Below are 53,634 nucleotides of genomic sequence, written 5' to 3'. Positions count from 1 at the left end.
TATATATATATATATGGGTATCATAATTTGTGTGAGGCGCTGGTTATACTCTCTGGTTTGCGCAAGAGGTGAGAAGCGTGGACATTTGGGAACTGCAGCTGCGTCGACGTCGTCTGTCGAGGTTTATTCTCGTCTCTGTGCCGAGGCATGTGCTTGTGGGCAAAGAGGTAAAGGATCCTTGGTTTGAAAGTGTCTTCATCCGGTTTGGAGCCTCATCCTCTGTCTATGTCGCGAGAAGCCGGAAAAAACTTGGAAGCCGAGGAAGATACATATTTTACGACGGCTGTTTTCTGCATGCAGTGTGCCAAGCTCAGATCCGACTCGCCGCCTGCGTCTCTCTTCATATCTCAGCAGTTTAGAAGAGGCATGTGAAAAGGGGTTGCGTGGTGGGGAAGCGGTCCTCTTCTTTGCTAAAAGGCCGAAAGAGGTGCCTGTTCTTCGTTCTGCATGGCACGTGGACAGAAGAGAACCTGCCTCCGTGCCGAAAAGGCCAGAGTGTCTGATGTACGAGCTGACGGAAATGCTCGCACCAAGATCCGTACCTCTAGTCTAGTTATCGAAAGTTGTAGGTGTTTACTTTTTGCCTGGAGAGACACCATTCAGTTAGGTTCAAATGTTACACGCCGCCGCGCTTCTCTTCTCGGAGACGCACGCCCTGGAAAAAAAGAGCTGTCTCATGCCCAGGAAAAATGTGACGTACAGCAAACAGCCAGCACGAGCATACATGTATGCACGCGTAGATCAGTACACAACACAACAGAAAGCAAGCATGTTCCTTTATCGTCACCTACGTTTGCATATATGCATATATATACGTATATATGCTGACCGCATTTGATGGGAACTGATGATGTTTTTGGGCCACCACGGCATGTGAAGGCGTTATGGAGAAGGTAACTCTCCTCTGGATTTCGCGCTGGCTCTGACCCTCCTTACTCAACATTCACACGCTTTTATGCCTGGATTCGACCTTCCCCTTTTCTTTTTTCCTTTTGTTTCCTCGACGAGACTACCAGAGTCGCCCCCTCCCCTAACGAGTGATAGGTGTGAGCACACGAAAACATATGTATGCCTATACACGCGCATATCAACATAATCATAAAAAAATATATAAAAGTACATCCCTCTACACGAATGCAAATACAGCCAGGTATATACATATATAAATATTGATATCCAAATACATATCTTTCTGTATCTCCCTTATCCGTTGAATGTGGCGAAGGCTGTGTTTCTTTTCTTGACAGTGGATCACTCGCGTCCTTCCTCAGCAGTAACTTGTTCGTGTGAGACGGTGACGGAGCACCTGGTGACGATTGTTGGAGTGCCTTCCGAAGAAGCGTTGCGAGTCAAGTCTTTGATGAGCTCTTCTTCGGATCCCAGCGCTCTGGCTCGTGTTTGCCACGGCGTGTTGATCATCGCCTTCAGTTTCGGACCAAGAGTATAGTCTTTGTCGAACACGAGGATATCGTACACGTGCTGACCACTCGGAGGATGGCACATCGCGTACTCGCCTTCTTCCCCGCCGAAGGGGCCTTTGTAGCCCGCATGCAGATTTTTTTGGAATCCGTGAATCCATCCATTGGCTTCAGGACTTCTGTCGCGTAAAATGGCCAGAAACGGACCGGCCGGTGAAGATGACGAGAGAGAGAGGGTCGGCGGCTGCCTGATCGGTCCCTCAAACGCGACCGTACATTGAAGGTCAGAAGGAAGGGACGAAGCGGAATCTTCGGAAGAGGCGGAATCTTCGGAAGAAGCGGAATCTTCGGACGATTTGTGCTCTGATGCTTCTTCCGCGAAGGAGAGAGATGCCGACTGAGTGGAGATCGGCGAGGGAAGCAGAGAAGGGGCCTCGTGCGTTTCCGGTTTGTCCACGACAGGCGGCGATCCTGAGGTGGGCATCTGCGGAACGAGCATCAAAACGGGAGGCGCGAGCTGGCCAAAGCCCAAGGCCGGAAAGACGGGAGGCTCTGGAGCCGAAGAGGAAGAAGGTGAAGCAGACGCAGGCTGAGAAGACGGCAAGGAGTTGGTTTGTGGAGCGGCGCCGGCCGGCGCCGCAGCCGGCGGACGGAGGGCGTGCCCGCGGGTGTCTGTGCGGGCTGCAACCCTGAGGCTGAGAGTTGCTGAGGGGCGTATACCCGCGTGCAGAAGAGCAACCAGAGAAAAAAGAACGAGACGCCTCCGCAAAGGCAGGCTACAACCCGCGGGGCCGCTTGCCATTGTGCGTTTCTCCAAAACCGTTGTCTTGGCCAGAGCACCAGAACAGGCAGACGACCAGCTAGCGAGGGCGCGCGTCCAGAAGCTGGCGGCCGAATCAGCGAGGCGCGAGACAGGAAAAAGACTGAAGACCTCCTAATCGAAAGAAGGACGGAAAGAGGATAGGCGATTTTCTAACGGCACTGACGCGGGAACTGCCCGCAAGGCGAGGAAAAAAAGAGATGCTAATGAGGTCCGGTTGACTGTGTGTCTGAGGACCTCCGGGTGCACACAGTGGGTCGCGCTGTACGTACGCCGGACCTGCACGTTTTCCTGTTTTCTGTGCGTTTCCCAACCGGAAGAAACCGCCGATCTTGACACATTCCGCGTCTCGTGCCGAGGCCTGCGACTGGACGCCGAGAAATCCTGCCAGTTCCGGTCGCGCAAACAGCAGCCTTCCAGCGAAGCAGCGCCCCGTCACCCTACACCGTTCCGGTGGTCACGCATGCGCAGTTGTTCGGACTGGGCATAACGGCAGCCGACAGTTGCGTCGACGCAGGGATGAGCGCCTAGCACGCTTCGACGCACGCCTTCGAGAATCTCTGTGGGTCTGCGTGGAATTTTGCCATATATTGCTGAAATTCTCTCCTTCCGCCAACGTATGTCTCCTGCTTTCTCCGGGTGACTGTCTGTGTCCATCACTGACAGGGAAGGTACAGGCGCTCTCCGCGGGGAACCGTCTCGCGTGTGCTGGCTAGGAGGAAAAGCATGACTGCGTACCCCGCTATACACATGTGATCATTGATTCCGCTCCGCGTTTCTCCGGCAATTCCGAGACGTTCGCTCCGGATCGAGACACAGCTTCGGGATGGCATCCATTTAGCCGTGCACATCGAAACAGGAAAACAAGGGAAAATTGCGCCGGCGCTTCCGAAGAGGAAACATCTCCCCATTGCAAGCGAGAAGGTAGAGCGAGTGAACGAGCGAGAATGGAAAATCGACAGACGCACGTGGAACAGCTACGTGGCTTCGTTTGCAGGGGTTTTGTGTCTCGGGGACAAAGGCAGAAGTTTGGATCTCTGGTCTGTGTCGAAGTCTACTTTCCCGCGAGGTGCCGCACCGAAAACCGTGGCTTTCTGGCTGAAGGGTTCTTTTGAAAGAGAGGCACGGAAGCCCGTCAGGTTTCTTCACTGGTTACACCCCGACAACACGAGAAACGGCCGGATTCTCCGGCAGTCGCTAACAATCTCTGATCTCACTCACATTGCCAGCTATAGCACAACCCCTGGTCAGTGCCGCCTGTTCGGAACGGAACGAGACAGTTCGAGACATTTCATTTGTTGAGCACACGGATCGTGGGGAGAAGCACGTCCACACCGTCGCTCTTGGCGCTGCAACTGCTCTCCACCGCGACGGATTGCTGGCTCGGCGTCTTTGTCACTTCCTCGACGAGCTGCGAACAGGACAGAGACCGACGCGTGGCATGTCAACGACAAAAAATGACATTCTGGCGGCGACGCAGAGACCCCCCCCCCCCCCCGGAAACACCAAACACCGGAAACACGGCTTCGCAGTCCCCTTTGGGACGGCGCTGTCTCGCGCAACTGACTGCCCGAGTCATGGAAAGCCCTTCCATTTCTTGGCGCCGAGATGCCTGCCTATCTTGCTGCACATGCAGATGACACATAAAGGTGTACACACATCTATTTACACATGCATATATCTAGATGGAGAAGAGTGTGCGCGACATACCTGCACAATCGACTTTTTGTAGCGTTGTTGCTTGTGGACGGGGAGGAAACTGTTGTAGAGACAAAAGTTTCCTACGGACAGGATGTTGACTTCGACGTCAAACTTCTCCTCCAGGAACTCGCACAGCTGCTGCACGGTGCATCCCGCTGAAAAACGCAACACACATCGACTGCCCCACTTTCGACTCTGCAACGCCGTCTGTTCGACAAAATGCATGCACCGTTCTCCGCGACGCGCCCTCCACCTCGCTCACATCCCTGCGATCTCCCTCCGCTGGTCTGCTCAAAAAAAGGAAATGCGTGTCCGCGCGCATGCAGATACATCTGTTGTCACCGACTGAGACACCCCAAAAAGCCGAGAGCCGCCCTCCCGGAGCCTCTCCTGCCCGTTTTCGGGTTCGCTCCCTCTGAGTCTGGCAGCTTCACAAAGTTTTTGTCTCTTCGCCCTCGTCACTTCTCTGCGTTTCCTTCGCTCTCTCCTCGTGTTTTGCTCTCTTCTTTCTTTCCGGCTTCCACTCTCCCGTCGACAGGAAACCTACGAATGTCCACTTGAATTTTGTCCCAGCAGGAGAAGCCTTTGGGCATCGCACGGATGGGACCGCATGCAACGGGATCAAAGTCCTGAGAAGAGCAAATGCACCAAGCGAGCGCGTCGTGTGGAAACGGGACTCGACGGCCCCTGTCTTTGCGAAAAAAACCCAGTCGCGCTATCCTGCGCAGAACCGCCGGGCGTCCAGCTGCTTGGGGGTAGAAGCAGCTCGCAGTTTCCGTTCGCCTCGCGCCACGAACTCAAGATCCCCACGCCCAGTACTCCGCTCCTGATGATACTGGCATCTGAGTAGTCTTTCTCTCTCGCTCAGTCCCTCTGTCTCTTTGCCAGCGAGGCAGACAGCGAAGAAAGGCGTCCGTTGAGACGGCGAAACCCGAGGACGCTTGGCCTCGTTTCGTGAATTGAAAGACTCGAGGCGGCAGCTCGTGGAGCAAGCAAAAAGGACGGAAAAGCGTACAAAAACTTTAAACGATATTCTGTTCACCGTTTGACCACTCCCGCATATCAACCTGGATCTATCTTCATATATGTATATAGATAGATAGATAGATAGATAGATAGATAGATAGATAGATAGATAGATAGATAGATAGATAGATAGAGATACACCGGTGTGTTTGTTTTTACATGTATGCCTATCTCAATAGTCATGTGTTTATGGGTACGTGCATATAGAACAGGCAGATGCGGGGTTTGGGGTCGGTAGGCGAGAGTGTAGACAGCGTACACACATCGATGGAGACGTGGGAATACGAGAAAGATGTGTCCGAATCCTGGAGAGAAATCTTTGACGGTTTGCATGCAGTCGACGCACCTTGTCCACGACTCGGTTCGGAGGCATGGGTTCGCTGAAGAGCCAGAGAGGCAGGGCGAGGTTGACGAAGGCGTTCTTGAAATCCTCCAACTTCCTTTGTTTGTAGGTGACAGTCTTGAGCAGCTCCAGCGAGACCAGGCCGGTAATCATCGCCGTCGTGGTGGCAATCGCAGGAATGATACGACCCGCAATGATCTTTGTCTTGTATCTGTCGCAGCAAGGAATCTTGTAGTTCAGCGCTCGAAGCGTCGACGCTGCATGCACCAGATCGATGTGGAAGTTCGTGTCGTCGTCCTTCTCGAACTCCACCGGGACGAAAACCATCTTCTGCAAGTCCGCTGAAAGGCGAAAGCAGCTAAAAACGACTGGCGTAATGGACGCGAGAAGGAAGAGACGTGGACAGAAAGAAGAGAAAAGACGCGAACGAGGAAAACGCGCAGAGAGAAAGGGAGAGCAAACACATAGTAAGGGCGCGCGACGACGCTTTTGTCTCTCTCTTCTTGATACACGTGACAGACTGGCAATGTGAGGGCAAAAAAGTGTAATGTGAAAGTTCCTGGCGGCGACTGCTGCACTCTCCTTCCAGGGTTTTCCTAGCTGCTCAGCCACAGCTGCGGAGACACGGGCTGCTCTGTCCGTTTCCCGAAAAGAGTCAAGGCCACCGGCCGTCCCTGCGCAGCGTGAAGACAACGACCGGCAGCTGCTTCCCTTTCGGTTCCAGTTGCCGGTTCACTCACTCGTGGCGAGGAGATCCTTTTCCAGGCGCGCGACAGTTTCTTCCTCCGCTTCGGTGCTCAGAGAGAGACTCAGTCGGGCGGGCGCAGGGACGGAGGCTCCAGCCTGAGCGCCATTCCCGTTCGGCTTTTGCTCCGTTTCGTCCGTGTTGATCTGCAGCCTCTTGGGTGTGAACTGAGGAATCGCCACTTGCGCCGCAATCGCCTGGATCTTCGCCCTGTCCCTAACTGCGGACAGGCCCTAAGAAAAGAATGCGAGAGACAGACACAAGAGAAAACCGCGAACACTGAGAAACTGTAAGAGGACGGGCGAGCGGGAGCGGAAGAACAGGGAGAAAGGGAGAGCGAAAAACAATAGAGATGCGTAGGCAGAAAGACATGCACAACAAAGAGAGACAAGAGGAAGAATGCTGGCGCGACGCAGGGGGAGGGAGAGAGACAGGGAGTGGGAGGGAGAGAGAGGGTCTGCGCCCAGAAAGGCGAAGGCGAGAGTATCGGGCGAAGCTGGAGGAGCCGACTGTTCCGACGGGCCAGGCTCCTTCGTCCCGTCTCCGCGGACGTGTCTTCTGCCTCGATCTTCGCGTGTGTAACTTACAAAGTTGAATGCAAAGAGGTTGGAGGCAGCCACAACAAAGTCGAGCGCAGCCGGGTCGTTTGCGTCGAAGGAAATCGGCGTGGGTGGCCTCTTGGGCGGAGCCCAGAAGAGAGTCCCCTCAGAGGTGCGGTGGTCGAGGGGGAAGGAGTAGAGAAGCTGCGAAATCTGGTTAAAGAACAAGTCTTGGAAGAGAAGAACGGCCTTCTCGACGCATCGCTCGAAGGAGGGCGGAGAGAAGGCTTTTGTGTCCTTGTCTTGCCACTGAGAGATCAGATCACGAATCTTCTCCAGTCTATCCTTCTGGACCGAGAGAATGCCCTCTGCAGACGCCAGAGCCGTCGACGCAGCGAGACAGTGAAAAACGAGGAAAGGAGGCACAGGAGAAAAAACAAAGGCACCACACTTGTTCCGAACCGTCCCGAAGGCAGCCAAGCCCCAAAGAAAAACTCCACGCAGTTTCGCATCCCGAGATCCAAATACTTAAAACCGGTACTTATACATGTGTATATATACGGAATGCGCCCCACCTCCTTGATCCGAGAACTCGGGGTCCCACACTGAATACCCGCACATGTACTATGTATATATATATACATGTATGTATATGTATATATGTATATGTATATACGTTTACTTGCATTCTATAATTGTTATATATGTGTAAACAGAGAGGTCTCTGGAGGTGTATGTGTGGCTGTTTGCGGAAGAGGTTGTTCTGAAAGATTGCCCGTGTGAGCTCTGACCTCCTCTGAGGCGTTCGAGGTACTTTTCGGGGTTTTCTCTGAATTTGTTCGGCTCGCCGACAGCGTCGCAAAAGACGCCTTGGAAGCAGTCGCGGGCCCACTCGATGGTGTGCTCGATTGCATGCGGGAAGTGGCGCAACGTGCAGAGGGGAATCGAGTCCTCAGGCGGATCGGCGCTGTCGGAGTAGCACTGCGTCAACGAGGGCAACACGACCTGGAGACAGAGCGGGGGACAGCACAAAAAAACGAGGCCACGGCAGCAGAGAGATGTGCAGAGAAAGGCCGGAAAGCACCGACGCGGAGAGACGCGCACCTTACAACGTCAAAGCGATCGAGAGAACGGTCCTTAAAGCATGAAAAGGATACACAGAGAAGAGCCGCGCAACAGGTAAGAAAAAGAGAGAGAAACACTGGCGACGGACGCGCTGCAAAGTGAGGATGCGAGGAAAGCTTTCAGAGGCAGGAAAAGACGCGAGAGAGCGTACCTGGACGTTGCCCTTTGTTCCGAGCGTGCCGCTCTCCAGGAGCGGCAAGCCGAACCACACGCACCGGCCGTCCACATACTGTCGAGTCTGCAAAGTTCCGCACAAACGAAACAGAGAGTCGCCAGTTTTCACGCGTTTCCTCTTTCCGCAGCCAGTTGAAAGGGAAAGAGAGACGCGGCGCTCGCTGTACTGGTTTCGAGACACGCGAGCCCTGTGCCCGAGTGTCTCGAAACCCAAAAAAGACGCTGGACAGCGGAGGAAAGTGGACGAGAAATCCGGCGCAGTTCTCACCTGGATGTTGTCGAGAGCATTGATGATGATTTGCTGGCCTTGCCAGAAATCGTCTGTGAAGACTGTCGCCTCCGTCTCGACGCCCATGCGATCCTCCAGAGCGACAATCTGCAGGCAAAGGAACAGACACAGAACGGGGAGCAGCTTTGCAAAGCTGTCATGGGCACGCAACTGAGGAGTCAAGTACGTACAAACCGTACAGGGATTATAATTACGTCCACCTGCGCATCTACGTTGCTACTCGGTTATCTGTTTTAGCCACTAACGTCCCGGCTAAAAACATCCCTTCTCTTTGACACACGCCTCCTTCTCGCCCCGCCCCCTGCACGGGGACGACCCGCAAAAGGAACTCAAACTTTCGATCTGCTGAAACCGCTCCATCACCCACAGAACCCACCTTTGTTCTCCCTTGAGGCTACATCCATCTACTCTGGTGCGTCCGTTTACCTCAATCTCTGTGCATCCATTCATTCCCCTCAATCTCTCTCTCAATCTCGCCACATAAGGATATATACACGCACACATATCTGCCGATGTATACATACATATATGTATCTATCTATCTATATGAAAAACGAGGGTGACCGTTTGGCTGCGCGTTTGTGTGTGTGTGACGGCAAGCTTCAAGTGCCTCCGCGCGAGAGCCTCGCGACTTTTTGAACGAGAACTGGATGCCTGGCGGGCTCTGCGTCCAAAAAGATTTGCGTCTGCACGCGCCCTTCCACTCGAGTTCAACATACGATTTTGCACTGTGAAATTCAACATACGACTTCCTTGCAACGACGCAACTTGTCCACATCAGAGCTGCATGGATATACGTATATATATATATATATATATATATACATATATATATACATATATATATATATGTATATTTATGTTTGCAGTGTATAGGGAGGTGGAAACCCCGAGGGGAGCGCCGCTTTTTGACGTAGGGACGGCGACTCTCTCACCTGTAGATCCGGATTCATAGCTCGCGCTGAGGCGGCTGCAGTCACGCTCTTCGCTTTTCCGACGTGTTCTCTGCGGAAGAGGAACTGGCGATTGAGGTTTGAGACCTCGATTCGGTCCATGTCGGTGACGGTGATTTTCCCCTCCTTCTCTGGGCCGCATCCGCAGCCCATGAGGGCCAGGCTTTTCAAGAGTTCGCATCCGAGAGCGCCTGCGCCGACGACGAATGCGTGCATGCGGCCGAGGTGGTTTTGGAACTCCGGGCCGAAGAGGGCGACTTGGTCTGCGTAGCGGCTCTGGAGCGAGAAGCTCGCAACGTTCTTCGTGTCCTGGACAATCGCCGCCTTCGCCTCGGGCGGGAGGAACGTCTCGAAGGCGTCCATGTACAGGAAACCGCGGAGAGGGGTGTACTTTCCAGTGAACTTGACGACTTCTTGTGCAACGACGCCGCCGACAAAGGCAGCCATCGGCGAGATCTCGCACTGCGCGAAGGCTGCGACGTTTGACACGATTTTCTCGTCGACCTCATCGACGAAAACAATGCCCTTCTCGCCGTGGTCCCCTTTCTTCCCTTCCTCTTCTGCGCGAAGCCGCGCCTCCTCGTTCAGGCGCTTCGCCTCCGCGACGCACGCCGCCACAGCTTGCCGGTGGAGACCCGCGCGCGCGGCGTCGAGCGGATGGGGAAGCGCGTCGTTTCCGCTCTGATCCCGGAAGTTCAGCACTGCCTGGAAGGCCAGATGCAGCTGCTCCGACCTCCCGAACTTTCCCAAGTCGGGGACAATCAGCATCGCCTCGCCATCTGCAACCGGCGCGCGGCACGCCGCCTCGTAGGACTTGAAAGGGATCGTCTTGGGCATCTTCACTTGACGAGCAATCCCTCCAGAGGCGTACGGCGAGAAGGCTGAGGTGTCGCCGATCTGGAAGCTGTGTTTCCCCGTCACGCGAATCGGCATCGGCGGCAGATCGTTGATTTCCTCCATGCCTTGCACTTCGCGAAACACAACAAAGTCGCCTTCCTGGAAAGGCAGCAACTTGTCCGTGTGTGTGTGGACTGTCGCCGCGCGCTCGTGAGTAATGCCCGCGACAATCACCTCCTTCGGCTCTTCCCCGTCGCTGTCTAGACACACGAACCGCTCGCCAAAATCCACAAAGATCGACGCCGCCAGGCCAAACACATTCGTCGCCACAAAACCGACCGGCCGAGGCGCCGCGCGACAGAACCTGTTGTAGAGCTTCAGCTCCTCGTTCCCGGCCTCCGTCACAATCACCACGTCGAAGCGCGCCACGATTTCCTGAAAAACACGCAGTCTTCGAACGCAAGCTGCAAGCGGAACGGACGCGGTTTCTAACGATGCACGGCAACGCCCTCCGTCTCTGCCTATCTAGGAGGAGATGCTTCAGGCAGTTCTGTGCGCCGGAAGGGGACACCGCCACATCCACGGAGAAGCAAAAGTGGAGATGCCAGAAAAAGAGACACATCTGTTCACGTCGAAATGAAGATGTTTATAAACATGTAGACGAATGTCTACGCACACCGCTGTGTATACCGCTCCACATGTGCGTTTATGAACGAAAAAGCCGTTCGGAGTGTCTGCGTCCATGTTGAAATCCTCGACGCGCATGCAGCTCGGACGTCTCCCCCCGATGGGCCTTTTTTGCGTCTCTCTCTCTCCCGCTTTCGACGGCCTGTGCCGCTTGAAAAAGCGCATCGTTCGGTTTTCTGTGTCGAAGGATCCTTTGAACAGAGATCGTCCGCCTCTCGCGCAGGCGTGTGTCCGGTACCTCTGTGAGTTTGGCGTCAGGCAGAACCTCGACAGTGACATATTGGTTGAGTTCGGCCAAGTCGTTTTTGCAGGCTTCTGCTCGACTCAGCCTCTTTTGCACGTGCGCCTCGGTGAGGCAAAAGTTGCTCCCCAGATCTCGCATTTCGCACGGCGCAGGGTCGTGAAGGACCACGGTGTTGGGCCCCGCCAAGATCAAGTTCTTCGCTGAAAAAAACAGAACAACGCCAAGGCTCACCCCAAATATACACACGTATACATATATACATATATATACATATATATATATATATAGAGAGAGAGAGAGAGATAGAAGCGTGTACACGAACATGTAGAGACGTCTGTACAGTGAGAGTTACATAGAGAAGCATGTCAGAAGTATAGAGAAGTCTGAGGAGTAAATGTACATGAGTATGTGCATGTGTTTGTGTATAGATCAGTGCCCATGTGTAGAGAATGCATTTCCACAAGATAACGCACTGCATGCGTGTCGACAGAGGAGACGCCCGACTATCGGGGAATGCATGCGAGAGTTTGAAAAGTGGCGACCGAGGGCCTTTCAAGGAGATGCACGGCTCCTGGTTTCCCAAGCGACGAAAAGGCTCGAGTCAGGGACGCCTTCCGCACTGGGCCCCACCTCCTCTCGCCTCTACAAAAAAGCCATGCATGCATGCATATTCATGGATGCATATGCGCATGTATATACGTGTAAACTTACACGTATATACATGCGCATATACGTGTTTATAGGTATCCAAGCTTCTACATAGACATATATATATATATATATGGTCACCCCTTCAACATATATACATACGTATATATATATACATATACCTATATTATATATATATATATATATATAGATATAGATATAGATATTCCAAATTAGTTACACATATATGCACCCTTGCACATTCTCATGCGAGGGTAGAGTTCAGCGTTGCGTTGCACACGATACACATCAGATGTGCAGACTCCTACACAAATACAGACACAATGACATTCATATATATAGATAGATATAGATGTGGGCATAGCGGGGTAGTCCTGAGTTCGCTTTGTCGATGAACAGCTGTATAGACAAATATGTAGGAGAGTGCGATTTCTTACCGCATTCAGCGCCAGCGCCTCGCAGTCCCGAGATGAGGACGCGTAGAGTGATGAGTTTTCCCATCGTTTCGAGGCCGAAAGCGCCGATTTGTCGGCTGTACAAGTCTGTGTCTATACGCGCGGCGGCGCTGGAACTGTCCTGCGTTGTCGCCATGGTGACTTGAGCATCAATTGCGGGGAAGAAAGTGTCTCACTTTTCTTTTCCCTCAGTGGCAAGGGGGGAGAACAGGGAATTCGGGAAACACAGTCACGCAAGGAGAGACAGCGAGGCAATAAGAGGGCCAAGGAGAGAGAGGCAGTGAGATGGAAAATACCGGAGTTGGTAGCAGAGAGACAAAGGACAGCAAGGGACAAGAGGCGTGCTTTTCAGGACCGCACTGTGGACAAGACGGCGAGAAAAAAGAGAAGTGCTCCAGTGGAGGAGTCCCTTTTGTTTCTTCCCTTTTGTTTTGGTGTCTCGCGTTGGTCTTTTCGCGAAGAAAGCGAAGAACGCGCGCGACCGTGCGTTTTCACGAGGACGAAGCAGTCTTCATACACCCTAAAAAGTCGACAAGGTGACACACATGCTTCTTTCCGCGATCTTTCGCGACTCGCACGGAATCAGGAAAAAACAGAAGTTCTATTTTTAAACACCCATGGCTGTCGCCAGTCTCTGCGGCTTCTTCTGCGATTTCTCGCCTCAAAAAAGACAACACTCCGCACGGGGCAAGAGCCCACGAAAAGAGAGAACCAGGGGAAAAGGAGCGAGAAGCAAGAGGAAAGAGAAACTTTGGCGCACTGCTCTCCCGGATTCTGGGCGGTTTCTGGTTTTCGCGGTTCTGTGTCCACGTTTTCAAAGTTGCGCTGAGGAGACGAGAGAAAAGACGGAAGAAGCTGAGAGCGCGGTGCGAAGAAACGCGAGGGGTAGGCTGCGACGAAACGACGCGCGAGACACGCGGCGAAGAGATGAGCGCAAAAAAGAAAAACCAAAGCGCAGGCGACTTCTGGACGGTTAAAGCAGCCAAGGTGAAGAGCACAGAGAAGAGAAAAACCGAGAAAAGGCTCTGTTCGCCACGTGGACATGTCTGTCTGTGCATGGCCTCGCAAACGCGCTCCGCGACACACGCGACAAACAGCACAAAGGTTCCAGCTCGAGCGAGGAACCCGCGAGTGGCGGAAAGAAAGCGTCGCCGGAAAGAGAAGAAACGCACCTCTTCTCGAGAGAAAGAACATCCAGAAAAAGGCGCCCCGCACAAGAAAAGTGGTAGCGCAAGAGAGCAGGAGTCAAGACAAGCATTAGAAAACGGGGCGTCAACAGGTGCCTATACATATATATATATATATATATATATATATATACAAACATACATACATACATACAAACATACATACATACCTGTCTCTACTTTCCTGTGCCTACTTTTCTGTCTCCTTCTCTCCCTAAGTCTGTATCTATCTCTCACTTTCGTGTATATATATGTATGTATATATTCGTATCGCCGTCACTCTATATCAGTGTCTCGGTCTCTCTCTCTCGCTATATATATATATATATATGCGTACCTGCGTGTATCTCTAACGACTTCTCTACCTGTGTCCTTATGTATAGACATACCCTGCCGGTGTGTTTGTGTCCCTCTTCCCCCTCAGTCCCTGGTCGTTTTCTTCGCGCTCCCTTCCCTTCAACCCCCGTCCGTGGTCTCAAATTCCTTTGCCCCCTATTCGCGTTTCTTTCTCAACGGACGTGGAGTGGAAGGAACCATCTGTCGAACGCAGACCGCACTTTCCCCTGCCAACGTATCTCATGTCCACACAAACGTCTATTTATATCCATATCAGTATACATCTATAGTTTTATATCTGTGTCTAGAGAGTGATGCAGCTCTCCACATGCGCGTCTTTCTTTTGGTGCATATATGTGTATATATTTTACCTGATCCTTTTCTGTTGAGAGCCTGAGCAGGCTGGTCAATCGCTGTGTACGCGCTCGTTTCCCGGGTCTTCCGAGAAGGGGAGTGTTGTGTCAGTGCGTGGTAGAGCCTCGCGTCGCTGGCGACTTGCTCACTAATAAAGAGAGCAGAGAGGACTCAGACGGAGAGAGCAAAGAGAAGGAAAGTCTCCCCTCAACTCCGATGACCGTCACGTTACAAGGAGTGTCCCCTCGAGAGAGATAGAAAGCCCGAAAGAGCCGTGTCCAGTTCCACAGATTTTTCGATCTGAGGCTCACCACAGGTCAAGCTTTCTCTACAAGTTTCCAATTGTCTCCTCTCCTTTGGGGGGTGGAAGCGCATAGCGAGGGCATCTGCAGGAGGCGCGACTTTAGATTGTGTGTGAACGTTTTCCCTCGAATCTGGAGGCACTTTAGAGACAGCCATGTTGTCCCTCATCACACCTCTCACCCGAGGAGCCCTCACTCCGTTTTCCGCGTGTCTGGACGTCTCAGAAGCACGCGAAAAAAGAGGGAGAAGAAGCGCGATCTGCCAGAGGGCGGAACACTTCTCTGTCTCGATGTGGCGTCCTTCAAAACCTAAAGGCAACTATACACTTCAAGAAAAACGAACCTAGAGGAGACCTGTGTCGAGCCCGGGCGAAGCAGGGAAGAGCTGCGCGCGCTCTGAGCGGTCGAGAGAGAGACTTGCGATGCGCTTCACACATCTCGACAAACTTGCCGCGTAACACGCCGCCTGCCGGCTGGGAAAACAGATATAGCCAAATACGGAGAAAAGATGTAAACTTTAGCACTGCACACACGTGTGTACCAATGGGTACGTCTGTTTTCGTCTATGTACATACACATGTGTGACGTACAGTGTTAGATCGAGAGATTCTCCTACAGAGTTCTTGAACTTTCCGGCGTGCAGAGATTACCTACATCTGTGTACCGATGGATTTCTCTCTATAGACTTATAAATGTAGTTTTACAGAGCGGTAGACAGCTTTGCAAGCTCCAGCATACATAAATATAGGGCAATTGTCTCCTGAAGGTCGCGTAACCCAAAAAGACTGGCGAATGAGAGCTTTTGAGACGTTCAACAGATGTGGAGAACAGCATCGAAAAACCCCGCCCGTCTTTTTCAGAGACTCAAGTAAAAAACTCGCCCTTTGCGTTCCGCCTCCTCGTTTCCCTTTTTCAGAGGAAACGCACAAGTTTTCCACGCTATTTGCCGAAGAGTTTTCAGTCGAGGCCATCTTTTTCGACAAACACATCCGCGACGGGTCGCGTGTTGAGCCCTGAACTGTCTCCTCCCGCCCCCGACGCTGCGGCGGCGCCTCTCGGCACCGCTCTCTTGACTGTCTTCTAGCGGTCGGAGAAGAAAGCGCATGCTTGTTGCCTCGCTTCCTTGTTCTCCTTCTGCGCATTTTTTTGAGAACTGACCGCCTTTGTTGAATCTGGAAGTCTCTTTTGCAAAAGCTTCTTTGGGAACCGCTCTCTCTTTTTACATGCGTTCTTCGTCCTTCTCTCACCCTGCCTGTGTCTGATCCGCGCAGTTCCGGTCTTCGGCCTCTCTCTCTCTGCAGTGTTTCTTTCCGCCGCACTTTCTCCCGGAAGCGTCCAGAGTTCTTCATTTTTTTCTCTTTCACGTTCTCCCTCTCTGTTCCTCGCGCGTCCTCACGGTCTCGTTCGTGTCTCGCGTGCCTGCGAAGATTAAACTCTCCTCCTTTCCTCCGGATAAGAGGCTGTCGGCAACACCCGGTGGGTGTCCTGAGTTCGAGGACTTCTGCCAGACGGCACGACGCGCTCTGTGATTGACAAAACTCTCCTCTTCTTCACTCTCGCCGGCTCTCCTTCCTCTCGCAACCATGCAGGCGCCGCCTTACCGAGCAGAGCCGCCGCCGGCGGGAAAACGCGTTCCTCCGCCGCGCATCGTCTACGACCTCCCTCCCCCCGCTTCCTCTTCCTCCGCTTCCTCTTCCTCCCCTTCCTCTTCCTCCCCTTCCTCTTCTTCCTCTTCTTCTTCCTCTTCTTCTGCGCCCACGCTTCTCCCCGTCCGTCTCGATGCGGCGGATGGCCATTTGGACTTGCAAGTGGACGCCGCGACGGGTTTGACCGCCTCGTGCATGCACACGAACGGCTGTCAGTACACCTGGAAGGGCATTCGAACCACCTACGGGGTGCGGGGAACGGGTCAGTTTTATTTCGAGACAAAGGTGACGCATGCAGCCGAGGTCGTCATGCCTGAAACCCCTGCGCACACCCGCAACGTCTGCAGAGTCGGCGTCAGCCTCCCCCTCACCAGCCTTTTTCTCGGTAGGAAAAAAACTTCGCAGAGTCCCTCCGATGTGCCTTTCATGCAGCTGCCGCATACACTGGACGCAATACACGCATCGGCCAAGTCGACGTAAATGGACTCACAAACAAATCGCAATGCATACTCCACGCATGCACAACTGCATACATCAGGATATACACACGTAATCTATACACATTAAAACATACATACATACATACATACATACATACATACATACATACATACGTATCTGCATAGATGTCGGTAACCCCTTATAAATGTACAGGTGAGAAAGTCGAGAAATGCAGCGAGTGTAACGATATAAGAAGGCCTTGCGTTGGATCGTGGATCTTAGAAAGGGGCGAAAAGTGCTCCTTTGACCGTGGTGACTGCGTGCGACAAAAACGGTAGGACTCTCCGCGGAGGTTGAGAGACGCGCACAAGGCACATCTTGTTTTTGCGGCGCCCCCACCATGCCTCTCCGTCCTTTCTTGACTCTGCCTGCAAAGCGCGTCTGCCTGTCTTCTGTCGTCGCATAGCCTTCTTTTCCTCGTGGACGTTTTCCTTCTTGCTCGATTCCTTTGTTTCAGGGGAGTCGAGCGACTCGTGGGGGTACGGCGGCACTGCGAAGAAGTCGTTTTCTCGCAAGTTCGAGAACTACGGCGAGCCGTACGGCGTCGGCGACGTGATTGGTACTATCATCGATCTGGACAACTTAAAACTGTCCTTCACGAAGAACGGGAAATTCCTCGGCGCCGCCTACAGCCTCCCGGCACGCGTGCGCGACTCGGGACTCTTCCCTCACTTTTGCCTGAAAAATGTCGACATCGAAGTTAACTTCTCTGCCGCCTCCGCCTGGTTTGCGCCTCCAAACTCCAAGATCCAGTTCCTGGGAGATGTCCCCGAAAAGGTACACGTGCAGATGCCGGGGGAGAGAGACGGGAAGGGACCAGATCTGCAGACGCAGTTTTTGGGAGACGAAAACCTGTGCCTTTTTCCCGTGCACAGGAAGGCGTGCGCCTCTCCCAAGCGCCTTTCTCGGTCGGTCTCTTTCTCCCTCTGTCTCCGTCTCTCCGCGCGTCTCTTTGTGTCCCCTCTGTCTCGTCTCCCTCTGTCTCTGTGTACGTTTGTGTGCTTTCTCTGTGCGTCTTGCGGTGGGTGCGGGCGTCCAGGATTTGTTGGCGAACATGGTGGAGCATCCTCAGAGTCCGAAGGACTGCGAATTTATCATGATGGTGGGGCTCCCCGGGTGCGGAAAGACGTTTTGGGCCGAGCAGCACAGCCGCGCGAATCCGCGAAAGAGTTTTGTCGTGCTGGGGACGAACGCAGTGATCGACCAGATGCGCGTGATGGGCGTGCGGCGGCAAAGCAACTACGCAGAACGGTGGGAAGAACTGATGTCTACTGCGACTTCCGTCTTCAACGCGCTGATCGACCGCGCAAGCTCGGCAGGGGTGCCCAGAAACGTCATCATTGACCAAACGAATGTTTTCAAAAATGCACGCAGGCGCAAGGTGCACTTTTTCCGAGGTACGCCAGCGGGAAAACGGAAACGCAACGCGGTCCTGCGCGTCTCGGTCGATGCAAGTCTTTCTAAAACATATGCAAATGTGCAGTGATTTGCATCTGCGTGTATCGACATGTATTTATACTCATATCTGTATCTCTACACGTGCTGCGCGTTCTGGATACAAGCGGGTGACTGTACGGCGTCTGGGAACAGGAAGTGCAGTTCCCGAACAGTCCTGTATTCTCCTCAGGAAGTGGGGGTCACTTGATGCTTTTTGTCTCCATTTCTTTTCCCAGAATGGGGAGTGCGACGAGCTGTGACCATCGTGACTGACGAACCGACTCTCCAGCAGCGCACAGCGAAGCGCGAACGCGAGGAAGGAAAGTTCGTGCCCGTGTCGGCCGTCATGGATATGAAGGTAAAACACGGACGCTGCGTTTCGCTTGAAATCGCCGAGCATCTGCACGCTTTCAGCCCGATCGCGGGCCATCCACGGAGAAGCGCCAACCTTGAGGCGAAGGCAGCTGAGCGGTCTCCGTGCTTCACTCTGCCTCTCGAGTCTCTCCTCCTCTGCAGCAGAGAAACGCTTGTCTTTCGCTGGGGGATTTAACCCAACTTCCGATGTCGACTGCGTCGTATTTACATATATATATATATATATGTATATGTATATATATATATATATATATGTATATATATATATATATACATATGTATATATATTTGTGGTATTGAGGTGCTTGTCTTGGAATCTGAGTGAAGACGTTGATACCTGTTTCAGCGGTTCTTGGAAACTCTCAGCGTATGTTCGTCTTTTCCGGCGTCTGCGGCAGGTGCGCCTGTCTGTTTTTATCTGTTTCCATTCTGCGTTGCTCTGTGTTTCGCGCACTCTCTGTTGGCCGCTTCGCCCCGCGGCCTACATTCCCCACGAGTCGTGCTTCGCGCGCTTCGCGTTTCTTCAGGCAGCCTTTTCGCTTCCTGCTTACGATGACGGGTTCACCCAGATCGAGTACCCCGAAATGCCCGAGCAAGACAGTCGCCACGAAGTGCGGCGAATGAACGACGAAGGACGACGCTTCAAACGCGAAAATCCACACGCGGTAACCTACTACACATCCCCAACGCGCATGCAGAGACAAAGACCTTGTGTTGAGGCTCCACAGCGACCGGCGGATTCACATCTACATATATATATATAGAGAGAGAGAGAGCGAGAAAGGGTGAAATATGTATATTTGTACGCACCTATATATATATATATATATATATATATGCACAGGTCTACATTGATGGATGTACTTACATGTGAACAGGCAGTTGGTACGTGCGTTTTGTTTCAAGTGGTACTCACATCGGTATCTTTGTATGCAAGAGTCGATTCGGTTCTTTGTGCGCGCGTCACTGCCGAGGTTTGTCCTTGGCGATGTCCTTTTTCCTGCGTTCGCAGGCTTGGTTCCATCTCACTCCTCACAGACATCCTGTCTCGTACACCACACACACAGACACAGACACACACACACACACATGTCTCGGTACATCACTGCACAGATAAGGATAGAGGCATATGGGTGACATGGTTTTTTGGTGATTTTTGTCCTGTCGAGTTTTGTGTTTGGCCGGGTCTGTGAATGGTGCGTGTGTGTGTGCAGAGCGGCAATCAGCCAAAACCCCACATGGAGAGCCGGCAGGCCGCGGAGTTTGCATGCGAGAAGGATTTTCGGAACGCGAAACGCCCCCGAGACTTCCCAGAAGCGCGGGGCGACGGCTACCCCGGCCACAACCAGACCCGCCATCAAGGATCCGGTGGAGCCTGGAACGACGGACGCGAGTCGTGGGGCGGAGGTCCGCAATTCCCTCCAGCTTGGGGAGACAGATCCCAGGGCGGCCACGGCGAAAGACGTGTGGAGTACGCTCCTGGCGGTTTCCCAGGTGGAGGCAAGCGCGCACGCCACGAGTACGACCAGAGCTATCCTCGTCGGGACTGGGAAGGCCATCCGGCGTATCGCCAAGGCGAGAGCTGGCGAGGTCCCAACGCTCCTTACGCGAGTTACGGAAACGAATTTCAACGAGGACCCGGATGTGAGTGGCAGGCAAACGCTCAAGATCGCGCGTGGGGGCCGAGGGAGCGTGCGCCCCAAAACTTTCCAAATGCCTACGGAGGCTACGGCTTCGGAGGTAGAGGCAGGGGGAGCGGACCTGGGTACATGGGCGGCGGCCCGCCACGCTACTGAAAAGGGGAGACAGAGGAGACAGCAGATCTGTGGGGAAGACGCGCGGTGCGACAGTGCCCCGACAGTCTTTTGCCAAGAAGGCTGTCGTCGGATCTGCATGCAAAACACGGCAGATCGAAACTCGTCCTTGTGTCGTTTTAGTCGTCCAGGCCTTCGTTTACTGATCCAAGACGGAACGGGAAACGCAAGGAAAGAGACGGGACCGACGGCGTCGCCGAGCGGGATTTCCGACTCTTTCTTTCCCACCATGCACTCTGTGCGTCGCCTTCTCTTCCGGAATTTCAACGAGGCCGAGACGAAAGCTGCAGATTCTTAAAACTGTGATGGGAAGAGGCGGCCCGCCATCTGTTTGGGGGGGGGGAGGGGGGGGGGGGAGAGAGAGAATGCGTTTTACAGCGGCCAGCTGGTGCGTAGAAGCAACAGGAATGTGTGTTCGCTCTCGATGCTTTCCTCGTTTCGGCCGATGCATGCACTTTCGGAAAGCATCTGCTGAAATAGGTAGATCTGTGTGTGTTTTTAGTGAACGCAGGGGTGAGGCAATTGCGTATTTGCTCATGTGTACACACACTTTGTCACTTGGAGCGCAGCTTCAATCTGAGAGCGCTGCCGCATGCTCGTACCCGTGCATCTATATATATATATATATATATATATATATATACAGAGAGAGAGAGAAATATAGATATGTTCTTGCATGCAGTGGGGTTTGGGCGGAGGCGCGGTTGGCTTTGCCGGCCGATGTGATCCATTTGCGAGACCCGAGCCGCTGAGCTCCTCAGGTATTTTGATTTCCTATCTGCAGCGCGACTGTATATATGAGACAGCAACTGGTACTTGTAATCGAAAGGATTTCTTGCGCGCGAAGACTGCCTCGCACTGTTCCCGTGAAAGGAAACGGCACGGAGCGCTCCTGGAAACAGACCTGTAGGGTACAGCGCCTCTTGGAGGAAGCAGAGCAGGGAGACCGGACACCGCGGCGTGATCGCCTGTGCCAGGACGGAAGAGGATGTGACTCGATCATCGTAGAATCCGCACACACAGATGTATTCATAAGCGTGTATTTAAATTTTCATATTCTTATCTATGCATGTAAATGCATACATTCTACATACGTCTAGTTACCTACACAGTGTAACTGTGGAGACGCCAACGAGTACAGCCATGAATGTGGCCGATGCGTTAAAACCTGGGAGAGAAGTGTGTGTCCCAACGGCTCGGCTATCCAACAAATTGGCTGACACAGTCTGCAAGCAAATATCGGCACACAAATGCGAAGTCTCTTCGACGGGGCGTTGCAGGCGAGGCAGCCCCGTGGGGGTCAGGGCCCGAACCTGGAAGGAAAAATCGGGGATTATAGCGACCTATCGGTTCCGGTTTCTTGAAACACGGACGTGCGCAGAGACAGCGGGAAAACACTAGAGGCCACGCACACGCCGAGTTTCGCAGGTAAGGAACTGCGAATTTTTATTTACAAAGCACAAGATAGCGGTGTCCGTCTTTGACCTCCGTGTACATCCATAGCGACACGTAGACATGGACACACAGATATCTCTTCAGAAATACAACAATTCAGTTCATATCTGTTCCGATCCATCCGGACGGCCAGGCAGGCGACTATGCAGCGAGGAGTGGAAACGTCCAGACACGCATACACTGATGGGTCGGCATCAAGAACGAGAGAGGGAGAGACGATCGAAACTCTCCGCACAGATGGCGCACACAGAGAAAGGTCTACGAAAATGCTCGCGTCGATGCATGGCCACTTTAGTATATATATATATATATATTTAGAGATAGACAGATATGTTATTTCCACGTACGCCATCGATGTGGCGTTTCGGCCGCAACGGAGAAAAGGCCTGAGGCGTTCCACGTACGAAAAGCGAAGTTCGAGCGCGCGTCGCGAGACCACACAGCGTTTTAAGTCCCTTCACAGACTCTCGGGGGAAAAAAGACGTTTCTCGATCTGCGAGATTCCCTAGTTCGCCGCGTTCTTGTCTCTTTCCTTTGTCTTGCAGTAAGTGCATGTGGTTCCTGGCGAGAAGCAAAAACCCCCTTCCGGTTCCCTGTTCGTCCTTCTCCGTTCCTCTTTTCCCTTTTGGCAGACACTGCGTGTTTGCCTGCCGTTCCGCGCTGTGCCCGTGTCGTATTTCCCGCATCAAGTCTCGTGCTTCCCGTTTTCTCGCACGCGTCAATTTCCTTCTTCCATAGCTGTAGCCTGGATTCCGTGTTCCGTAGCCACCTCGTGGTCCGCCGGGTTTGCGTTCGCTTCGTACACCTGGCAAAAAAAGGCCGAAATTGGAAAAGAGCAGGCGACACAGGAATCGACACGCCGAGCGCGAGGACAGCCGACGCGTCTGCTTCGTTCGGGGGCTCGAAAAAAAGCTGAGCTACTCCTGTGCGCGTCTATACAACCGGCAAGTACGTGCATTTGTTATATGTATATATATGTATATAGCGTTTTTCGCTTACGGTTACGACTGCTCTTCGTTGGTAGTTGGAGCCTTCCCCTCGAAGTCCTGCGGAAATGCGGAGAAACGAAGCAAAACATGGAGCGCGATAGACGCAGGAGGACGCACTCCACGTCCGTGGTGGCGGAAGGAAAAACGAGGGGGGAAGCAACGCTGCAGACGCGCAAAGTGTCGCTGCTGTGCACTTCAAGAGGGCGAACTGAAGCTGCTTTACACAGGAGAGAAAAGTGGTCTGCGTGCAGCTTGCCGACCAGGTGCAAAGACCAAAGAGATCTACACGTCGGTTTGTCTCCACAAGAGAAGAAACGTCGGACGCTAGGCGCCTATGGATGCATGTGAGCATTTTCCTTTGGTATTCAAAGCGGGACGATTTTCACTCACCGATGTAGAAGAGCTCCAGACAGTCGCCCCCCATATTTTGGGGGAAGAAGAGAGTGAGACACGTCACATTCTGGAGTTTCGTCACCTGCAGACGAAGACGAAGACGGCAAACCGACGGCCGGCTTTTCGGGCGAACGCGTTTCAGCCACGCAACGCAAACGCGTAATCCACGAACAAATACATAAATGTATATACACATATATAGGTAGATCGATAGGCAGATAGATACATGTAGGACGCTGGCAACAGAGACAACTCAAGGCAGCCGATACCGGGTCTCTGGCTAGAGCTTCGGATTTTGCGTGAGCGAAAAGTGTTGGGAATTTAGGTATTCAAGGAAATACGCTTTTCGAATGGAGCCTGGGCTCAACTCAAGTGGCAAAATGGGCAAACTATCCTCGCACCTTTAGAGGGTACTCGACAGCGCCGTGAAAGTCGGTAACGAGCTCCACTTCCTGAACGCATGGGGTGTCGTGGACTCTGAGGAGAAACGAGGGCGAACAAAAACACGCGATGAAGTGCATGACGCGACCCTCAGAAGAAAAGCAACAATGGAGACACGCGGAGAACACGAACCAACGTCCGTTTCGGGACGCCTCGCAGTTTGGGCATATTCTACGCAGTCACTGTCAAAGGCTGAAGTGGGACAGGCGACTGAAACCCAAATTGCAAACACAGGGGGAAGAAAAAGAGAAACTCAAGTTGTCTTGAAGAAACACTGGAGGAAGAGAGTGTGGAAGACCTACGTGCTGAAATCCAGAGTTTCTTGGTCCGCATAAATCTTGACAGAGGCAGGGGAGCGACCATTATCGCCACCAATGAGATGAAGACTGGCTATCTGTACACAGGAAAGGACAATTGCAACGCAGGAACAGTGCAAGGGTTCTCAACCGTCTTTTGAGCACCTGCATGCTTCGTGTCCTGGACGAAATCGCACGTCTGGTTGACTAATAAAAAATTTTGTCTGGCAATGAGATGGAAGTCTACAAGTGTTATAACCGAACTAAGGGAGTCTTTTTTGACAATACGAATCAAATGCAGTGCTAAGCATCACCCTGAACCAAAGTATTAGGACAGTGGCCGGGTCACACACAGGGTTCAACAGCAAAGAAGCGGGACGAAGTGGCGATCACCAACTCTCACCTTACAAGGGGATTTAAAAGGGATGTGGATCATCTGCAAAAACCGGGCAGACATAGAAAGCAGCAACGCGACTGGAATGCGCAGTTCGTTTCTTTCGAAGATACGCGTGTCTATTTAGAACAAACAGAGAGTGGACGGATGCGAGGGTATGGGTCTTTCGACGCATTCTCCGATCGGATCCGAAATGAAGGGACAGCTCATACCAGCTCAGGGTCGTCCTCTTCACTGCGGCAGAATTTCGTCTCATCCAGTCGGTCCTCGTATGACTTGAAAATTGTTCTTGCCGAATTCGGAACCTGCGAAGTGAACACACGATGAATACAGCCTGGTGCGATTTAATGGATATCGAGACTGTAAAGAGCGGAAGACGAAACGGTGGAAAGGTACGCGGCACATTCTGCTGTAGAGTTGAAGAAAGTATTCCTTTCTGTGCGGCACGCGAAAGACTGCTTGAGATTTTTTCAGTGCTGCGCTGTGGCTCGTAGGACTTAAGGACGTCGTACCTGCTCGTTAAGTCCCCGAACACCCTCGAGGTTGATATACGGCAAGAGGAATTGAGCACCTTTCAGTTCGGTCTCGTGTCTGCAGCCACATTGTGGCCCATGAACACCTGGCATTTTCGGTGAGTGCGGCGGAACTGAGTTGTGTTTCAATAGTAAGCCCTCCGTTCAGCCACAAACCCGCCAAGCGCCGAGAACACGCCAAGAATAAGTTCTGGAGATAAGCCGCACATGAGAGCAGACTTCTCCAGCGGTTGATGCTTGGAGAAACGGACAACTACGTTTCTCAGAAGGAACTGTGTAGTGAAAGATGCACCCGTTGTTGACTGGAAAATTGGAAAAAACTAGAGGCTCGCTTCGCTTTTCACTCACTCGGCAACAACCCGTCCGTGTGCATGCGACAGTATCCGTACATTCAGAACATCGCGCAAGCCACGCAAAGTCGAACACTTCGGTCTGGTCGTCCACATTTTGGTACTCCGGTCAAAAGCAATCTGCCCTCATGACACTTCGTGCAAAGGCTCAATTGATGCATGCAATAACGACTTCTAGTTTCTACCTCGTTGTTCCATTTGCTGGCCAAAGTCAGCCACATTGCGCCGGCTGGCTGCAGGCCGGACTGCAAGGGGCTCCCGAAGCTGAGGCCCAGCGGGTGACGTTCCGTCACCCCCGGCTAATTGACCAAAAGGAAAGAAGCAACCCTGTGATGAGTCACTTGCACTACTAGCCCGTTAATTCATGGGACCGGAAAACATATAGTTTCGCGCTGCCCGCCTCAGCTGCTGGCAACACGACCTACAGCATCGAACTGACACACGTGCGCTTAATTTTGACCTTCAGCACGTCCGACCGCCTCCGGTCTTCGAGTGTATGTACAGGTCGCCAGCCTGCTCCCTCATGCAACATGAGAGAGTACTATTAATTCCAGTTGTCTTCAAGGCAGCTGCTAACAAGACTCTCGTACGGTTGTCGGCCTCCTTCGGCACTAGACACATCTTGTAGTTACGACACTGGAGTGAGGATGAAGCTAATGCGCGTTCCCATTACAGCTGCTCTGGTCGCCGGATTTGCCGGGGTAGCCAAAGCATTAACATGCACGCCCGAGGTGAGGATTTTCGTATGATGAGCTCATGCTACGAACTGGCGTCACATTTCTGCCCAGGTGTGCCAGCGGTGCTGTGCGCCTGTAGCGACAGGTATTTCCATCAGATTTGCCCTCATAGATCGTGTACCTTCATCTGCACATGTTTCGTTGCTACAAATACAGGATGCGCGCCTGGTAAGAGAACAGCGTCTTTCCCCTTTCCAGTGTAATGGATTAACACACACCCTCGCCAGCCTTCCGCCAGACCGAACAGGGTTTCCTCGTGACCGGTATGCGGTGTTCGTGGCGCAAAATGGCGGGAAATGTGGCACGACCGTTTTTATTTTTAATCAGACTACACATTTTGTCAGGAGTGCGAATGCGACGACCCTGGAAACGGTACGCCACCATAGGACTGAGTGGCAACGCTTGTAATTAACGGTGACTCGACCAGGTTGCGGCTGGTACTTCATACCTCTTCTAACACTGTTTTTATCTGCAACACCTGTCCACCTCCCAGGTTAGCATACGGACCAGGGCGTATGCAGTGCAGTTCGTGTGATTTCCTGCGACCCGTCGCACGTGAGTTCAGTACGGTATTGCCACAACGACATGACACTGACAACAGATTGCAGAAAGGTAGCTGGTGTCCTCATAGGGCGTTAAGCCACCGATTGCAACGTTAGCCTCTCGATACAGACTTCCTGGCGCGGAGATCTCCGGATGTGGCACAATCGCTCTCAATGGGCAAGTCGTTTATAACGACATGCCAGGTACCTAGTGATCTCGATCCAAAGAAACCCGCAACGCTGCATTGAAAAGTACTTTTCAGATACAACTCAAGCCCGTAGGCAGCACCGCAAGAAAAATTGAAAACAAACAGAAAATAGCACTACCAAACTATCCAGGACGCGGGTTTACCGTCTAGTGCAACGCGCGAAGCCACGCTCCACTCCGACGGCGATTTCAGACAAACTACTATGTGAGATAGCGCGAGCACGGTCTCAGCACATGACCTGTTTCTTACCATTACGTACACGTATGGCGTAGAACCGCTTGTTGGTCGTACACTTTTTAGCATTCAGTTCTGGACTGAGGGTGCGTTCCCAACGTGGGGCGCGTCACTGCTCGATGGGACGCGGGTGATGGTTCGAGGACTGGAGTCTGCGAGCCAGCGCCTAATAAAAGGACCAAGATTTTGAACTGCCTTCCACGCGAAGGTCGCTATCTCGCAGAGAGCAGAAAGAAGTGATCTTGCCAAAACGCTCACATGCTGTGGCTCGGCTCTAAGACCTGAGGGCACCAGAGCGCGCACAATCATTTCAGTACGTGTTGCTTGCAATCGCACAATTGCCGTCAGACAACAGGATATGCTTAGACTAGACTTAAAATGTCCACATGCGACATTAGGAGGCACGCTCGGTGCGTCGGTTTTTCGTGTGGCGTCACAGTCGAGGAATGGGTGACCCAAATGCTTACCCGTCTGGTCGAGCTCTGTCCACGGGAGAAGAGTCTCAAAGAAGATGATAATCGGGCTAGAGTTAATGGAGACGTACTGCACTCGTCTGTTTCGGTGCCCTGCTCCAGCCTCAGTCACCGCGTGATGGGCATCCATCAAAAATGCCGGAGGGGTTGGGATCCGATCGAATTCCGACACCCGGACGTCCTTGTACCGGCTCACATCGAACAGGAAAGAGGAACGCGACCACCGCCGTGCGAATTCCTTTATCTCTGAATAGAAAAGGCAAGATGCACGAGAGATGCATCTGCTTACGTCATAGTTTCTCTATGCGAGAGGACGCTACACGCGTTGCAATTATGCTTACGTGGAGAAGAGTTGTATAAATGCCGGAGATGCGCTGTGCATCCATGCAGCCAACGCTGCACGGCATCCGCCCGCCACACGTCGTGAGCCTTTTGGACGTAGCAATTGAGGAGAAGGGCCAAGACATCAGAGTACCTGGTATCAGATTACAATTTGGAGAACGGGACCCAAAGAAAAGGTATGTCCGAGCGGTAGCTAAATCAACTTCCAACGTTCATTCAAAAAGTCCTGTTCAGTTTCAGGAACTGGGCTGTGCTCGCGCGTGAGTGCCAGCGTGGCCTATGGCAGCGCGCCCTCTCGTTTGCACACAAGTTATATCTCCTGCGTGGTTGAAGAGCGTGAACCGTTACAACTTAACCCTCTATCTGCATCCGAAGGTCGTGTCAGTGATAGCCCTAACGGTCAGCGCGAGACTTTGTTGACGAACCTGTGATGCGCGAAGTTGGAACTGTCCCATAGTGGAACAGAAAAAAGGAGAGCTTCCCAGCTTAGACAAGGGTAGGGGGATCCTGAGCCACACATTGACAGTCCGCATACGCCACGCATCGGGTAAGATTGGTAAGGCAGAGGCGAAGACTGCATGATGGGCTGCAGCTTACCTGCTACCTTCTGAGATCCATTAACACCAATCTTCTGCAGCAGCTTCCGGACGAAGGCAGGGAAGAGGAGTATGGCACGCATCAACAGGAGGTGGTGCAATTGGCTCTCGTTTCCAGTTTGTCTCTCCCTGGTGGACGGCATGCAGACAGCAAGGAGTTCGTCGGCCGTAATCGTCTTGATGTCTTCCGAGCACTCTCCTGCAAACGGCGGCAGAGAAACGCAAGGCCTACAACGGGAAAATGCTTGCCCTATCACCTTGCAGACTGGCAAGCCTATTCGTCACTACTTGTGTTCTTGGACCTACGTTGGGTAGCGTGGAGTGCGATAGAAAGTGCCGTTGAGAACGCGAAATTTGGTAGCATGAACGCCAGGTCCACGAGTTTCAAATCTTCGTCCTTTCGAGACACCAGTGTCTCCCGAGAGTCTTGATGGCCCCGCTCTGAGGGTGGGTCGAGGGGAATCACGTATGCCAGATGCTGCTCCACAAAGGTCTGGGAAAAATGCTGAAGGAATTGCCATTGCCGCGACCGGAGGGCAAGGTAATCGAGATGCAGCATGGCGTGGAAGGCATCCCTGGGCAGATCCATAGCCACCAAGAGTTTGGTCACTTCGAGTGCGGTTCGGTAACAGCCCTGGTCGGCCAGCGCTGCTCCATACAGACCGATGCACTTGACGAGGTTCTTGTTGAACGGATTTAGCGTGTCGACGGCAACCTGCATACAGACAAACCCACTGCGCGCGGTGGCGCATGTACAGGCGACCGGTAGTTCTCTTCACCTGTCTACGGCTCCTGCCCCAAAAATCCACAGCAGCGCTCCACCCCTCCGCATGCTTGCTCCTCTCCAGACTTGCCTGTGGCAACCCTTCCGCGGTGTACGTGAATGGCGAAAACGCAGGGTGAAAGCTCCTTTGAATCACACAGAGAGCCTTCTTTGACAGCTCAGTCGCAGTCTCATTCTCGCCCCGCATGCGGTAGACCTCAGACATCTGCAGCAAGGCATCAATGTGTCTCGGGTGACGCAGGAGAAACTGCTGAAGGTTTTGCGGATCGTGGGAGTGTAGAATTGCATGGAAGGCGTCCTGAAGCTGCTCGTAATACGGCGTGTACTGCAGAGCGAACTCGACCGTGCCCGCAGCTTCGTCGTCTTCCTTCACCATCCGCACGTACTCGTGGGTTGCCGGGCCCTCTTCTGCATCGGGAATCAACCAAAATCGCCTGCTCGTAGGTCCCGCTCGCCGAGTGCCTGCGTTGCCCCCACACACGCACACAATCCTATTTCACGCAAACAAAATACCACACATAACATACCTCTCGTACACCTCCACATAGATATGTATCTCTACACATACACACATATATATGTACATATACTTGCATGTATGTATACATATATAAAGATATATACATAATGCATGTGTGGAAATGTGTGTCGGTGCGTGGGCATTCGCGTCAACTCTCTACCTGAATGGTTGTATGCGCATGGATGTGCGCATAAGCTGCTATCGACATGTGTCCGTGATATGCTCATTGATCGCAGTCCCTGCCTCTCTGTTCCGTGTGAACCTCCCACGTGTCGCTTATTTGAATCGGCGGAAAAACCGTGCATTTGTCCCAGAATCGTGGAAACCGAGACTGACTGTGTCGAGCGTTCCCGGCGAGGTTCCGAGCGACTTCGCGTCCGAAGATGCGCTTCAGCTCCACTTCTGTGTCGAACATGGCGCGTTCCATGGCCAGGCAGTACGTCCCTGCCGGCTTGTGGGGTGTGCTGGAGTCTCGGTTCCCGAGCTCGTCGGCGGCATTTGCCCTGGAGTTGAAATCCCTCGTTTTCTCTTTTTCTTGCCAGCCCTGAGGGCCCGTCAGTGAGGTTTCAGCGCCTTCCCTTGCAGGAGAGAGCTGCGTCTTTTTCTTTCTTTTCCTCTTTCCAGCGGAACTCGCTTTCTGTCTCCTGGGGGGCGAGGTCTCGCCGACTGCCGCCTCACGACTTGCGATCTCGTCTCCATCAGTCTCTGCTTCCTGGCCTCTCCCTGAAGCATCGCCTCCCGCTGTCTTTCCCTTCTCGTCTGCCTCGCGCCTCCCCGCCGCCGTCTCCTCGCCGGTCGCCGGCCTCGGGGCCTCACTCCCTTTGTCTTCTTCGCTGTCCTCTTCGCTGTCTCCTGCGGCGGCTAAAAACGCAGACCTCGGTCGGCTCTGCGGGAAGGGAAAACTTCCACGCAGTGACTCTTCACCTGAAGACTCGCTGGAGCGCGCGGAATGCGGATTTTCCTGCAGAGGGTCTGCCGGAGTCCCCTGACGGGATGCCCGGAGCTTGCGGATCTGCCGGAGAGACATGTTTTGAGAGTCGCGACTCAGAAACAACACAGAGGAGGACGAGGCGAAAGAGAGTCACATTTCTCTCTATAAGAAAAAAAAAGGGACGGCAGTGAACGCGCTGGTCGGCCGCCGACCCAAGTGTGAGGCAGGAGAAGAACCGCTCGAGTGGCCTGTCACCCTATTAGGGACGGTCCAGGCAGCCAGGCTTGGACAAATGAAAAGCGAAACCCATTTTAAAGAGGAACACATCCCCTTCACAAGCTTCGGTGTGTATAAATGTGTAGTTGTTTCCTTGCGTGCTTGATAAGCACAGACCCCCCAGCCACGCATGTCGCGCTGGATTTTTTCCGTTTTTCCTTGCATGCGAAAGCCTTTTTTGAAACGAGGCTAGTAGATGGCCCTTGCTCAACGAGTGCCCGCCGTTGTCCCGTTTTCTGTGCGTGTGCATCTGCGAAAAGGAGTTTCCAGAGATCGCACGTTTCTTCTCGCCTTTCCAGGACTCCTATCGAGAGGACTGCGGATCGCCTCCTGGCGGACAGGGAGGCTGTCGCTTGACGCTCTCTCGGCTCTGCCGACCTGGCAAGAGACACTCTTCTCGAGGCCCAACGAGAGCCTGGCTCTTCAAATCTCGAAAAAACCTTCGTGGAGACCAAGTCGCCACGCAACGCGTTCGTTTTTCTTCTCTCCAGCGAGATGATCCGCGCCGCTCTGGAGCTCGCCCTCCCTCTTTTCTTCCTGTCTCTTCGTTGATCTCTCTCGCGCTCTCTCCCACTGTGGCACGCGACCGTCTCTCTCCTCCCCTTGGCGTTCCGTCCACGCTGCCTTCTGGATCCTTTCCCCTGTCCTCTCAGTTTCCTCCTCCGGCGTCCCCTCCCTCGTTTCCTCTCTCTTCTTCGCCCGTAACTGTTCTCATCTTCCCTAGCTTGTCGCGTTCTTCGGTTCTTCGGTCTTCTCTTGTCTTCGGCTTTCCACGGCTTCTCATTTCTGGCATTTGCCTCCTTTCCTCCGCGGGTATTTGCGGGCGAGAGACTCCTCCGTCTAGGCCCTAGCTTCCAACGGCGGCAGAGAGGGCGGCAGAGCATGGTCTTCCTCCTCTCTCCGTCTCGACCTCCTCCCTTTTTCTCTCGTTCTCTCTCTTCCTGCAGCGAGAGACTCTTGGGGGCGGTAGAGCACCGGAGAGAGAACAGAGAGACAGGGACAGAAGGCGACGGAGGGGGACGAAGAAGAGAAAACTTGATAACCGACCGCCTTTTTACCACTTGAGCGAGGATTCGGTGATCGAAGAGAATGCAAAGCTGCGCGACTCTCACCCCTCCTCGCTTTTGTCCTAACCGAGGGAGGCACCATGGGGAACCGACCTCTTTCTCCCTCGCCCTACGGTGCGTCTTTGAAACGAAACCGATTTTCTTCTCCCCGATCACTTCTCTCGTGTCTTTCCGTTCTTTCGCTCTCTGCTGCCTCTCCGTTGCTGACTTGTTTGCTTCCATTTTTGCTTCTTCCCTCTCTCTTTTCTCCTCCCTCCTCGGCATCTCTCGTTCTCTGCCCACCGCTATTCTCCTGCCTTGTTCGTCTTATCCTTTTTCTCCGTCTTCGCTTCAACTCTCTCACTTTCTTTTCTCTTTTCTTGGCTCTGTTCTTCACCAGACGTCGACGTGCCTCTGGGCTACACGCTGCTGGTTTCCGGCGACTTTTACAAGGGGTGAGACAGCGTGAGCCGAGAGGCGCGGAAGTCCGTGGGAAGAGCGACCCAAAACGGTCCGAGAAGAACGACGATCTGGGGCGCCTGTCTGCCGCTGCGGCTCGCGTTTCGCGATTTCGCTGTCGTCGCATGCGCCTCAGTCTTCTTTTCTTTGCTCCATGCGAGAAGATCCCGGCGCGGTGCGCCTTCTCTTGCCTATGCCGCACGTGAACGCGTTCTCCTCGTGCTTCTTCCTTCGCCCTTTTTGCTGAGTCTGCTTTTCTCTGTGAACATCCTTTCTGCGACGTCGCGTCCCTGCGCCGTGTGTCTCCCGTTCGACTCGTGTGGATTCAAAAGTGATTCGTCCTCCACTTCGCCCAAGGCGAACGGCAAAACTAGGGCTACATTTATATATATTTTATATATGTATATATATGTATATATATATATGTATATGTTTATATATTTATTCATACGCAAGTGAGTGTATATATACATAAGCAGTGTGTATCTGTATGCAGGTATGCATCTCTTCATCTAGATGAATATGAAGTGGTTGCAGCTGAAATGAGGTGATGTCTGTTTCGACTTCGCGTTTTGTTCTTCCGTCCTCCCCCCCCCCCCCCCCCCTCCCCCCATGCTGCGACTTCTTGGTGGGCCTTCCTGGTTTCTCACAGCTTCTTGCGCATGCGTTCTCCTCCGCGCGTGTCTTGTCCGTTTTTTCGTCTCCCTAGGAGTCTAAATGACCGACGAATGCCGTGCGGGCGAGGCATCCTTCTTCTTCGGTAAGAGACGCGTCTCGCTTTCGTTCCTTCTTCTCTTGCACTGCTTCGTCTTTCCCTTTCGTGTCCCTCTCGAACCTGTCTCCGTCTTTCTCTCCACCCTTCTCTGCTGGATCCGCGCCTCGCTTTTGTTCATTTTCGGCGACCTCGTCGGAAACGCGCAAAAGGCTGTCCCGTCTTCCCCGCCCTTCCTTTCGTTTCTCGGGTTTCTGCTGTCTCTCTTGCCGCCTTTTTCATTTGTCGCGATTTCTTTTCTTCCCTCAGAGAGGGTCACTGCCACGTCGGATCCTTCTGGAACGGCTTACGTCACGGCCACGGCGCCTTCGTTGAAATGCGCCGAGGCGGATGCATCGCCATTCATTCAGGTGGGCACGTCTTTCGTTGTCTCTTCTCCTTTTTACCGTTCTCTCTCGCTCTGGGTTTTGCTTTTTCTCGGGTCGCCGCTTCCTTTTCGCGTCCCAGTTCGGCTCTTCCGCCAATTCTAAGAGGTTCCGTGCTTCCTCACTCTTCGATGCCCTGCTTTTCTTTCTCTTCTTTCTCTTTTCTCTTTCTCCTCTCCAAAACGTGTGCTTTCCCTTTCCTCTGGTGGGCTGCACGTATCGATCGAAATTCCTCGCAGCGGTTTGTTTTTGCGTCTTCGTCGTCCTTCTCGGTTTTCTTCCCCGTAGCCTCTAATCGCTTCCTGTTCTTTCCTCGCACCCTCGTCCCTCGTCCCTCTGTAACTTCTTGCTGTGTTTCTCTCCGTCCTCTCCGCCCCTGAGATCGCCCCTCTCCCCCGATTTGGCGCGCCGACGAAGTGTCTTCTCGCACGGTTGCTTCGCTCCTTTTTCTCTTTTTTTTTCGATGTACGGGTGCACAGGGACGTGGTGGCGAGACGCCGCCGTTGGGCAGTTTCGATCTTTCTTTCTCCCGCAAAAATTCTTCATTCTCTCCGAGTGGCGAGAAGGCATCTTATGCCGCGCCTCTTCTCCCCAGCTTTTCCTGGACATCCGCAACACGTCCTCTGTTCCGTTGAAAGACGACGCGTTGGGGCAACTCGCGGAACGGAAACGCGAAGAGGGTAATCCAGTCGCTTGCTGTCCTCGTTTGAAGTAGCACACAGTGTAAAAACATATCCAGTCGCGTACATATATATCCGTATATATATATATATATATATATATTGTAGATGCATTTGCTCTGTACACATATACCTAAGCATATATATATATATATATATATATATATGTAACTGCATCTGTCCGTGTACATAGATGTATATACACATCTCTCTACAGCGCTGTCTGTGCATCCACATATATATGATTTGATTTCTGCGTCTCTGCGTGGGCTGGCCCTTGACCGCCGAGCTGACCAGACGTCGAGGACTCTGCGATGTTTCGTTTTCAGCTGTTTCTCGTCCTCTTTCTTGCGCGCACGCAACACGTACGGACACCGAGAAGGAGGCAGCCCTGTCTGCGGCAGGGTATGTGGGGAACGAGCGAGAAGAGCCGGGAGACAGGGAAGCGGGGACGGAGACAGCCGCGCTCGACGCGCACGCGAGGAGAGAGCCAGGAGCGCATGCACTCACCTTGCCTGCAAGTAAGAGAGGCGGTCGCGCAGAGCTGCAGCCGAGACGGAGCAAGAAACGAGAAACACAATGCATGACGGCAACCGAAGGCCGAAAGAGGGAGGAAGAAAACGAAGCGCGAACGGGAAGCAAAGCGTGCAGAGGAAGAGAGAAAAAGAGGCAGAGAAGGAACGCGCGGAAAAAAAGAAGCACGCGGAAGGGACAAAACACGATGTACGGAGGGGCCGACGCGAAATGAGAGAGGAGGAAGAAAGATGCGCAGAGTTAGGGACGAGGAAAAGAGCGAAAAAGATGAAACGAAGGACGGTGAGAAGCGACAGGCATCCGGGACACCAGAGGGAAAAGAAAGTCGCGAGACGGGCGTCCTCCACGATGTTGCGTTTTGAACAGGTCCATGGCATCTCGATCTCGCCGCCTCTCAGAATGGTCCGAGCCCAAGAGCCGAGGCGTTTGTCGATCGTGAGCATAAAGGAAAATCTAAGACTTTATCCTCGGTTTCTTCTCGCAAAAAACTCCGCGGCAAGACACACGACCCTCAGGCGCGCTTCAGTTTCACATTCCGATCTGGGCCATGCAAGGACGTGCACCCTTCCCTAGAAAAAGACTCGCCTCCTGGGCGGCGGGGGGGGGTTGCCGATATGCCTCTGTCGCCTCTCTGGTCGCCATCTCCTTCTGTGCCGGCTGCGTATTCAGGGTGTAGAGACGCAGTTCCGCTCTACGATTTCCAACGACGCAAAGCTGCCTTTCCTCTATCTATCTGTAGACGTAGCTATATACATATATATATATATATATATATACATATATGTCTGCATGCAAGTATATCTATCTGTCTATGTATATATATATATATATATATATATGTTTGTATTGAATCGGAGACGGAGAGAAGTAGTCCGTACGTGTCTGTGGAGGGAGGTTTTTTGCGATAGATCTTTGGTTTCCGTCGGGGGTGGAGAAGTGTGTGAATTGTTTTGTTTGTGTCGAAATGCGGCCACACGCGGTGCCTGCTCAGCTGTTTTTGTCTCTGCATGCGCTCAGCTTACGCGTGGTCACCTGAGGAGCTCTGCGCTCGCCTCAGCAGCTTCGCAACAGACGGCGGGAAACTCCCTGCCGAATTTATCGATCGCTGCCGCGCAAAGGCTCTCACAGGTGACAACGCAAGGACAACAGGACACACGCAGTTGCAAAACAATTTCTCTGTATAAATATTCATATACCTATATAGATAGATAGATAGATAGATAGATAGATAGATAGATAGATAGATAGATAGATAGAGATAGATAGAGATAGATAGAGATAGATAGAGATAGATATAGATAGATATAGATATATATATATATATATATATAGATAGATAGATAGATAGATAGATAGATAGATAGAGATAGATAGATAGAGATAGATAGATAGAGATAGATAGATAGATAGATAGATAGATAGATAGATAGATAGAGATAGATAGATAGATAGATAGATAGATAGATAGATAGATATAGATAGATAGATAGATAGATAGATAGATAGATAGATAGATAGATAGATAGATAGATAGATAGATAGATAGATAGATAGATAGAGATAGAGATAGATAGAGATAGATAGAGATAGAGATAGATATAGATAGATATAGATATATATATAGATATATATATATATATAGATAGATAGATAGATAGATAGATAGAGATAGATAGATAGAGATAGATAGATAGAGATAGATAGATAGATAGATAGATAGATAGAGATAGATAGAGATAGATATAGATATATAGATAGATAGATAGATAGATAGATAGATAGATAGATATAGATAGATAGATAGATAGATAGATAGATAGATAGATAGATATTGGTATATGTATATTATTGTGTGTACATTTATAGGTAGATATTTGTAGATACGTATATGCATGTGGTCATCTCTGTTTGAAGACTGGCAACAATGCAGTTGTGTGCTTTGCGTGCTTTAGGCCACTTCTTTTTTTCTTGTTCCGTCTTCCTGCTTTCTCGTGTCTTTTGCTTCAAAAGAGAGGAGGCTGCGAGTGTCGGCGAAAAAACTTGTTTCCGATCCTCACCTCCGGCCGTCTCGCCACCGGTGTCTCTTCGCCTGCGTCCGCCCGTCCTGCTGTCGGATTGCTTTTCAGCACTTCGCAGTTCTCTCCTTTCTTTGCAGGTGCACGCTTCATGAATTTAACGCAGGACATTCTCCGACGCGATCTCGGGCTCACCACGTTCGGCCAGAGAAGTCGAGTACTCCAGCTCGTCAAGGCCCTCAAGTGCGTGAGCGACTGCCAGAAAAGGGGCGAGAAAGGCTCTCTCCTTGTCCACCTTCGTTCTCTCGACTCGCCGCCCCGCCCGCTTGTCTCGCGTCTCTTCTCCCAAGTGCCGTCATTTCTCCTCACGCTTCCCCCTGTTTCTCCTCGCGCTTCCCTCTGTCTTTTTCGCGTGCATCTGCGTGCGACCTGACGCTCCGCGTTTGTCTCTGGATCTCTGTGCCACGTGTCGGTTTCCCTCTCTCGCTATCTCCGTCTTCGTTTGTCTCTCACTTCCGTCTCTCTGCTCCGTTTTCTGCGCTTTTCCAGAGTTGACTACAACAAGCACTCACGCTACTACAGCGGCGCGTTGCCACGGTCGCCGCCCTCGTCTTCGTTTCCTTTTCCGGGCGTTCTCCCCCCCTCCGAGTTTTTCCTCCCGGAGCCTCGTCCAGCTCTAACGCTCGCGCATCCCCATCCGGCCGCGTCTCTGCCGGCGCCGCGAGGCCAGAATCCCCCGACGGCTGATCTTCCGAGCTGTCCCCCGGGCGTCTCGATCTGTCCCTCGCCGTTTCCGCTCTTCCTCGCCAACCTGGCCCCGCACCAAGGCGGCGAGGCTCTCCGAGCGCTCGCGGCCAGGCGCAGCGTCAGCAGCAGCCCCAGCGGCGGGACGACAAGCAGTGGCGAAGACGAGATCGCGAGGGAGCCCGAAACAGAAGGCGCGCGGGCGGCCGCGCGACGATGTGTCGCTGCCTCTATATTCGGACCTGAGACGCAGGCTTGGGCGCCGGCGCGAAGAGAAGAAGAGGGGAGAGGAGAGAGCGCTTTCGAGAAACTGAGACGACCCACAGCTGCGGGGGCGAGAACCTGCACAGAGTGCGGCGGCGACTTCTCCAGACAAGACAGAGACAAGGAGGGAGCGTTCGGGGGGGACGAGGGAAGGGTGCCGTCTCTTGTAGGCGCCGCACAGGTTCCCGGTCCTCCAGGACTTCGAAACGAACGTGGAGGGAGGCACGGCAGGGGCGAAGAGGCGCGCCTGCCGCAGTCTCACGCGTCCTCGTGCTGCGACACTTCTCAGCTGTTTCGTGGGACAGGGGGAGCAGTGCCGGCTGGGCCTCTCGGCCCTCGCCTCGCTCTTCCTTCTCCGTCGTCTGAAGCCTCTCTGGCGAGCCGTGCGAGAGACGGGGCCGAAACGCAAGCCCCAAGGGACTGCGGGAGTCCCTTCGCTGCCTGTTCGCCTCCGTCTCTCGCTTCGACTCGGTCTCCTTTCCTCGCGTCGTCCTCGGTTGGGACGCGTCTCCGGCCTCGCCACGCCTGTTCCTTGTGTCGCCGTTCGCTGCATGCGGTCTCTTTTTCTGAGACTCTCTCGCCGGGTACGCCTTCGTGCTCCTCGCCTTCTGCCTCTGTGGCGACAGGCCAGGGGTGCTCAAGTCCTCACGGTCGACCTGCCTCCCATTCCGCAGGCTCTGACGGCGAAGGCGCCGCCCGAGGCGAAGGCGGCAGCTGTCTCCTCAGCCTCGCGTTTCGTGGGTTCATTTCTTTCTCCTTCTTGATCCCTTTCCACCAACTGACGTTCGTCCAACCCCTCCTCTCGCCTCCCTCGCCCCTCTGTTCCTGGCCTTCCTCTTGTTCAGCCTGTGCCTCGTGTGCCTCGTGTCGAGAGACGCACTCGCGATGCTCCACGCGCTGGCAAGGCTCGTGGCTGGGCAAGAGTGTGTGCCTCGAACTCGTCCCCGCCTTCCACTTGCCTGGTGAAGCGGCTGAGGATGGCGACGCTGCGCACGACACCCAGTCGCCAGAAACGAAACACTGCGAGTTCTCGCTCCAAGAGCCGAACGCGTGCGTCTCTGAACGCTCTCACGCATCGCGGGGGCAAACCGAAACAGGCAAAACGGATCCCCAGGTTGCATCTTCTTCCTCTTCCTCCTCTTCGTCTTCCTCTTCCTCCTCTTCGTCTTCTTCCTCTTTGTCTTCGTCTTCCCCTTGTGTTGTTCGAGGACGAGGTTCCTCTGGGAGCAGCCAGCGCAGATCGCGGTTGGAGCGGAGCGGCAGATCGCCACACGCAAAAGGCTCTCACGGCGTTGCAGAAGGGGAGCCGGGCGCAGTTGGGAGCGCGAGCGGCGGGGCGGGAGAGAGGCGAAGAAGGCAGAGAGGAAAGCGAGAGAAGAAGCCGAAGGAGGGGCCGGCAGCGCGGCCCGACGCAGGCGAGGAAGGCGCGGCAGAACCTCCCGCGCGTCTCGAACGCAGCCAGGGAGAGAAGACCGGCGAGGCGAGGGCCGTCACCGACTGCGCAGCTCTCGGCGAAGAAGCCGGCATTGAAAGGCCTTCAAGCCGGCACTCAACACCGCAAGGGCCAACGAACCTTCCTGCCGAAACACGGCCGCGAGGCGAAACGCGATGCTGGACGGAGGCGTTGTCGCACGCCTCGTGTGAGGAAAGAAGTGAACACTCGCAAGAGCCGCTCTTCACTGCGCCTTTTCTCAGTGCAGCGCCCGTCGTGCGGCGTCCTTCTGCCTCGTCTCTCTCTTCTTCCTTCTCTGTCTTCTCGTCTTCTGCGTGTCCGTCGTCTGCCGCTTTCCAGTCTCAGCGACAGCCGCTTCTCTCTCATCCGCGCGCGGTGGCTACCTTGATCCTCTATCGCCTCTCGCTGCTTCGGCATCCGCACCTTGTTCTCCTTCTGGGCGTCGCCGACGGTGTGTGTCCACTCTGTGGCTCCGGCCCCGCTCTCTGGCTGGTCACTGAGTTTCTGCCTCGTCGCTCACTTTCGTTCTTCTTCGACTCTCCCCTCCATCGCCCTCGCCAGCTGTGCCGGCCTGGCTTGTACGCGGGCGACCGTGGAGTCCCCCGCGAAGAACTCAAAAGCTCCAGCGCGGACCTCCCAGCCAAAACAGGAAGACGACGGGAGCGAGGCAGGGAGACCAGGGGAGATGTGGCCGAGCGAGAAGAGATAACGCGGAGCGGAAGTGGAAGAAACACAGACGAAGATGGAAGGCTGACTCTTGCGTTCGCAAGGGCAAACGAATGCTCATGTGAAACGCGCCCGCCCTGTCATCCCTGCGAAACCCCACCCAGGCCTGGCGAGTCCGTCGCTTCCCTTCCCGCCACGCTTGCTCCTGAGGACATCTCGCGTCTCTCCGCGTCGGGCTTCTCTCCTTTTTCTCCTTCGCCCCTCTGTGTCCTTCCACTTTCTCTCCGTTACGCGCGTGTCACCCCTTCTTTGTCGGGCTCCGCGCCTTCGCGCTGCCAGTCAGTCGCTTCTGCGTCTCCTCTCGTACCTTCGAGCGAGGCGGAAAGGCTCGGCCGGTCTCAAGCTCCGCACGCGTCGCACGTGATCCAGGCGACGCATGATCGCCCCGTCAAAAGTCGAGCTGCATGCGAGTCCTCAGCTTCGCCTGGCGACTCCACAAAGACTGCAGACGCGCGCGCAGCCGAGAGGGACAAGCCACGCGGCCTGGCGGCGCGGGACGAACTTGTGCGGGCGTCTTCGCGTTCTCTCGCGAGCTCTGGACGCTGGCTGACGCCAAGGCGCGGATCGCATCGTCTTTCTGCGCTGCCGAGACGCGAAGGGTGGATACGCGAACCTGCGCATCCCTCTTCACAGCACAAACGCGAGACCGACGAACGCGAACCAAGAGAAAGAACAGAAGAGAGAGGAGAGAGCGGAGGCTCCACGTGTGTACAAGACGGACTCCAAGATGGTTCTGCGTCGTTTCCAGATGGAGCACTGCGCCCCACACCCGGTCCAGCGCGGACGGCTCTCCAAGCAAAGTCGGCGGAATTTGAACGACTGCGGTTGCAGCACGACTGGCGCCGGCGCAGCGCCTCCTCCACGCGCTTCAGGCTGTCCATACACTCCGCGCTTCGCCTAGCTCGGTGAGACGGGAACCGCGGGACGAGAAAGCTTTTCGCACGTCGCGGCTCGTCCCGGTTTTCTCTGTTTATTCGATTTCAGTTCGACAGTTCTGTACGGCCTCACGAGGCTGACGTCGAACCTTTCCTTTCCTAGAGTCCACCGGTTACGTCCGGCTGTCTTGCCCTGCCAGCATGCGTGAAAGTTAGCGTCATTTTCGCTCTCTGCACTCTCCCAGCACGTCTCCTCGCCACTGGCCAAAGGGCGGCGCGACGCATCGGGTGCCTTGTCCACGATTCTCAGTATTTTCGTCCTCGCGGCCGGCCGCGGGGTGCGCTCTCCAAAACACGCAGCTTCGAGTGTCTCCGCATCTGCGTGCTTCAGGGGCATCGCTCTGGGCTGCGCGTATCTCCAACGGAAAGGAGTGAGCTCGCCTCGCGCCTCGATTTTCTGGGCATTTCCACTTTGCTTCTCTTCTGGGTCTCACCTAGACTGGCTACCTGCAGAGATGCACACACGCCGGCATAGGCGCGACCGTCCTCCTACCTGTCCACATGCGCATGCACCCACTGCCGTAGTCAGCCATCGAAACGCTTGCATGCAGCTACGCGTGCTCACATGCATAAAGCATTGCATACATATACACATATATGTTTGTCTATGTTGCATGCGTAAACGTGTACATAGATGTGCATTTATGTATACGTGTGGATGCGCATGCGTGGCGCAGCCATGTGTGGCGAAGAGTCGTTGAAGCTCTTTGACCTTTTTTCTCGTGTTTTCAGATTTCCCGTCTCGAACTGCGGCCGGGGAATATTCTGGTGGATGACGCCATGAATGCGAAGCTGACTGGCCTCGGTGAGACGCGCGAACAGAAGAAACGGCTGAGGCGAACCCGAAACCTATCGCGTCTTTTCCTTCTCCCTGCACACATTGTTTCATGGCACAGCGTTTGTAATCGCATATGTCTATAGGAACAATCAGGCGTAGATCGATACACGCATATACATATCTGTCTACATCGCTTCACATCAGTAGCCATTTGCGAGAGAAGCGGCGTCCAGTGTGTTTCTTTGTCTCTCCATGTGCTCTGTCTCGACAGCGACTGGCAACCCATCCAGTTGAGCCTTGGTCTTGTAGCACGAGACACCCAAACGCGCTCTGTTTTTTGTCTCCCCTTTTGCGCATGTGTTGCCTCTCTCTCCTCCCGTTCTTCTCTTTTTCCGTTTGTGTGCGGTCGCTGTGCCTCTGTGTCTCCCTATTCGTCTCTCGTCTTCTCTCTGCTTGTTCTCTCCCGCCAGCCTTGCATGTGGGCAAAACCCGTCCCCTGTGTCGGCACCACATCGCCTTTCTGTCTCTCTCGATCTCCCGCGCTCTGTCTCTGCAGCGGTGAAGAGCGTGCACCAGTGGTGTTGCGCCCTCATGCATGCATGCGCAGCTGGGGACGCGGCCGCGCTGTCGGGGTCTTTTGCTTCCGTTTTCCCTCCCTTCCTCGACTGTCTTCGCCTCGGCCCCGGAGCCTCGACGCCGAGTGTGCGCAAGTCTCAGCTGTCTCTGCCGTGTCCGTCTTCGCCGTCTGTTTCCCCGCCTTGCTCTGCGCTCTCGCGTTCTCCCACGCTCTCCTTCGCCTGTCCCTCTGAGCGCTTCGCCTCGGGCGTCGCCTCGCCAGTTGGCGACAAAAAGCGAGAAGGGTTGAGGCACCAGCTGGGAAGATTTGTCACTGCGCCCAGTTCCGGCGAGGGCTCTACCCAGAGGCGAATCGCGGGGCGGGGAGGCAAGGACGAGAGACGTGAGCCCCGTTCGCAGAACCGACCCAACAGTCAGAGTTCAAAAGAAAAGACGGACTTCACTGCAGACGAGGAAGACACTGCGTGGCTGAAACGCGTGAACTGGGCGTCGCCCGAGGTAAGACTTCGCCAGGGCGTGCGAGAAGCGAAGGAGAAGGCGCCAGGCGCGAGAGACAGAGGGGGTTTGAGGAGAGAGCCAGGCAGCTACGGGGACCATGTGAGGGAGAGAAAGAGACGAGTGCGGCGCGTGACCAGGAGAGAAAGGGGCGAAAGGGAGGCACGAAAAAACAGAGGAGAAACGGGAGAGAGTGGCGCACGGAGAGGTGTTAATTTGCCCAAATTGCGCACGATCGCGGGGGAGTCGGAGACTCTCGGCGTTTGTCGCGTGGATGGTCGTCGTCTCTGGGGCTTCCACACGCACACCTACACTGCCATGTGTCCTTGCACGCATGAATCAGAGACATGCAGTTCTGTCTCCTCGCATTCGGTGAGTGTGTGGGTCGGTGTCGCTGTGCGGGGAGAACACGCGCCTTCATAATCATTTACATGGAAAAAACATCGCAGACTGCCCGTTTTCGTGTGGGATCGAGTGGTGCATTGGCGCGTGCATGCGTGCGGCGTGTTGGGTGTTCCCATTCGGGTGTCTGTACACGTCGCCAAGTGCCTTTTCTCTTGCCTTGCCCAGGAACTCCTCGGCTACATTCCCCCCCAGACAAGCGGCTCTGCCGACATCCACGCTTTCGGGGTGATTCTTTGGCAAATGGTACGCGAATCTGCGAAGTCTCTTTCGGTTTTTTACGGGTTTTTCTGCTTCCATTCCAAGGAATGGTTGCCGCGGCTCACGCACACGTGAGAACCTCTCTTCGCTGCTTCGAACGTTTCGCCCGCGGATGTGTAACTGTTTCAACGCGCGCCTTTGCAGCTTGGGGAGTCCGCGTGCTCGTGCTTCTCTTGCGCAGTCGCCCCATGTGCCCAGGAGGAACGCTCGGCGGCTCTTTGTGTGCACGCGGGCCAGAGCGGATCTTTCTTCCCCCGCCTAAACAGCACTCAGCCTAAGATGGATTATGGCTGGGGTGTGAGGTCTCCTGGCGGGAAAGAGTTTGTGCATCAAGGAGAGACCCGAGAAGTCTCTGCACACACATCTCACGGTGCTGTCCTCATCTGCAGCTCGTCAACGCAGTCCCATTGAGGCGCCAACTCCCCGGCGTCGATCTTTACGTGCCTATATCTACTCATATACATAGATCTATATATGGATGTGTTTATATATCTTTATATATGTTTACAATATGAAGGGGTGTTTGTATTTTTGTACATGGAGAGGTATGTAAGTAACTGTGTGTAGAAAGCTGGCTGTGTCGGCGCGTATGCAGTGACAGCGTGCATGCGCTTTGGCGCGCTGCCGTTCCTTTTCTTGCGTCGATATGTGTGCATGCATGGACACTGATGTTGGAAAACGCGCCTTCACGTGCTGTTGCGGTTTCAAAAATTGTGTCGCCTTTTTTCAGCTGAGCGGCCTCGTTCCCCATCAGTTCATGAGTCCAGCCCAAATCATCGTAAGCGCAAGAAGATCCGTCGCCGCCGCTTGCGTTTGCCTTCCTGTAGTCTCACTGTGTCCGCTTCGTTCTGCCGCTACTCTTCGAGTTTCGGTCTTCTCTTTCAAGACGGACGAGCGCCTTCTCGCCACCCTCTTGCAAGGGCTTCTTTCTCTCTTTCTTCGTCTCTCTTCCAGTCTCTTCCTCTCTGTCTCTCTCTCTGGTGTCTCTCGTGCGTTTCCTTCGTTTTCCGCATTCTCGCCTTGTGTAGACGAACGCATGGTCCACGAAGTTCTTGCGCCTTCGTCTGTCGAGCGCCCCACGAGGACGCAGTGGGAGGAGAGGATTTCCGCTTCCTCTCACGAGCAAGAGAGAGAAGCGGGGCTGGTCACGGCTGCGGATGCACAGACTTTGTCTCCCAGCCGGTTGCGTCTCCAGCATCTTCTGTCTCTTTTCGTCGGCAAGCAGCGCTCTCAGCGTTTTTTTTTTGCTTCCAATTTTATGGCCATGTCTCTTGCGTCTCCTTCCTCAGGGGGCGGTGGCGCTAGCGCGGGACACGCTTCCGGAACTCGATCCTCACGTTCCTTCCTCCTTGAGAGTAAGTCTCCCCCTCGCTCTCTCTCGGTTTATAAATAAATATATTCATATAAATATATATATATATATATATATGCAGATCCCTCTACCTTTCTACCGCGTGCATCTCTCTCACGCTGGATCTCTCTCTCAGTCTCTCGCTCTGCACATATATTTCTATATACATACACAAATGGGAAGGGGTTAACGCAGTCACCCGCCTACGGAATATCTAGCTATCTGTCTATATATATATATATATATATATATGTATATGCTCGTATCTCCACTGTAGTGGCGTTGAAACTCGAGAGGTCATCCAGCGAGAATGCCCGGGATCTGAAGGAAGGTACGAGAGTTTGTCGGCGATCTCTCTTTGAGAGCAAGTCTGGCTAAATTTATGGACGAATTGCATAACCAAAATACAGAAAGAAAGGGGCGCGTTAGGACCTCTTTGCGTGACTCACTTTCGCTGGAAGGAAGTTTTTTTGTAGAAACGCCTGACACTGCCCAAATGGTACTGTGGGGAAATTGCATACTTGGCAGCACGCAACGCTTACGTAAATGCATCCAGTTCCCCACCTGCGTATATAGATACTGCATGTAGAGACGTACATGGATGTATGTCGATGCGAGTGAGTTAGAAAGTAGGGATTTAAAGAATTCCAATCGCATGCATGCAAACGGATACATCTGTATGCATGCATGTGTATACTGTCTAGGGATGGATTCGGTGCATCTTTTGACGGCTTTTTTTGTGCTCGCGCCCGGCCATGTTTCCTCGTTTTGTCCTTCGGCGGCAGGTTCTCATTCGCTGCTGCACACATTCGGATCCTCGACAGCGGCCTTCGTTTCATCAGATCGTCTCCCTGATTGCTTGCGCATATGAAGAGGTACAACCGAACAGTGAAGGAATGCAGACAAGTGTTTTCCTGTATACCTGCAAGTCTCCGCATGTCCTGTCTCCTCTCTTCACTTTGTCGTATCCAAAAGTGATGTAAACCAACGAGCTCTCCGTGCATACTAAGGTGTTCAGATACCATATATTTAGGCATCCATATAGACTTATATATATATATATATATATAGATCCATAGATAGATAGATATGTACACTGTATATATGCATATGCATCTAGCAAAAACGCATTCACATATGTATGGATGAATATACGTATATGTGCATTTGCACTACTGAGATGTGCATATATACTTGTGTTTCCACACTGTGGATCTCTGATTCCAGGCGGCGTTGGGGGAGGGAAGGTTTCGAAACGATGAAAAGAGAGTGCGGACGCGGAGTGCGTCGCATGTTTTCTGTGTCTTTGGCTACTCAGGTCAACTCGCCTGCAGAGGAAGCTCTCATAGATTTTATGAATGGCACGTAACCGTCTCGAGGTCGTGCGGAAATCCGTCTCCTCTAGAAAAGAGCCAGCCGCGAAGTATCCTCATTCCACTTCTGCGGTGCATGCAAAACGCATATGTGTGCAAAATGAATAGAGACGTTCTCTCTGTAGGTAGCTACGCCCGGGGATCGTGTCCCATCTCGGTCCATGTTTATCAATGTGTATCCATATATATATATATATATATATATAGGGACACGTTTGTGTCGATAGTCGAATGTAGCTTGTATCGTCAGATGTAGGTCAATACAGAGCGATCTCTGTATGTTTCCATAGATTTGAAGGTTGTCAGCACACGTGTACATCCATGGGTATGCGCTGGCGTAGGTAGGATCCTCTGTGGAATGTCTCTCCCCTCACGTATACCAGGCTGCGAGTGCACTGCTCTTTTTCGTTCGCTTTGAAGAAGACGAAGAGCTGGAAGGCGTTCAGTTTGGTGTCCTTGCCTCAGGGCGACTGTCCACAGGCAGGCATCACGTGAAGAAACAGCTGTACAGGATAGACCTGCTGTGTCTGGAGGCGTCGGGTGTCGGGTGCGCATGCAGATTTCTTGTGTGCGTAGCAGCTGGGGAGAGGGCCCAAGTTGTGGAGTGGGAGGCGTTATCTTTGTTTTTTCAAGCGTTTTCGGTTTTTTTCCTCCCAACTCTCTCATTCCCTCGCTGATAGAGATGAACTCTTGCTTTGAATGTTGCTCCGCTCTCTCTGTAAACACTTTCCGACGCAAATTCTGCGCGCGAGTCGAGTGCTCGGTGAGTCTTTTGAAATGTCAGCCACACAGGAGACTCCGATCTTCCCCCCTTGCATTTCTTCATATTTGTGCGTTTTTCAACTGGAACCGAACCGCGAAACTCTTGGCGCTTTTTCTCGGTCTGATTTTCTGCTGGTTGCGGTTTGCGCACAAACAACCGCTCTCCAGGAGCACTCCGCGCAGCGGCGGTTTGTTACGCTCCGCACAGTTGTTGGTAGAAGCTATGTCAGAGACTTCGACTAGCGTTGGAGCGCATGGTTTCATTCGATCGTCCACGCTCAACCTTTCCACGCGTACTCCTTTTATGAGCCCAGGCTGGTTTTCGCCCCGATGTCAGTAGCGACACCGGCAGCACGAATCAGCAAAACGCGAGGGCGCTTTCTGTGTGTCTCAGCAAAACAAAAGGCCTGCAACTCGGGGCAAGTTCGATGCAATGATCAAATCCCAGCGAGAAAGAAACAGAAATGCAGAGGTTTCAGTGTCAGCATCAGGAGCTTACAGAGAGGCGAAACGGACCTGCCAGCTGCGGAATTCGGATAGTAGCTGTCTTCATCCATCCCATGTACTGGTCGATTGATGCATATGTACACCCATACGCATATATGTATTTAGTTTATATATATATATGAGGTATACAATATATGATGCATATACAGATATATATATATATATATATGGATGTGAAGATGCTACCGTTTGAAGCAAAAGAATGGTTGAGCGCCCCAAAACCATGGAACACGTATTTTTCTACGGCTACGTGAGGTCTCATTTTCTTGCGGCTGTGGACGCACACACTTCCCTCGTTCTGTTCCGCGCCTCCGGTCCCTCGCCTCCCGCTAATTCTCGAGTTTGCCGCAGGTTACAGATCTCTGGTCTGCCTTTCCCGTGGACTGTGTGACACGCCGAACGCCTCAGCGCCACGCGCAGTTCTCCCGCTTGTCTACGAAAACCGTTCTTGATGTTTGTAAATGGATGCTGCATGTGCACACTTTCTTCTTGCGCAGAAGTGTTGTCGGAAAGTGCAGAGATTCTTTGGCCATTCCCCTGCAGGCAATTCCGCATTCTCTGAGGTGGAGGCTGCGCTTTCCTGCGTGTTGGTCTTCTTCCACGCATCGCTTTCCTTCCTGTTCACTTTTGTTTCACTGGGATGCCAAGGAGCAGAGGAAATGCTACACAGACCGTAGTTGTTGGAGTGATGCATTGATATGATTATCGTCCAAAAGCACGCCTATAGTTACTGAGAGACGCTCACGATCCCAAAACCATACATTCGTCATCTCAATGGTTTAGAATCCACGTTGTGTGTGCTGGGTGAGGCCGCTCTTCCCGTTCCTGGGTTTTCTGCGGAAGGGGATTTCCGTCGTGCCCATGCTCTTCTCCCACGGCGGCCGCCCAACCCCAGCGGCGACGGCTCTTCCGGCGGTTCCTGTTCTTTTGGGTGCCCAGCACCTTATTTTGCCTTTTCTCCGGAGGCGCGCCTTCGCCGTCTTGAAAGGGATGCTTCCCGCTCGTTTTCGAAGTCGAGTTAAAAACGAAAACTCTCCGGAAAGAATGCAGGGACCGTTGACAGGGATCCTCCCACCCACCCTGTTGAAAGCTGCGCGGGCAGCCAGCGCTCTCTGTTGTCCAGGGTCAGAGACAGGTCCATCGAGGAGGGGAGACAGAGGTCGCTTGCTTGTCTTCTCCCAGACCGGCGCTGTTGCTTTTAGCAACGGTGCGAGTGTGCGGCAGACCCGGGCAAGTGCGCGTGGAGAGTGGCAAATCTTTTCTTCCTGCAGTTTCTCCTGTTGTTCTTTGCGTTGTGCACGGCCAAACTCCGTTGTCCCCTCTGGAGAGGACGCGTTTTCCCGAGAAATCGAAAATGGGTGCTCCGTCCACCGTTTCTGCTGGCGTCGCCGCCCAATCCAAGGCCCCGCTGCTGACAGTTTGCATTTGCGGAGGCGGCAACGCTGCCCACGCAGCTGCAGCTTGGCTTGGTCAGGCCCACAAAAACATTCGAGTGAATGTGTTGACTCGCCAACCGGAAAAGTAAGCCCCGTTCAGTCCGAAAAATCCGAGACCAGCGACGCGGTTCCACCCAGTCTGCCTGGGTTTGTGTGCAAACGGCGAATGCATCGGGTGTATGTACACCTCGGGGAGGTGGGGCGCGTGAAACTGGTCTTCCAACCCTCGCAGAAAACAGAGGCGAAAAATGGACGGCTTTCCCCGATCAGTGCATGGAAGCAATTGATGGGCATGAATGGACTTCCAAGTTCCTGTACTCATCTGAAGAGCCGTCTGGTGCATGTGCCGTCGAAGACCGCCTTGGAGCGCCGCCGCTCCACGGCGCACACAAGGAAATGGCCAACGCGAGATCGAGATGCTTGAGTCGCTTGAAAGCCACAAAAGTGCAGGCGACTACGGGAGCGCGAATGGTTGTTCCTCTGCATCGTTGATTTCTTCCAGAGGCAAAATAGGACGTGTACGCCGTGGCCGGGATTGCATCTCATACAGTCCACAATTCTTGAGAATCCGAGAGACGAGCGCGGTACGGGAGTTCGAGCAGCTGCATCTCTCTTCTCAAAACAACGGATCTACTCCTGTACCGCTTGAATCCACGTTTTCCTGATCCCTTTGAATCATGCTCCGCAATTTCTTTCCAGATGGCAAAAGGAGATCCGTATGGAGACCAAGATCTGCCGCTGGAGCCACCTGGGTTCGATCTCCGGCAAGCTGAATGCGTAGGTTTTAGGGGTGCATTTCGGAAGTCCCTGCTCCACTTCGGTGCAAACCAAGCTAACGATTCTGAACAGAACAGGGAACCGAAGTGTGCGACTCTTTCCACTTATATATATATATATATATATATATTTATATATGGTCACGTATAGACGTAATTCAGATTTATATATGCGTATATACACTTGGGCACATTTGTGGCTGCGTGTTGATGAATGGGCGTCTGAAACAAGGTAAACGGTTAAAGATCTCTATATATATATCTATAGAGATATATACTTACGGCATTTGTTCCAACCGTAGCTCGGCCAACGGTCACTGCTGGCATGCAGGCTGCGCACGGTTAGAGTGTGACTCCCATCTCCAAGAACACTCCAGTTGAGAGGAAGAGGTGGATGCTCAAGTGGTTTCGAGTGTCCTCTTCCCCATCCCGGTTTTGTGTGTCCAAAATCGCTTTTTTCAGGGTGTCTGCCGATCCAGCAGAAGTTGTGCCCGAGGCTGATGTGTGCTTGGTCTGTGCGCCTGCGAACGCCCACTTTCCACTTCTCGAGAAGATCCGTGGTCACCTGAAAGCTGGCGGCATCGTCGGAACTGTCTTCGGCCAAGGTGTGTCGCTCGCATATCCAGGCAAAAGGAAGGGGGGCTTTCATGGCTCTTGGATCGAATACGTGCCTAGCCATGCAATATGGTCTTACATATGTATACATAGATGTATGGTAAAAACACCGATTTGCATATGCACGTGGATCCATAGGGAAAGCAGAGTGGACATGTGTAAATGGGTATGATGCACAGGTTTATACCGGCGCCTTCATATCTGTATTGCCCCACCGCCTTCCCCATGCACAAACATATGCATGTGTGTAACATTCGCACTATGTTGCCGTTTGGGTACTTGGGTTTTGACGCGCGGTGGGCGTTGCCTTTGCTGAGGTAACGTTTTTCCTTTTACACACTTTCCACAAACTCTGTAACCGGTGGCTTTCGATCTCTTCTCTCGGCCAGGAGGGACGCGACTGTGGCGTCTTCCGCCTTTCCTTTTCCTGCTTGCCGAGACACCCTGAAGACGCCGTGTGCTTCTGTCCCCATCAGGCGGCTTCGACTGGGCAATGCTGAAGGCCTTCGAGCCTGAGGAGTGTCGCAAGAAACTGGGAGGCTACTTCGCCCTCCAGAACCTCCCATGGCTTTGCCGTACCCTGAGCTACGGCTCTGTTGTCGAGCTCATCGGACCCAAGGACTACCTCAACGTAGGTCACCCCTGGAAAGAGGATCAACACGAGTGCCCAAAACAGTATATATATATATATATATATATGGGTCAATACTTTCTGCGTCCCTGTGAATCAGCGTGCATGCAAAATGAATACTTCGGTTCGTCGCAGAGAGGCCGCTGTGTGGCACCGAGCCTCCAGGTGTGGGCTCGGCGGTCCAGTTTTCGGCTTGGCCCGAGGCGCCCGCTGGGATTTACTTTTAGGGTGTATTGGTTACAAAACGCTTGCGCACATGTGTCACCTGCATGCATGTATATATGCTCGGATGCGGGTAAGTGCGTGCGGGAGCTCCATGTGTATGGGGGTGAAGGCGCCTGTGTCGCTTTGTCTCTTGTTCAGGCCACAGTTGTCCCTGGTTCCTTGGCGCAACCCGTGCGCCTGCTCATTAGTCTTCTCTTCGACATGCCTTGCCGCCTTCTGCCGAACTTTATGTGCATCACGCTCAGCCCGAGCAACCAAATCATTCACCCTGCGAGGTACGCGAGAGCTGTGGAGTCTCCAGTCCGCAGATGCCTTGGCAGCTGCGCGTGGCTAGCGCCGCGAAGAGATCTCTCGACAAGAGGAAAAAACAAGGAATGCTTCGAAACCTGCCGCTTGCAGCTGCTGGCCGTTTCGAGGTTGTCGCCAGTGCGTGTTTCCTTGGACGTGGGTCCGTAGGAGAGGCAATCGCCGAGAGGTGGAGAAAGGGAGACGCTGTCGGGGTTTGTGTATTGCAGGTACTACTCGATTTTCCACAAGTGGGACGGCAAGACGCCGATGAAGGAAAGCGAAATCCAGTGGGGTTTGTACAACGAATTCGACGACCTCGCGGCCGAATGGCTAGAGAAACTCAGCACGGAGCTCCAGGCCATCAAGAAGGCGCTGACGAACAAATTCCCCGAACTCGACCTCTCCAGCGTATTGCCCATCAAAGAGCGCGTTATTCAGCATTACGGTAAAAACACGACGCCTGTGCATGTGTGCAGACACAGAGGGCCTTCTATGGAGCCGACACACCAACCCAAGTGCAAACGGCGCGCGCGCTTTTTTTATATAAATCTAAAATGTAAATGTGTGTGGCCATTCAAATACCTCAGTTGGGCGCGTGGGAAGTTTAGGACCCGAGTGTGCAGTTTAGGTCTCCACATCCAGGGCTGACCGCAAGGAGCGAGTCGATGCCCGTGTGCGAAGAGACAAAAACGAAAGTTGGTCACAGCTAGCTCAGGAACCGTTCCCCACAACCGCCAGAGAACCCAACCGGGCGTTTCGCTCGGGTCTTGTCCTTTCCAGCAAACTTTGATCCTGCCACAGTCCATGCAGGGAGCTCGGTCGAAGTTCCCTGCCAAGTTGCATGTTTTCCGCCCTCACGTTTGACCATTTCCATTCTCGACAGAAAACGCTTTGGTTTCAAGCTCCGAGTGTGTGCTGTTGTTTCCTCTCGGCCTTCTTCAGGAGACGATGTCAAGGACACTTCCACTCTCCAGAAGGTTTTCGCGACCAACCGCGGCTATGCAGGATGCAAAACGCCAGCTACCCCCGTTGAAGGTACCTTCGTTTTCGTGTTCATACGCATGCGTTTGTATATATATATATATATATGGGCGTGTGTATATCTGTCGAGAGAAGGCAGAGCTGAGCACGTTTTCCACTTTTTTCCGGTGAAGAGAGTTTTTGAGGATAGCACACCAGGTGCACTTGCGACAACAAGCCCAAGTAGAAGCGTCTCTGTTGACGAAGTGTCGCGTTTCTTCTCGCAAGATACCCAGCGGCGCGGGAGAAAAAGTGGGGGCTGTTTTCCTTTCACCGCTTCCTGTCGCATCCTGCTCTCGTGAGTCCTGTCGCTCTGCACGCCCCGACTCCGGACTGTTCTGTCTTTTTCAGGAGGCTTCATTCCAGCAGTCAACGGCCGTTTGTTCAACGAGGATGTTCCCTTCGGGCTGTGTGTGTTGAAGGACATTGCGGAGCAGATGGATGTGCCTACACCGTCCATCGACTTTATGATTGACTGGCACCAAAAACTCATGGGGAAGGAATTCTTGAAGGACGGGAAGTTGAACCCGGAGATGATCCCTCAGACCTCGGCTCCTCGCGCTTACGGGCTGAATACACCTGAGGAGATCGTTGCGCCCTCGCTCATGGCGCAGAACATCACTCTTCCTTTTGCTCACATTGACATGCTCGGTAGACTGCTCAACTAGCAAGCTTAGGCAGCGAAACAGGGGACCACTGTGTGCGCTTCGGCTGGGCCTTGGCACTGGAGAGCGACGAGAAAAAAGACAGCTAGAGTCTCGAGTCGCAACGAGGGGCGTGCACGACCTAAAGTGCCCTCGTGTACGTACACGGTTGGCCGGGGTGCTACATATAGGTCCATTTGTCCATTTAGGCGTGTGGATGCGCGGGGTGAGTGCGAGGAAGGGAAAAGGAGGCTCTACGGCACACTCCGTTCTCGAGGAAAGACTTTCCTGTGGCGTGGTTTTTTCCACGGCAAGAAAAGCCCGGTCAAGAACGTGGGCCACAAACACGGGAGCGCAAAACAGACCTCTCCCTTTGGGATCTTTTAGAACGAACTGGGACGGGTTTGCGCAGAGAATGCGAGGCGTCGCCTAGCACCTTTTTCCTGTCCCTTTCTCCTTGGTCACCTGTGTCGTCGAATTCACGCGCATATGCGTTTTCCGTGGCAGGGGGGGTGAGGGGCAATGCAGATGCGAGCGAGTCGTTAGAACTCCAGAACTCGCGAGAGACCATCTTTATCCCCAACCCGGGGGGGAGTCGCTCCCAGACTCGTTTTGTCGTGTTTGTCCATTTCCCGACAGGGGGGGCCGAGCGCCGTTGCCGCCTGCGTCGCTCAGGTCCCTCTCAGTCTGGAGAAAGCCTTTTCTCTGTGTGTGTCAACTGTTTAGAACATCTGGTGTGTGCGTCGCTTTTATTGGGGTGGGAGATTCTCAGTATCGTGCTGTGCGTCCGACTGTCTCCACATGAAAGGCACAACCTTTCGCTTCACTCGAACGGGCCACTGCTGCGCAGGTTTTAGCCTCGTGTTAGGAATCCGGCTGAGATCCAGTGTTCTTCAGTTGTTTGCACCGTGTCAGGAGACTCCAGCTCGGTTCGAGTTGTTTGTGCCCACATAATTTGAGTCTCAAAGGTCGCCGTTGGCCGTGGCAACGCGCCGCGCAAAGAGTCATTGAACCCCCCGGACTGCGTGT

The 53,634-nt window shown here is 53.3% G+C and overlaps 7 protein-coding genes across 7 annotated transcripts; 3 read left to right on the top strand and 4 right to left on the bottom strand.

Annotated features, from left to right (window-relative positions):
- Window positions 1–1,251: 1,251 nt before the first annotated feature.
- Window positions 1,252–2,220, bottom strand: NCLIV_042510 (conserved hypothetical protein; the record flags this gene model as incomplete). The annotated part of the gene is made up of 1 exon (XM_003881168.1): window positions 1,252–2,220. One exon carries the CDS (start codon window positions 2,218–2,220, stop codon window positions 1,252–1,254), a length of 969 nt encoding a protein of 322 aa, XP_003881217.1.
- Window positions 2,221–3,529: 1,309 nt separating this feature from the next.
- Window positions 3,530–12,161, bottom strand: NCLIV_042500 (ubiquitin-activating enzyme E1, related; the record flags this gene model as incomplete). The annotated part of the gene is made up of 12 exons (XM_003881167.1): window positions 3,530–3,649; window positions 3,949–4,094; window positions 4,487–4,568; window positions 5,312–5,649; window positions 6,049–6,286; window positions 6,641–6,960; window positions 7,384–7,597; window positions 7,869–7,955; window positions 8,160–8,267; window positions 9,116–10,405; window positions 10,896–11,101; window positions 12,008–12,161. 12 exons carry the CDS (start codon window positions 12,159–12,161, stop codon window positions 3,530–3,532), a joined length of 3,303 nt encoding a protein of 1,100 aa, XP_003881216.1.
- Window positions 12,162–15,787: 3,626 nt separating this feature from the next.
- NCLIV_042490 (putative SPRY domain-containing protein) lies at window positions 15,788–19,959 on the top strand (the record flags this gene model as incomplete). The annotated part of the gene is made up of 6 exons (XM_003881166.1): window positions 15,788–16,235; window positions 16,809–17,128; window positions 17,391–17,748; window positions 18,025–18,146; window positions 18,691–18,828; window positions 19,378–19,959. 6 exons carry the CDS (start codon window positions 15,788–15,790, stop codon window positions 19,957–19,959), a joined length of 1,968 nt encoding a protein of 655 aa, XP_003881215.1.
- A 2,191-nt stretch (window positions 19,960–22,150) lies between these two features.
- On the bottom strand, window positions 22,151–24,571 carry NCLIV_042480 (conserved hypothetical protein; the record flags this gene model as incomplete). The annotated part of the gene is made up of 8 exons (XM_003881165.1): window positions 22,151–22,237; window positions 22,432–22,478; window positions 22,812–22,896; window positions 23,216–23,291; window positions 23,558–23,649; window positions 23,955–23,987; window positions 24,158–24,250; window positions 24,458–24,571. 8 exons carry the CDS (start codon window positions 24,569–24,571, stop codon window positions 22,151–22,153), a joined length of 627 nt encoding a protein of 208 aa, XP_003881214.1.
- A 2,048-nt stretch (window positions 24,572–26,619) lies between these two features.
- NCLIV_042470 (gh16169, related) lies at window positions 26,620–30,292 on the bottom strand (the record flags this gene model as incomplete). Its single annotated transcript, XM_003881164.1, has 6 exons — window positions 26,620–26,831; window positions 27,018–27,269; window positions 27,963–28,160; window positions 28,268–28,676; window positions 28,882–29,236; window positions 29,598–30,292. 6 exons carry the CDS (start codon window positions 30,290–30,292, stop codon window positions 26,620–26,622), a joined length of 2,121 nt encoding a protein of 706 aa, XP_003881213.1.
- A 5,043-nt stretch (window positions 30,293–35,335) lies between these two features.
- On the top strand, window positions 35,336–45,697 carry NCLIV_042460 (conserved hypothetical protein; the record flags this gene model as incomplete). The annotated part of the gene is made up of 10 exons (XM_003881163.1): window positions 35,336–35,456; window positions 36,484–36,586; window positions 36,893–40,435; window positions 40,797–40,836; window positions 41,198–41,270; window positions 41,800–42,317; window positions 42,885–42,962; window positions 43,708–43,755; window positions 44,267–44,332; window positions 45,647–45,697. 10 exons carry the CDS (start codon window positions 35,336–35,338, stop codon window positions 45,695–45,697), a joined length of 4,641 nt encoding a protein of 1,546 aa, XP_003881212.1.
- A 2,627-nt stretch (window positions 45,698–48,324) lies between these two features.
- NCLIV_042450 (putative opine dehydrogenase) lies at window positions 48,325–52,629 on the top strand (the record flags this gene model as incomplete). Its single annotated transcript, XM_003881162.1, has 8 exons — window positions 48,325–48,491; window positions 49,106–49,183; window positions 49,645–49,787; window positions 50,274–50,428; window positions 50,792–50,928; window positions 51,169–51,386; window positions 51,884–51,976; window positions 52,313–52,629. 8 exons carry the CDS (start codon window positions 48,325–48,327, stop codon window positions 52,627–52,629), a joined length of 1,308 nt encoding a protein of 435 aa, XP_003881211.1.
- Between the last annotated feature and the right edge of the window lie 1,005 nt (window positions 52,630–53,634).

The sequence above is a fragment of the Neospora caninum genome, chromosome IX (genome assembly GCF_000208865.1).
Source record: "Neospora caninum Liverpool complete genome, chromosome IX".
In the NCBI taxonomy this organism is placed as follows: domain Eukaryota; phylum Apicomplexa; class Conoidasida; order Eucoccidiorida; family Sarcocystidae; genus Neospora; species Neospora caninum.
Note: the sequence above shows the minus strand (reverse complement) of the source record. Positions and strands in the feature narration are given on the sequence as shown.